Here is a 70,547-nt window from a genome sequence, read left to right as displayed (position 1 = left end):
TATCAAACTCAAAATCGCGATATTTCCTACTTTACGTAAATGGATGAACTATTTTTCATCCCTCCTATACCTAGTAAAGTGATTTGTTTGTACTCGTATCTTATAGTCGTGGAAGGGGGTGTTTCCGGTTCTCAATCATAGATCCAAAGGTATAGCCAGGTTAATATTAGAAATGTTAGTAAAAATAAAATGATGTCCCTGTATAATATAATATAATATAATATAATATAATATAATATAATATAATATAATATAATATAATATAATATATATTTCTTCACAGCACTTCTTTACTTGTAATGGTGTACCTCACATTTCTGTATCCGGTGCCACCATTAACATATTATTACAATAACACATTATTTGCAGTACACGTCTACACACATACTCCCAATTACACTATGTACCTTTTTTGTTACTTGGTCAATCTCCCCTTCAGTATTTCTCCTATATTCCAATTGCTATTCTCTATTTGTTCCTTAATCCTAATATATATAATATTGTATACTCCTTTCACACCCCCCCTTTTCCTCTAACTACTATTCACTAAAATCTCAATTTCAAATTTTCTCTATAAATTATCATATTGAATTGTTTGTCCTATTTGTTCTTTGACCTCATATTCATTTACTGTTCCAACGTTCAAATGTTAGTACTAATTTTATGCTGTCACCTGTTCACTTCTCTTAACCCTTTCTCACTATTTTCATTCATTCCTATTTGCGCTCACTTCCACTTTTTCACTATTCTGCTTACACCTAATCCATTGTCACTATTTTCACTTCCTATAAATACTTATATTTTATTCTACACATCTGCTTATACACTTTCTCTCTCCCTTATATTTCTCGATCTTTTCCATTTTCACTTTACTTCCACTTTTTGATCACATCTCCAATTTTTTTTTTACACATATCAAATATCTCTGCTAAATCCTCAACTGTCGCAAGTTCTGACCTTTCATTACTGTTCGTCTCTGCCTTATTTCTGTCTTTGTCTTTCTTTCTATTTATTTCTTCTTCTATTCCTCTTTATATTATTTATAAGAAATTCCGCATTTAATAGAGTCCCCAAACAAATGTAAGTAACTTTTGTGCTAAAGTGTAATCATTGCGACTGTCATCAATGGGTTAAAAACGCAGATAATGGAACTATTTTATTTTATTTATTGTATTTTTATCGGTTATTTGAAGACTGTACGAAATTCGCGTTTTTAGTGGAGCTTCAAGGAACTATAAATAAGTGCAAGCTAAATCGACAGATAGCACAACACAGCCGAGTCACGATAGCTACAGGAGCGCGACCGATCAGACTTCAAACATTATTATTCCTACTATATGGGCTATTCCATCTCAAATCGACCGAAATATAGAGGAAATTGACCTTGCAATTTTTAAATACAATGAAACTTTTTCTGTCCGTTGACAACTGTGATACAATGCTTTGTGCAAAGTTTGAGGCATCAGAACTTCATAGTGTTTAAATTTAAAATATTAAAATTTATCGTATTTTCATAAAATTAGCAACTTTAAACTGTTGTGGCTCCGAAACCCTTTAACACAATGATCAAAATCATGGTTTATTTTGATGCTGAGAAATTATAGTTTATATTAACATGTAAACAGTTTTTCTTACTTTTATGGAAATGGAGACATTTAGATTTTTCTTCATTAAGACGCCTTTGCCCACGAAAAAATATTTTTAAAATATATGGTTAGATTCTGCATTGAAAGTACAAATAAACACATATTTTTTTACTGGTGCACCGTTGATAAGAAAGTATTGAAAATATCAAATAAAGAAAATTAATAGTACGCGCGTGAACTAACCAGCTGACTGTGGGTAGTCGAGACGAGCAAGGCCAGGAGACAAACACGTGATGTGTCGTCTAGCAGTCATGGCTGGGCTAGCTTTATCACAAGTTTTCATAAACACAGGAGTAAAATGACGCCCAATGCTCGCTTATCTTCAGCTCTTGGCCAGTGTGTGGGGTACTGCGTCGTTCAAGTCTAGGCGTGTGAAAATAATTTATTTAATACCCTCGAAACTTATTGCCGAGCCACTATGCAAACAATGCCGAAGTCCCTCTTAATAATGCAAGGTTTTTTCTCAATATTTTTTTCATTTTTACAGATTGGCAAAAAGCCTAAAAGTAAGTAAAATCAGATTATCTGTCTCTCTGTATACAATAAAATAAGTATTACTTCTTATCATAACCTACTAAATGTCAGCTTCAAAATGAGCTCCCGTTCAATGTTCTGCAGTAAACGGTTCCAGAGTTGTGAGCGCTGAAAGAGGCTTGTTTTTATAAAATACGCTAAATTTGTCGCTCAATAGTACGAAAACCGTTTGACTTTCGGTAGTATATTTTTGAAAAATGCACTGTCCTCAGCACCTTGTATAAATAGGAAAAAAATTAGAGTGGAATAGGCCATATGGTCTGTACACTAGACACAGAGCATTCATTGATTATTTGTTTCACCTGGAAGATTACTCTTTCTCATACTCCTACTGGAGTGATAATCTGTGTTTCTGTCCCTGTGGCCCTCGGGTCTCTGCTTTATCTGCTAGTCTGCTGACAAGTAGCAATTTAAATAAGTTTTCTGTAGTAATTATTTTGTTTTTATTGTTAGCTCAGTGGTCGAATTGGGCCAGTATGCCATACAGGAAGTAAAATAAGATGTCAAAAAGCATACCGGCAGTAAGAATGTAAAATTAACTGTTATTTGGTGAAGCTTATCACATAATCAAATGCGCTAACCAAGTGTCGTCATACTCTGTACCTACTCTTGTCTCTCAGACATTCCTGCAATAGTACATTCCTTATATAGTACGTTATTTAGTTCACGGGAGATAGCAATGTTTTATTTAATAAATTTTCAGGACATATTCTCATATTATACAGGGACATCATTTTATTTTTACTAACATTTTTAATATTAACCTGTCTATACCTTTAGAGAACCGGAAACACCGCTTGCTCCCCCCTCCAAGACTGGAGTTCGATGATACTGGCGTAAAACACAAATCACTCCACTAGGTATAGGAAGGAAGAAAAGTAGTTCATCCATTTACGTAAACTAGGAAATATCGCGATTTAGAGTTTGATAATTTTCATTAGGTTTTTCTTTAATCAAAGTACAGTACTGTATTAAGAATAAGTGTTTTTACTCACGAAGTGAGTTATCCATGCGAACGTATTCATTATGCAGTGTATGCTGTCTACAGCACATTAGCGTACAATATAGAGAAAGAAGTTAAATTGAAAAATAATCATAATATGAATATTTAAACACAATTTTGAAAATGGTGGCCGTTCATTTCGATACAGGCTTCAGTTCTTTTGTGCATAGCACTATAGACTATTGCATCTAATTCCAATTGCCAGTTTCGTCCTTCGTACTAGTAACTCATGTTGAAATAATTCTGTACCTACTCTACGTACTGCGAATTCAATCTTCACTTCTGCCCGACCCGAAAATATAAAATTATTCAGACATGCTATCTACTGTCCGTCCAAGTGGTTATGCCGCAGGATTGTAGAAAGGGAGGAAATCACGTGACAGTTAATTACTTAACGAGGCCCTTTTATTTAAGTTAAATTAAACAGCTGTATAATATTACGTAAACTTCCAATTCCTAAGAGAAATTAATGTTTTCAGAAAAGAGCTAAGACAGCCCAGCTATTACAGAGGGGCGAGCAGAAGCAGGTGGGGGAAATCGGGATGCGACGTAGGCAAACGGACAGTACCTGTGCGAAAATATGATTCAATATTGAAAGCTCTTTCGTCACTGGAAAACGCGAACATATTTCTGGAACGTACTATACTCACTAACTCAGTACTGCTTACTATCTGCGATCTTGGTTCTGTGTGGAGTTGGAACTTCCTTAGTAGAAGGGGTGGGAGTGAAGTACATTCAAAAACTCAGGTACAATAAAAATTGAAGTAAAAATAAAATGATGTCCCTGTACATGAATAAATCTGTAAGAGGAAATTTATAAATTGCAAATTAAAGAATAAGTTAAAAATAGACGTGCAATTCTTTTTCCTGTTCATAAAAATGCAAAATAAAAATATAAAAATTAAAATTTCTAAAAATCATCAAACAAACAATTTGTGATTCTGTGATACTCTTGAGAGCTATCAAAATGCAGTATTATGAAGTAAATCAGAAGCATAGGAACGTCTGCTATGGCAAATGAAATAAATAAACATACGTAAATTCTAGCTCTTCTTGATTTATTATTATTATTATTATTATTATTATTATTATTATTATTATTATTATTATTATTGCAAATTCATACCAGGAATAATGAATGGTTCTGTCTTTGCAAAACGCGAATTGACCTGGACTTATTCATTGTTTATTATAAGACTGTACCTGAGAAAATACAGAAGTCTAAAAAGGATTGAGGTATGGGCCCTGCAATTTGTCGTCATTGTGGAAGCTTGTAAACAATTTGAAGAGATCGGTTCTGTGGCAGATAAAAAAACGTTATAGTAGACCAGAGTTCTAGAAAACTACGTATATGAATGCAGCGATAAGTGCAGGAAAATGGACAAAATTCAGAATATGCAACATGCAGTGTGAATCAAGTTACGAGGCGACAGCTGATAAGCTAATTAACACATATTGTCAGAAATTAGTTTATTCCTCAACAAACCCCACTCGTCTATGAACAGAACTATATTATTATTATTATTATTATTATTATTATTATTATTATTATTATTTATTTTTTTTTTCCTATAAACTTATTTCTTACCAAATTCGGAAGATTTTAAAATCTCAAATAACCACATCTTGGCCCACTATTATTCTTGATTTATATTAATGATCTGCCTAAAGTAATTAAATATTCAAAATGTTTACTTTATGCTGATGATCTAAAGATATTTAAATCAATACAAAATACGTCCGATCTAGAATTACTACAAATTGATATCAACAATATTTATCAATGGCTTTTAAATAATGGGTTAAACTTTAATACAAAAAAAATGTTGTTATATGACTTATACAAGGACTACATCTTATTTAAGAGGTAATTATACATTGAACGATGAACCATTACAACGAATATATTGTGTAAAAGATCTCGGTGCAACTATTAATCATAATTTGACTTTTCATAATCACATATTTAATATAACAAATATTGCTTTCAAAAATCTGGGTTTTATTATTAGAAATTCAAAAACTTTACAGAACACTTCGACTTTGACACTCCTTTTTAATTGTCATGTTCGCGCTAAATTGGAATAAGCCTCTGAAATTTGGTCACCCACTTGCAAATCACATAGTAATCAAATTGAAAAAATTCAAAAACGATTCTCTAGATATCTGTATTTTAGAAGATATCATTGTTCAGCCCTCCATAACAAAATTTCGTACAACAATCTACTTGCTGAATTTAATTTAATGTCTCTTGCCAGTCGTAGATTACTTGCTGAACAACTTTTATTATATAAAATATTCAACGGTCTACTGGATAATAGCGAAATATTATTACAAATCCAGATTAACGCTAGAACATCACATTTAAGAAATCGTCAATTGTTATATTATAAAAAACCAAACACTTCAGCACATAAAAATTCACCAGTGTTAAAAATGTGTTCAAATTTCAATGAAATATGTAAAACATGGGATCTAGATTTCTGCATTTCTTACATGGAACACAAACATTTTCTTATTAATATACTGGAGGTAGTTGATTTTATATAATATTGCTATTTGTTACTCTGTAATTTGCCAATTATAGCTAAATTTTACATTTTTGGCTATGATATCTAAATTTAACTATTTTTCATTTATATCTATATCTGTATCTCTTATTTAGGTAGTATCTATTTGTCTGGTCTTTTTTTTTCCTTTCCTTTTCTCATTTTCCATTTTAATTTGTATTTACACTTGTATCTGTTTCATCTCTTTTTTTTCATGTTATCTTTTTTTTTTTTTTTTTTTTTTGTAAACGAATATGTGTACTGTCTATTATAATTGGGGCTTGCCCTGTTATAGGCATAAATAAATAAATAAATAAATAAATAAATAAATAAATAAATAAATAAATACATAAATAAATGATTATATCGAAGAGAAATTTTAACTTAATGTGCGCCCTAGGAATACTTAGTGGTATAAATATAATATAATGAAAGCCATAACTTCAGTGATAATTACAAAAAAAAAAAAAAAACTCTCGTTATCTTTCTCTTTTGCGTTGCTTTCCCGGCCTTGAGTATATAGTGAGCAATGCTTACGTAAACACATCCCTGGCTGCATAGAATCCGTGATTCTTCCCAGTCACAATCGCCGCAGCTGTGTATATGGGTCACTGGGAACAAATGAGCATCACGATCGTCAGCTGTTCGCTCGACCCGCATGAACCGCGGCGCGCAACATGTTTGCCTCACGCACTGGCAGTTTGAGTAGATGGCAGTTCCGTTCTCGACAGAATCTTGCTTCACAGTGTTCACAAACATTGCATTTTGAAACACTGGAGGAATGGGATTTGTCCAGCAGTCGAACAGGGTCGGTGTGATGTATTTGATGAACACCAAGTTATTTCGCATCCATTGCTTTATTCTTGTACGATAACAATACTAATACAATAGCGGTATCAGAGACAGCACGCTGGGTTAACGGCCCACATTACGCACGTTTGGTCACCGAATTAAGAAAATCCACTGAGAAACCCCCACAAAATGTAGTATTTCTCGAGAAGATTCAAAACAGACCTTTTTGAAAAAGTCTAAAGCGTCATTTTAAGATATTTATAGAAAAGTACACTAAAAGAAAACTTCCTTGTCCAATTAACATTGCGTAAACATCATTTTGGCCTCTGCAATGAAAATCTTTCAACTCTTCTGATTATTATTTTTTTTCACTATGTAATGCTATATACTCACACACAATCTTAATCAGCAATATAATCTCATACATGATATTGCATTTGCAACAGTTTTGGCGCAATAAAGCTGTTGATAATAATAATTAATAATAATAATAATAATAATAATAATAATAATAATAATAATAATAATAATATGTTTCTACGAAATGCTTACTTTTTTTAATATAACAAGTCTGTGTGTGATATATATTTTATGTAAATATGTCTGTGTTTCATATATTGTGTATCTATTTCTATGTATTCTCTATTTTATCTCATATCTACGTATTTGTATACAACATAACTATGATTTTTATTATGTCATACACAATTAATGTAATTTGTGCATTTTATGTCATAATTATGTATATATTTTATGTAAGTATTTGTACAAGGCTATATTATTATATATTATTTAATTACAGCCCTAATATACGTTTGGGTAAAATAGAGTTGAATAAGCTTGAAAATTCAATAATAATAATAATAATAATAATAATAATAATAATAATAATAATAATAATAATAATAATAATAATAATAGTAATAATAATTAGGCTTAGCGAACAGATGTTACGTATCAAAAAGGTTTGTGGAAACTGACTTATGTCACTTTTCCCGAGCACTACAGATATAACTGTGTAAGTTTATTTAACAGACTCTCCTAAGTCTTAACTTAGTGTCTGCAAATTTTTTCAAACGGGTCTGAGGGCGTCAAATTTATTTTATCAGTTTTTGTCATTTTTCTTATAACTTGTCATTTGGACTTAGGCCAGTTTGGAATCCACCCCTTCAATTTATTATCAATGAAATAAAATACATAGGTCTACAAATAAAACGGTCGTCTGCAGTTCAAAACAGACGCATTCAACTTACATTATAGCCTATAATCTGCACTGCAGAATTTTTAATGTGGCTTGCAGAATAATAAAAATGCAGTATACGAGACTATTAAAAGTGCATACATTTGAGTTTCAGCGCGCATTAGTAGTAATTAATTACAGTCTGCTATTCGTTTCAACTTGAAATTGCATTACTTCACCGGTAAAAGCTTTCTAGAGGACTTCTTTTTACTCTCTGCTCAGTTTGCATTAGAAAATAAGTTATCCCTCGAGTCCCGAATGAATTAGAACGCATAACAGCAATGGATTTAATTTTTTTTTCTGTTCAGATATAGGTTTCAGTACAAAATGTATAACGTATAGGGACATAATTTTATTTTTACTGACATTTTTAATATTAACCTGGCTATATCTTTGGATTAAAGGTCTAGAATCGGAAACACCGCTTGCTCCCCCTTCCACGACTGGAGTTCGATGATACTGGCGTAAAATACAAACAAATCACTTTACTAGGTAAAGGAGGGAAGAAAAGTAGTTCATCCATTTATGTAAACTAGGAAATATCGCGATTTTGAGTTTGATAATTTTGATTAGGTTTTTCTTTAATCAAAATACAGTACTGTATTAACTCTTAGTGTTTTTACTCACGAACTGAGCTATCCATTCGGACGTATTAATCATGCAGTGTATATTATACTGTCTACAGCACATTAGCGTACAATATAGAGAATGAAGTTAAATTGAAAAATAATCATAATATGGATATTTAAACACATTTTTGAAAATGGTGGCCGTTCATTTCGACACAGGCTTCAGTTCTTTTGTGCATATTATCGCACTATAGACTATTGTACCTAATTCCAATTACCAGTTTCGTCCTTCGTACTAGTAACTCATGTTGAAATAATTCTATACCTACTCTATAAAAGAGTACCTTACGTACTGTAAATTCAATCTTCACTTCTGTCCGATCCGAAAATATAAAATTACTCAGAAATGCTATCTACTGTCCGTTCAAGTGGTTTTGTCGCAGGGTCGTAGAAAGAGGGGGGAAATCACGTGACAGTTAATTACTTAACGAGGCCCTTTTATTTAAGTTGTTTTAAAACAGTTGTATAATATTACGTAGACGTCCAGTTCCTAACAGAAATTAATGTTTTCAGAAAAGAGCTAAGACAGCCCAGCTATTAGACTTTACGGAGGGGCGAACGGAAGCAGGTGGGGGAAACCGGGATGCGACGTAGGCAAACGGACGACAGTACCTGTGCGAAAATATGGTTCAATATTGAAAGCTCTTTCGTCACTGGAAAACGCGAACATATTTCTGGAACGTACTATACTCACTAACTCAGTACTGCATACGAGGCCTCGGTTCTGTGTGGAGAACGGTTGGAAGTTTACTAGTATAGGGGGTGGTAGTGAAGTGCATTCAAAAACTCAGGTACAATAAAAATTGAAGTAAAAATAAAATGATGTCCCTGTATTTGTAAAGGCCAATAATAGAGAATAAAATAAAAATAGACCAAATCACCGAATAGGTAAATAATTATTAGTAGGAGTTTGACGATTTAATTGCTTGCTATGCTGCGATCATATTTTGCGTTATATAGATTTTCTGTATACATGCCCCTGTCTTGTGTGTGAACTCTGCTATATTATGCCATGTTGACCACATGACAGACCTAGTATTCACGACCGTCTAATTTTGTTGTAATATCTCCACAAGCTCTGGGGTCCGAACGGAACTGCCCGAATGGCCCAACCCTAACTACGGAAGGATCAAATTGACAAATAATATCCCTCCCTCGGTTTTCTTTTGAGGGAAGGGGGTTGTTTCTGGCTGTCTACACGCACTATGGGGGGCACTGAGTTAAAACTGTTATATCGGTGAATTTATTGCTCTCTCCCTCTCGGGTATCTATGACGTGTCTTTCCCACGCTCAGGGGTTGAATGGTCAGTCCAGTTTACATCCCTAGCCGACATGTTTGCTCTTACATTGTTCGCCTGTCACTATGAACATTGCGAGACTGATTTACGAGCAGGCAGGACGGTATATACTAGAGTCCTGATGTCTGCTATCATCAAGCTCCTTAAGATTTCTCGTAAAAACGGCTATCGAAATCATAATATCGATCTACAGAACCATCTGTTTCGTGACGTGACGTAACCTACCTATATACGACGCTCCTCTACTAGAACAATCCATGTTCGAACATCAAATCAGCGTTTTAATATGGAGTTTAATGAACTTTTACACTATCTAGTTGCTCTTCCCTAATCATAGCTAATTATTAGGTTATATATCCAGAGGTGCCAACCTTTCATGTGGGTTATCAGTAAAAGCAAATGCACGTTACCTGTAATTTCTTTTGCAAAAATATAGAAAAAGAAACAATTGTTTGTGGCATGTTTTGCACGTAGTAGCTGCTTTCTGCAAATTTCTTTCTGAAGCATACTTCTTCTTATGATGTCATCTTGATTTCTCGATCATAAAATGATTCCAGTGATATCTGATTTTTTCTCACAACAATGAAGACTCTTTCCGTTGGCGAGTCACTGTGAGGTACACTTAGTACTGCAAATACAACTCTACTTAATGTTTTACACTCAAATTCATTTCTGAAATGAGTAATTTTGGTCCTACTTGCATCTATTCTAGACCCGTTTATAATGTATTCGGAACGAATATCGTATTGGTAAGCTGGAAATTTAACTTTAGCTCTGCCGTGTTCATCTTCATTAACCAAACTTGGGAATATTTTAATACCATTTTCAAGAGATGAATATGAAACATTTCTTTCTGTATGAAATTTCTACAGATTCTGCATCCTTAAGAAATTCAATCCCAATTCAAAATTCCTTTACACATTATTATCTTTATATAGCATATATTATATAGAGGATGAACCGTAAATATCACGTATTTTTTAAGGTTATTCTTTGAGATATTTCAAACAAAAAAGTTTAATATAATTTTGCTAGTTTTTTGCTTCGTTTCCGAGATAAAATTGTTTTATATGAAACATTTGATAGGGTGTTTTGGGAAAGTAATTGATTTTAATTCCCAATATTATCTGTCAATTTAAGAGAGTAATGTTTTACGACAAGAAATGATTGAAAGAATGTTAGTTTTGTCCTTTAATTTGATACGAACAAATGTAACATTGTAAAATTCCTTTGCAGAACGAAAAGTTACATTTGATCGTAATGACGTATTAGGGGAAATTCGTAATAATTGACACCTATGTATTTGTCATGACAAATCTGATTTTATGCCATTTCCTTTAATTTCGTGTTGTTTGTAACTGGTTTTTCTCCTTATAAGATGTTCTTATTAAAATAACTATCCGCATGATATTATTAGTGGATAAAAGAATACCAAAGGAAATCATGCGATGGGAACCAGAAGAAAGACCTAATGAAAACTGGATGTACGGAGTAAGAAGAAATATGGAACAGATAAATCAGATAGGGAACAATGGAGGAAAACAATTAAATGAACAACATGAAAACTTTTATATACGAGTATTATACGTTGTTTCGTTAAGGGAAACTACAGCATTCTAGAGAGTCCCATAATAAAAACAAATGATATTATGTATGAGATAGAATTTGTAACACTGTGAATGTCCCTAACCAATATTACATTCGTGCCAAGTTTTGCCAGAATCAGTTCATATATACCGATACGTATGTTGTTTCGGATAATCACAGAACGCGTGCATACGAATATTTCGCTGGATTTGTTTTGCTTCTCAGAAACCAGTCCCTTACACTCGTCGTCCCCCGTTGGAATTAGGTGCCCCTGCTGTTTATGTAACGCTGGAAATTTCCGAATTCACGCTTCATGGATTCGATGCCCGGACCTCGGGGAAAACGCACAGTATCGTGCGGGTAATGAGGACCTTGCCCACTACTTCCCGCAAGCGCTCCAGTCACGCTATTATTACTTCTCCGAACTGTGACGTCACTCCAGCCGAAACAAGAAATGGGAACGAAATAACCAATCTAGCAATATTTTGTTAACGATTTTCCAATATGCTACGTATAGCAAAGAACAGCTCCAGTCGACAGCGACAATTTATTGTTTACCCAAAGTGGGTCGGGCAAGAGGGAGATGTACCTAAAAGAATGCAAGGTAAATAGTGTGAAAATCGATTTAGTTAATGCCCAGTGACGTACGCAGAATTTGACAGGGGGAGGGGTTCGTTATTACAATTGTTTGCAATTTACATAATCAGTATTTTAAATGTTGTGTATTATTATTATTATTATTATTATTATTATTATTATTATTATTATTATTATTATGAAAACTTATGAACCGTGTAATAAATCGAACTTCGAAGTGAGAAAATTTTGAAAACAATTCACTGAGTGTTCTTTGTAATGATCAAATCACTTTACTAGGCCTATCTAACTTTAAAATGAATTTCCCAAAAATTTGTATTTCATACAACAATGAAGATTTCAAATTTTCCTCATTTGGAATTGCTCATTAAGTTACGTTACACGTATCACGCAAATTTCAAGTGAATATCTTTAATAGTGCCAAAGTTAGGCCTACTACATTTTTAAAATTGAAAAATTTTGAACTTTTTTTTCCCGCAGAAATGAAGAAAGAAGTTTCTACAGTTAAATGTCCCGAGAGCGCGCATGACCATTTAAAAATACGTAATAACAGATCAACCGAATTTTATTAAAAAACTGTCATATTTGTTCAAATTTTGTTATTTTATATTATGTCCTGTCCCTTATTTAAATTATCTCATTATTATTATTATTATTACTAGGTATTATTATTATTATTATCATAACTATTTCTTACCAATCTTTATTATTGTCACACTAACATTACTTATCCAACTTTCATTATTCACTTTCATGTTGTTTTATGGTCTAGATATTAATGTAATAACTATGTAACCAATTGTACTCAATTAGAATTAGGGTATGGCTGGGCGGAAGAGAAGGCCTACTGGCCTTAGCTCTGCCAGATTAAATAAATAAATTATTAATTAATTAAATTCTTTACGTAACCTAATTCAATGAGAAAATTATTCACACTCTAACGACACTTCCCTATCTAGGCCAGTGTCCTAAAGGCGCATCTTTGTCACAAATGGAATCATACTAATCCAACACAGGAACGCAGTGAGTTTTTATGTTCTGCCCGAATGCTGAATAAGATTTAAAATATGCCGTTAGAAGACAGTTTTAAATTTTTGTATGCATCGGACATTTCATATCTTGTGGACAAACTTAATACTGGCTTTGTTCTTTAAAATGTACCCGTTATGTCAAGGGATTCTGATTGATCAAAATTAAGTGTGCAGAGAGTATCCTTGGAATGGGGGGAGGGGGGGAGATAAGAAGTAGACAAAGACCAGAAATTCGACGTAGCGAATAAAATATTCCATCAGTGCATGTACACGAACGCACGCACACACGCTCCAATTTATCTGAACTACCCACTAACTTTTTCACATGATATTAATATTCTAAAAATAAAACTCGTTCTAGAAGGGGGACACCCTATTCCATGAACATCGTACTTGTAACTATTGTATATTAATAAGATTTCAGTGACGTCATCACCCGTAGCTGTCCGTGAATAAAAACCGTATATGTTGCAATTCATAGCAATAAAATGAAACACGACATTATAAACCAACTTTTCTATATTTTAGGCAACTAGAATCTGAGTTTTTGGATACTGGATATACCGGTATGTATTTTCGTGTGTGTGCTTTGACCCTGGTTGAGTGGAAGAGAAGGTCTGAGGGCCTTAACTCTGCCGGGGAAAATAAAACTCTTATTATTATTATTATTATTATTATTATTATTATTATTATTATTATTATTATTATACAAAATCAAAATCACGTATAGTTACTTATTTCGTGTCTACTAACAAAATTTAGAGGCACTGGTATGTATAAGAACAACGTTAAAGCATAGCATAATGTAAGTTCGTCGAATCTTGGCTGTAAATTTTGTAGCACATTAAAAGTTTAATGCGTGCGAGGAGTCAGGGATACGAAAGTGAAACAAGCGCATGCGCAGAAACCAAATTGATTCTTTTCATGTGCTAGAAAACAAAGCAGCACTAAGACTCCTGAAATTCGTCAGAAAACAGAAAAGTAGGCCTAAATTACTTCCTCTCCATAATGTAAATAGGTAAAATGTGCATTTTTTTTTTTCGTTTAACCTCCTCTCCATAATGTTAATCGGCCGTTAACAGAAGGAAAACACAATTTCACTGGAAAAGTTTACTGGAACAGACACAGCAACTTTTGAGCTATTTTTCAACATGTTCCCCACCGGAATTGAGACATTTTCCATATCATGGGATCGACAGGGAGGTGCAGACGGCTGTCAAACGCTGGTTCCGATCCCAGGCGGTTGACTTCTACGACACAAGGATACAAAAACTGATCCCATGGTATGACAAATGTCTCAATTCCAGTGGGGGATATGTTGACAAATAGCGCAACAATTGCTGTATCTGTTTCAATACATCTTTCCATGCAATTGTGCTTTTTTTTTTTCTGTAAACGGCTCCAGGGAAAAATCACCTTCTAGAGGGCCTCGTAATTGCGGTCGAGTGGCCAAAATTTGAATAAGCACTTCTTTTGACATTATTAACATGGTGGAAGACAAAAATTTAAGTTTTTTATCTGCCCCCATCAGAATGTTTGTGCGAGATCGTGCGTATTTCCTTGCTTTCCGCACAAAACCAATACGCGGTAAGTGTGAAATACCACATTCAGTATTCCCAACGTAACACACATAACAATTTCCCTATTCTTACCGCTTAAGCGTCATATTCATTTTACTTCTTTAGGCTTTTAACATATTATTTTTAACCACTTCCCTTATTATCCCGAGTTAACTCGGGTTGCTAACATGTGTCAAAATTTATTAACCCGAGTTAACTCGTTTGAGTCCCATTGTCTATTTCATAGTGATTTTTAAGTATGTAAGAAAAGTAGTGCTGTACACTGATTCTGCAATATTAAATGACCTCTTTACGAAAATAAAAAAAAATATATATATATATATATATGACACTTTTTTCACAAAACTGGTAAAATATATAGTAAGGGAAGAGGTTAAAGACGTTCAATATAGTAATAATTATAAATTGGAAACTTACCACTGCAATTTCACCTAAATTGCACTGTTAATTATTGTTTTTAAATATTTGCAAAAATTAAGTAAACTCTACAACACCACAAAAGTTACTGCATTTGTAATGCAAGTAACATTAAGGAAGCCGTGAAAAAATCAACAAGATTCCAGACTCATCATAGACTGGGGGAAAAAAAAGACAGACGTATATCACGGCCTGCTGCAGTATAGCAAACACAGAAAACATTTTATAGGAACAATGTTGAAGATAGATATATTTGTTTTCCAAAGTTGCCGTCATTGAACAGAAACCAAGATGGAGATTTCATTGCAACTAATTAGAAATTCCTCTTTCAGGTATGTAATAAACGATCTTCGCACAAAATAATGTACGATACACGAGCGGTATGTTTGTTTTCATGTTCTCGGAAATTAAAAAAGCTCAACTACGTTTCGCTTTTTCAATCTTTTCCTCGAACATGAAAACGTCAACATACCGCTCTTGTAACGCATATTACTATTGCTTGTCAGTTCTATAACACAGTTCAGTTCTGAGAGGTATATTTGAATACCTATACATTACGTAGGTTATCTAAAGCAGATTTTTAATAGCCTATTTTGTTTCATAAAACAATAGTAGGCCTACCTATTATCGGGCAGCAGTGTTTCTAGAACACAATCATTGTTGCTGTTGCTATTATTGACGTTGTTTTTATCACTGTTGTCATAATCAACAGTTGGAACAACTGGCATAGACTATAACATTCACATCGCAATAAAACTTATCACAGTACCTTGACCCAGTTTCCGTCAATCGACACTTCCGAACCAACCCATTGCAGCATACAGTCTGTGGAAGCTACAGCTCTATTCATCTAAACATGTCATCCTGATAAAACCTCACATTTATTTCAGGATATAGGCTATGAAATTCGGGGTAATGTTAATATCCTCAGTTTCACTCACGAAATTACAAAATTCTCATTTTCTAGTCAACCACATTCCAAAATGGAAGCTTAAAAAAGTAGCTGTAATCCTAACGAAGTCGACTACGGTAGCGCAGTGGGTATAGCGCTGGCCTTCCGCGCTCGAATGTTGCGGGTTCGATCCCGGCCCAGGTCGATGGCATTTACTGTTCTCCAACCAGGAGATAAACCGTGAAAGGAATGTGCTTACTATTGCGTCATCTATTGGAGCGAAGTAGATAGACAATATTAGAGTTATAACGTCATTTTAAAAATCATGCGCTCTCCTGCATATGTTAGTTCCTGTATGGAGGGATTAAAAGACCAGGAGATTAACCGTGATCTAATTTTGTAACTAGAGTAGTATAAAAATGTGTATATCAGTGTTATTGTTTGTGCTGTGAGACTTAGCCAATAGAGATACGAGTACCCACGTGTGTGACCTTATGACGTCTTATGACATCAACATTCATTCACTGCATCACCCCGCTCCCTCTCATTACCTGGAGACTTTCTCGTGGTTGGAGTACAGTGTGCTTAAATGCGACAGGCTCATGTCAATAGATTTACTGACATGTAAAAGAACTCCTGCGGGACAAAACTCCGGCACACCGGCGACGCTGATATAATCTCTGCAGTTGCGAGCGTCGTTAAATTTATTTTTATTTTATTTATTTATTTAATAATAACATATACATAAAAACGTTACATTAAAAATACCCCGAAAGAGCAAAGCTCGTGTTCGGGGACCATAATTTCATTTTCCTAACGAAATTGAAGATTTTTTTTTTTTTTTTTTTTTTAGAAAATGAGTTATTGATGATTTCATGCATTTATAGCGTTTGCTCATCAGCAATTATAGTACAAAAAGCACAAGGTCCACTGTTCATTTTCAAGGTAAACAATACATACTTCATGATGCAGTAGTGAACAGTGTTTCTCTGTTTGAAAGCATAAGCATATACTTTGCCAATGGTAGACCTATATATAATATACAGAGTTTTTCAAAAGTAACGCATAATGTTTTATAATTAGCCGGAAGGTTTTTAAGAAAAATGTTCAGACACATCGAATCTTATTTCTTAAAAGGATTTATTTTGTAAATGTGAATCTTTCCTTTAGTCATTGTTGCATGAGCTATGACGTCATTAGAACATGATTTTTTTTTTTCAAATTTTCTGAAAGAGCGTGTTTGAAATTAGCCTACACATTCTGGAAAATCTCACTTATTTCATTGAAGTTGACGTCTCTCCACATAACAAGAAAGAAAGGTAATACAATTTCACTTTCACACAAACACGTGCATGAGGCAATTCATTTTACTAGAAGTAAACAATAAATAATTAAATTCATTCAATTAATTGTTCAAAATGTTCTTCACTGACAATAATATAGGCACGACAATGTAATTTCCTGTTTTCTATTTGTCGACGTGGCAAATCAGAATATTTCACCTGCAAGATCATCTGATCTGTCTCCGCTTGATTTCATTTTATGGGGTTACTGAAGTGTAGGGTCTTTGCCACGCAACCTATAGTCCCGTCGCTCTAATTTCCGGTAGCCAATTGCGTTGCAGGTCGGCTACATTTAAACGTGTGCGTCTTGTGATTCGCTTATGAAGACGTTATTAATTTCTTAAGGCTCGATAAATACTTAATATAATCGCCCGCCATTTTGGCTCTTTCGTTGGCGTTCGCAGAAAGCACATGAAGACGTTATTTGCCGCTCAATTATTTGCTAAATTACAGTGCGTTTGATTTATTATCGTATGAGCTACGATGTGGCAAATAGATTCCTCGTATGGTAGCTCGGCAACGAAAGAACAAAAATGGCGAACGATACTACCTACCTAGACTTTATAGCGCTTTCACTTCCTAAGACATAAGCAAAGAGGAGGAGTCACGCCGGGAATAACAGCGTCGCGACTATAGTGACATGAACGAATTGGACCGGAATAAGAATGGAATGTAGAGAAATACCGCCAGCTGTGTTATAAGATATTCGAAAGGAATTTGTTCATGCAAATAATATGCTAAATCCACCCCATAATTATAACAGAAACATAGCCAACGGCGGATGTTTTAGTACCTACATCCATTTGCTTAGTATATAAAAATGATACTCAATATAAAGAATTGTCCACACCTGTGGAGTAACGGTTAGCGTGTCTGGCCGCGAAACCAGGTAGCCCGGGTTCGATTCCCGGTCGGGGCATTATCACCTTCATCTCATTCAGACGCTAAATAACCTAAGCTAAAAAAATTTCAATATTCCAGCTCAAATAATTCCTGAACTACATTGCGATGATATGGACACATAATGCGAATATTCTATATTCTGGTCTGGACATCACGTGGCAAAAGGAAGATCACACAATCTACTTGGAAGGAAGGAATGAATAAGGGACAATATAGCGCAGAAAAGAAACACAGAGAGTGAAGAGTGTTTATATCATACACGACCTGTGAAGGAAGTTCTGGATCTCCTGATTGAAATGTGTGCACTGAAATACTCCTACGAAATGAAATACATTTCTGAAGTTCGTAATACTTCTGTCAGTAAAGATAACTTTACCAGCAAAGAGAAAGGATCTCTACAATGTAGGCCCTAAACGTCGTGGCCTAGGATTTGTCAATAGCCCTTACACTCTATTAGAATTCAGTCTATAAGTCTCCTGGAAATTTTCAACCATCTATGGATTGCCAGAAAATTCTCCGAAAAATACTGTGATATGACATGTTATTACAGTGTTCACTGCCCAACCCCGAAGGTTACTCAGCAATTCTGCTTCAATTTGATGGGGGGGGAAAAAAAAAAAAAAAAAAAAAAAAAAAAAAAAAAAAAAAAAAAAAAAAACCAACTAGATATTTAAGTTGTCCCAAACAGGATTTGAACCCGGACTGCTCGTTTCGTGGTCAGAATAAGGATCTTACTTCACCTGGACACTACAGACTTATAGTCCTCACTTACACCGTATGCAAAGTGGTCGAGAAAATTGTTAGTAGAAGTTTTCGATGAGTGCTGGAAACTACAAGTTCTCAAACTGATTTGAAAGCAATTTCCGACAGTTGGACAGTCGGATTACACTATAACCTAGTTAGACTGGAATCAGAAATAAGAGGTCTGAACAGAATACTTATTAGTATTATGTTACAAATGCTGATATAATAATAATAATAATAATAATAATAATAATAATACTTACTGGCTTTTAAGGAACCCGGAGGTTCATTGCCGCCCTCACATAAGCCCGCCATTGGTCCCTATCCTGAGCAAGATTAATCCAGTCTCTATCGTCATATCTCACCTCCCTCAAATCCATTTTAATATTATCTTCCCATCTACGTCTCGGCCTCCCTAAAGGTCTTTTTCCGTCCGGCCTCCCAACTAACACTATATGCATTTCTGGATTCGCCCATACGTGCTACATGCCCTCCGCATCTCAAACGTCTGGATTTAATGTTCCTAATTATGTCAGGTGAAGAATACAATGCGTGCAGTTCTGCATTGTGTAACTTTCTCCATTCTCCTGTAACTTCATCCCTCTTAGCCCCAAATATTTTCCTAAGCACCTTATTCTCAAACACCCTTAACCTATGTTCCTCTCTCAAAGTGAGAGTCCAAGTTTCACAATCATAAAGAACGACCGGTAATATAACTGTTTTATAAATTCTAACTTTCAGATTTTTTGACAGCAGACTTGATGATAAAAGCTTCTCAACCGAATAGTAACAGGCATTTCCCATATTTATTCTGTGTTTAATTTCTTCCCGAGTATCATTTATATTTGTTACTGTTGCTCCCAGATATTTGAATTTCTCCACTTCTTCAAAAGATAAATTTCCAATTTTTATATTTCCATTTCGTACAATATTCTCGTCACGAGACATAATCATATACTTTGTCTTTTCGGGATTTACTTCCAAACCTATCGCTTTACTTGCTTCAAGTAAAATTTCCGTGTTTTCCCTAATAGTTTGTGGATTTTCTCCTAAGACATTCACGTCATCCGCATAGACAAGCAGCTGATAATAATAATAATAATAATAATAATATTATTATTATTATTATTGCAATACTTCAATAGTTATATCGTACAATGGAATAAAAAAAAACTTTCACCAGTTACGCTTTTATATTTAAAATTGAATAGGTTGCACATGGCCTCCAGGCCAATGCGAACAACGAGTAACAATTACATCGCTGATGACAAACGGACGCAGCTGCAGCCCGCACATTCAAAAGTCGTTTTACATACCCGGATATTAAGATAATCTTTTCCAATTTTGTCTCCAATTCAGTTTCACAGTCTCATATGATGCGAATATTTGCAAATACTGTATAACGTCTTGCTATCGATATACTATATATCCAAATTTAGCATTAGGCCTATAAGCTGAGCAAGAGTACGTTTTCTAATGTAAGTTAAGCTAAAACAAATTTGGTTTACGCTACAAAAGGCAGGTACGATTTATTTGCCTACTTGGTTTCTAGTCGGGTTATACGTACCGACAACAAAATAAAAATTGAGAGGCGACGCCAATTTGGGACCAAAAATCCACTACTTCGTCTTCAATAGGCCTATTCTTCGCTAATATGTTTTCGCGGATATCAGCCGAGTTAAGATTTTGGAATGCTCCAAGCTTTCGACTGCTATCTCTGCAGCCATCTTCAGGGAAGTGATGTCCGAACAGAAAGTCGAAAGGTTATATAGATGTTAGGCTGTCTCAGGTGAAACGGGATTGGTTGGCGGATCGGCCAATCCGTGGCCGGGAATTGTCATCGCTCGTAAGCTCCGCCCCTCCCGGGATTCCTGCGTGAAGTTTGGCGGGCGGCGAGCCCTGTTCCGCCGGTTGGAATCGGTTGCCGTCCTCGGTCCGTGATCTTCATGACCTTGATTGTAAGAGGGCCTGAGTTGGTCTAAGGCCGGTGTCCATGCCTGACTGAGCTGGAGTCCACTGTCTCTGTTAAAGTTGTTTTTCTCCAGCTTGATCTCTATGGCCTCCTTGATTGTACGATCCCAGTAGTGGCTTGATTTGTTAATGACCTTGGTGTGGTCAAACAGTATTTTATGCTCCTTTTCTATGCTGTGTTGTCACTTCCCTGAAGATGGCTGCAGAGATAGCAGTCGAAAGCTTGGAGCATTCCAAAATCTTAACTCGGCTGATATCCCGCGAAAACATATTAGCGAACCAACGCCGAGAAAGCCTCAAATCATACAGGCCTATTCTTGCCTAACACAGCCTCATGTGACATCCTGAGCACATCAGGTCTGCAAGTGAGTGGTTCTTGATATGCGCTGCCTCCATCTACAAGCTGCAGCATTGCTAACATACGAATTCATTCCAATGTCCTTCGAAGAAGTTCTTTGGACCTAAGTATGTTTTTACGAATAGCAATGCATTCAATTCAAACATTTTCAACTGATAATTTGCTTTCTTTTCGTATCGTTCTTGTACAAAGTTACTTATAATAATAATAATAATAATAATAATAATAATAATAATAATAATAATAATAATGAGAACAAATATAACAATAATTTTTACTTCCAAGTAAAGCTAACTAAACAGGCATAGGGCTTAAACCAATCAATTAACACTTCACCTTATGGGTAGGCTATTTAATTCTTTATATAGAGGTGTATGACACAATAACATGAACTTTTTTTTCTTTTTACTAAAATAACATATTTCACATAGACACTGTAGGAGTACTATCTTACCGCCAGTGAGTACAATTTCACGACGAGCGAAGATTCTGATCATAAAACCGTCATAAAAACAAAACTAACGAACTCACTTTTAAAACGTCTTGTTACAAACTGTATTACTCCAGGTCCACATACCAACTGTCAAACTTTTTTTTTTAGTAGGTTATTTTACGACGCTTCATCAACATCCTAGATTATTTAGCGTCTGAATGACATGAAGGTGATAATGCCGGTGAAATGAGCCCGGGGTACAACACCGAAAGTTACCCAGGATTTGCTCATATTGGGTTGGGGGAAAACCCCGGAAAAAACCTCAATCAGGTAACTTGTCCCGACCGGGAATCGAACCCGGGCCACCTGGTTTCGCGACCAGACGCGCTAACCGTTACTCCACAGGTGTAGGCACTGTCAAACTGAACGGTAAAATGTGTATATTGTTAAATGAACTGACGATGATTTAAAATATATTATATATATATATATATATATATATATATATACATTTAAATTTAAATGTTACGTCCCATTAATTCAAAATCGTTGTTGCACACCTGTTCAGAATGTGTTGTTACTGGTTTGTTCATTATTGACATCAGCATTTATTATAGGTTGTTTAAAAATTTTAAATACATACACATATCATATATACAGTATATATATATATATATATAGAGAGAGAGAGAGAGAGAGAGAGCCTACTGTGTATATGTATAGGGCCTGCATACAGAGAGGACAGAGTGGAAACGTTTACAATAGGAACCCATGTGCGTAGGTCGTTTCCGTGCTACAAGCACAAAGCAAATTCAAATAAATTGGTAGGCAGAACGCTGTTTTCGAGAGGCATATTATATTTTGCCCCACCCATCTTTCAAGCCTTGAGAGTCCGAGTGCTTTCACATGGTTACGGGATTCCTTCGTGTACATGGTGGTATACTTTTCATTTCGCTATGTTTATTAGTTCAAAAGTTATAAGCAATTTTAATGTAACAATTTTTTTGGATAGTTACCGAGCAGTTTGTGATCTACCGTGCTAAATACAAAAGACGTAGTTCTACATCAAAAGTGCTCGCTCTTCTTCTTGGCGTGCTTTGAATGGTTCTTTCAATCTTACGTGTTAAGAATATTTTGAAAATCATCAAAAGTAAAACTTCTGTGAAAAAGAGAAAAGCCAATACCAATATTATAACCTTTTATCAAACTAATTATTAACAATCTCAATACATTTTAGAAGAAATGGAGACAGGAATTAACTTTTTTTTTATGTAAGAGTTAGGACCCGAAAAGTTGGATCGTATTGCTTTAGTAAAACCATCATTCAGCACAAATTGAAAATCGTAATTTTCAGCTGTCAGAACAATGTTTGCTGTGGCTGTCAAGTTGTACTCCCCTCAAGATCATCGACATTAACTGATAACAATGTTTGGTTAAGATAAAGGCAGAAACCACACATGGTATATCAAACACTCCTCTTAGTGATAGGAGATAAAAATGATATACTAAAATCTGGAGGACAATGTATTAAACTCTATGTAAAGCAGTTAGGGCTGCCGGGCTGGACAAACCACAAAATCCTCATCCACAAGGACCGAAAGACAAACCAACTGTTATAATAAATTCAATATACTTGTACAATTATGATATCACAAGTTAAAACATTCAGTATAAAATTCAGTCAAACATGAAAATAATATAAAAATAATGTCAGTTGCCTATTATTAATAATTTAAGCCTAAAGAATGCTCTTTATTACCTACTCTGTTCAACATTTACTTTGACAATTTAGTGAAGAACTGTTTTCACAACATGGGGGGGAGAGTGATAGTAGGAGGAAGAAGAATAAAGTGCATAAAATTTGCTGATGATAATGGCGTTGTTAGCAGATGAGATGGTACTGGAGCTAAATGACAGTTGTGAACAGTATGGGATGAAAGTAATTAATGCCAACAAGACAAAGATCATGGTTACTGGAAGAAAAAAAAAGTGCGAATTCGAAATGAAGCAGTAGAACATTGTTCAGCTTCAAATACGTGAGACGACAGCAATATCAAAGGAAGCTATTATTTCCGGACATACGGAGTGGGGCGTTAGAATGGGCCGAGCTTGCGCCATGTTAAAGAGCAGTACCAGAAGCTATTTAACAATGAGGCACCAAATAACACAACAATGTTGGCTGTCGTCAAGAAGTTCCGTCGTACGAAATCAGTCTCATGTCGTCTTGCATGTCAGAATGACTTATCTTGATTTTCAGAGTATGTTTATAATTTCAGTACTCTGAGAACCATAATTGCAGAAATCAACACATCACTGAATTTACAATATGTCAAACTATTAGATTCAATAAATAAATACACTGCTCAAAAAGTCTAAGGGACAAGTATATTACTTGCTTCAGTTTATTATTCATAGCAGTGAAATGGATATTACCTTATCTAAGAAATAAATTACCTTGACTAACAAACAAATCAAGTAATTTTAAATTATTTTTATTTTTTATGTTAAAAACTAAACAATCAATGAAATGCTGCATTTTGACAGGAAAAAATTGAATAATTCCATAAAGATTGAAATGAATCCAGCTATTAGTAACGAGTATGACTTCTTCGTGCATTTAACACTGTTTAGCATCGACTCAGCATGCTTGAAATCAGATGTTCAATGTCTTCTTGCAGATGATTATCCCAAGCCTGAATTAGAGCAGTCTATATTCTCCATACGTGGTGTTACAGCCCCCTGAAGTTGACCCCATACATATTCTATGGGATTAAGATCCGGGGACTGTGCAGGCCAAGGCAGTACAGAAATCTTCCCTTGCTGAAATCATCCACAAACCGCTCGAGCAGTGTGAGTGTGGGTATTGTCATGCATAAGAATGAAACTTTCTCCTAGGGCATGGATGGGCATCGTGCCTCACTTGAGAAATAATGCCTCACTGACCTTCACAGAGCTTATCGTTCTGAGTGACATCATCTTCACAATCCCTCGTCCCTCCCTCACGCAGCTCCTAGGCGTGAGCAGGTTCTATATCAGTTTCATAAGCAATATCAGTGGTGGCATACTGGCATTATCAAAGCAGTGTGTACGCGTTAGAAAACGATTATTTTATGAGAAATGGGAGGAAAAGTTTTTTTGCTGTTTAGAAAATCCTATTAGGCATTAATAAATTTAATATACAACGACATTACTCCTTATGTCATAAAGAACATGCTGAATTAGAAGGTAAGATAAATTAAATGTTATTTTTCGTACTATTCCGAAGAAAATTTATGATCTTAACATTTGCATAGTATACTAAATACGACATTATACCTTAAACATGCTGCATTAAAAGGTACAAGGAATTAAATGTTGTTTGTACATATTATTTCCAAAAGAAATTTATTTAAAAGATGTCAAATGTGCGTAGAAAACGAAATATGATTTTCTGAAATTATTTTAGGTCGAGAACGTGCAAATCTATTAAGTAATCTTGATAAACGCCAGAATATTCAAGAAAATAAACGTAGACAACGTGATGAAATATTATTGGCTAGTTACGAAATTTCTCGCCTGTGATTTGAATCAATTCAATGATGGAGAAATAGTAAAGAGGTTTAAGATTAAAGCTGCCAAATTAATTTGCCAAATTGAATAAAAGTTTTCGAGTCTCTCACGTTAACCAAGAGCTTTCCTAATAATTCGCCACTGACCGCCTTAGCGATTACGATAAGGTGACGCAGGTCACAGCAGTTTATATTTGCCATCCTACTCTGCAGTCTCCTCTCCTAGTAAACAAACTATTTCAAATCGAGTGCCTCACGTAACCGAAAATTGTGCCTAGGGCATTAGCAAATGGTCTCACAGTTGGTTGCAGAACAGAATTTAAGTACACATTATGAGTCATTGTCCCTTCCAGGAAAACGAGCCATGTTCTTCTGTCCATCATTACTCCTGCCCACACCATGATAACACCACCTCCGTAGCCATAGACTTCCTGAACATGAAGTCTTTGTGCTGACCCAGGTTGACGCCAAATCCTGATACGCCTTCCAATGCGGTGAAAGCAGAATCTTGACTCATCAGAAAACATAACATGAGCCAATTCTTCACAACCCCAATTGACATGTTCTCTGGCCATGTTAGACTCGCTGCCCGATTGTTTCTCCAAAAGGTGATACTCTGAGAGGGTGTCGAGAGAAGAGTGCTTCATGAAAACGGCTTCTTATAGTCTGGTCACTTACAACAACTTCAAGAATGTCCTGGAAGACAAATACAACTTGCCTGGCAGTGATAATCCGCTGACGCTTAATTGTGCAGAACCAGAAATCAATCCTGCCGTGCTGTTATTTTCCTTCCTCCGCCTTGATGATGTTCCTTAACCTCACCTGCGACTTGATAATGTAGCCATAATCTGTTAACACTTCGTGATATGTTCGACACTCGAGCAACACGAGCCTGGCTTTGACCACCTTCTATCACTCCAACAGCTCTGAGCATTTCAGAAGTTGTGAAATAACGATGTTCCACGATTAAATAAAATGACTTCGTATGATTCCAGTAAGAAAACAAGGTATCTTAAAAATATTACATTTAAGAACCAAGCATAAAGACCTTCAACAGTATATCTATAAAAAAAATCTATAAACGATTCATTCTTCAAAATGTTGTCATGGCAATGTCAAGAAGTACTTAAGTACAGTATTTTACCGATTCATAATCAAAAATGTAGAATAAAATACATAAGAAATGTGGTACAAGATCTAATTGTCCCTTAAGACTTTTTTGAGCAGTGTACTTCGTTGCTAGGGAAATGTGGACAGCAGGTAAGTGATAATCAGTGTTGTTTGTTTTGCCACATACTATAATTGAAACTTTCGGATTTTTGTAGGGCAAAATTAAAATTGTTAGTTGGGAGGTCGAAGGGAAAAAGACCTTTGGGGAGGCCGAGACGTAGATGGGAGGATAATATTAAAATACATTTGAATGAAGTGGGATATGATGATACAGACTGCATTAATCTTGCACAAGATAGGGACCGATGGCAGGCTTATGTGAGGGCGGCAATGAACCTCCAGGTTCCTTAAAAGCTGTTTGTAAGTAATATTAAACCACATTTCTAATGAAGAAGCGTCGTATCCTGACTCCATGTCAAACACAAGAAAAAGAATGAAGGAATATATAAAGATTAACATTAAATATCTCGCGCCCTTGAATAAGCCGTGTACCCCACTTCTGAAAGGGGGAGAAGAAAAATAAAACTTTCAGCAAATGTATTCACAACAAATTAAAAACAATTAAACACAAATTCAGTTCAGTTAACAATAAATGTTAAATAAATTTTATCCTGGAATAGGACGCATTTCAAATCCATCTTATGCGCACGCAATGAGTTAGTTAATGGGGTTTAAAAAGGGCGTGTCAGCTACTTTGGCTATTCGCGCCCTTGCATTCATGTTAGTTGTCTTGCTTAATCGGTCATTTACACGATATTCTGCAATATTAACAGCACGCGTCAGTGAATTAACTACCTTTATTTTGTATGATATTACATGGTTTCTTACAATAAATACCTGTCATCACTATTAACTTCTCCGTTCTGCACTGTTTTCGTCTTCACCATCATCGTCGCCTGGGGATTCGTGTTCAATCTCACTTCACCTTAACAATCGCCCTCTGTTCTGTCCAGCTGACTGGAAAAGCTACACTTTTTGGAGCTCTTTTCAACAGGAGGGAGAATGCCCATGCATCATGGATCCATTGAAAATATAAGCCGCACAAACTATACACTTATTACACTTGAAATAGATTCTGATAAATCTACTGCTGAATCAAATGCCATTTAACCACGTAAAGAATTGAAATACCCGCGCTGGAAAATAATGGCACGTGCTACCAACTTAGAAATTGAGCGGGAAGAAAATCGGGCAATGTTGCCAACTCCATTTTAACTTGTATATTCCGGATGCGCGGAGTATTCGAGAAAATACGGTATAAAGTCGAATATTAAAAAAAGTTAATGGTTTTAAAGAAAAGTGCATTTCTTTTGTACATAAAGCAAATCCATTGCGTGACAGCAGATTGCTGGCCTCACATTCACATCCCTTAGCAGAGGTAAACGATCATCCTTCGAGTACAGGGGTAACATGTGCTTAGCAGGATGATACACTTAGCCATTATTGCTAGCTTGTAATACCGGAATTTGCTATTTACTAAATCTTTCCAAATTCATCACAATGCTGGGTGGGCACTGGTCCCTGTCCAGGTTCAAGCCATATCAGGGATTGATACCTTGGGCACCACATCGTGTCTCCCGAGGATATTCAAGAAATCAAGCCCAGTAGCATTGTGAAGATGGTCACTTTTTTTTTCTGTATGGAAGAGGGAACTGAAGCCTTCCATTGCAGCCTGAGGCTTATTGTGCTTACCACTCCTATTCTGTGAATGATTGGGTAGCCGAATGGCCGTGCTCTTGCACAAATACAGCATGCCGCACTATGAACTTAACCCGGGTTACTGTATGGACGATAAATGATGATATATGAATTAATGATGGCAAAACGAGTCAGAGGTCCAACACCGAAAGTTACCCAGAAATTCTGCTTCAATTGGTTGAAGGTAAACTCCGGAAATTTCTGCTGTAGAGTAGCCTTAAATTAAATTAAATTAGAAGAGCCTTAAAACCAAGACGGCAAACACCAACTGATACGAGACAAGGCCAAACCAAGAGAGGCACAGTTTTTCTTCCTTACTACAGACAAGTTACAGACCGGATCAGCAAGATACAACAACACAACGTGGAGACAATTTTCACTCCAACTAGGCAGACTCGTAACTGCTTACGGTCTGTCAAGGACAAACGTGACTGACTTTCATCAGCTGGAGTATACAGAATCCCGTGTTCCTGTGGGTCTGTGTACATAGGTACAACACAGCGTAGCTTCAAGACCCGAATCACCGAGCATAGAAGGAACTGCCGTCTAGGTTACGTGGACAAGTCAGCTGTAGCCGAGCATGCTTATAATGATGGGGATCACAACATCAGGTTCCAGGACACCGACATCCTAAGCAGTACGCCACACTTCTATGCCAGGTTACATCGGGAAGCTATTGAGATTCATAAACACAAAAACAACTTTAACCGGAAGGAGGAAGGACTCAAGGTCAACAAAGCTTGGTATCCGGCCCTCAGAAGCACACACATCAATCAAACCCTTTCTCCGACAATTAGACACTACGACAAACAATCAGAACACCGAAGCCACTGGTGCGGACCGCGACGACAACGACAAGCAACAACAGTCCCACACCTTAAATATCGACGTGCTACCAGTCTCAATGCCAGTTCCTGATACACACACCAGATCTCTCCGGACACGAGTACCACGCCACTGAAGATGTCCACCGGAGTAGTGGACGAAACGTTTGGTTGTAACACCGACAGACCATGGCCCTCTAGCCCGGAAAATACACATCCTATCAACACCGGCCGTGAAAGCCTACATTCCAAGACTGAGGTCATTATTTGTAGAATTAAAAGAGAAACCGTTTTAAAGTTGGAAGTATGAAACAAAATGTGATTACAAAGACAGGAGATCTAAACATATTAAAATAGAAGATGATGACAAAACAGAAATTTTCAATTTTCATGGTATAAGAAATATCCTTGGCTTGCAGGGTGCTCTGAGATAAATAAGTTACATTGTTTTATCTGTATTCTGTTTGGGGTTGAAAATAAGTGGTGATCATCTTTTTGCGGGATCTGTGCCACAAAAAATGCTGATAGAAAAGCCGATAAACAACTGCTGTATAAAAAAATACAAGGTAAGCAGATTTTTTCAGCCTACCCAGTACTTACACCTTAGCTTCACCACTGTTTGTCATGAATACGTTTATCAAAGGCTTACTATGCTTAAAAAGCAATGTCAATAGAAGACGTATTTACGTCAAATTCTTTGCAATCAAGGTTCCACTGTCAATTTTTCGTCATCTCATCATTCTGAAGCATCAGCCCTCTTGTTTCATGATTATTTCTCCTCTCCCCATCTAAGTCAGACGGACATAATGGCTGGCTTGCAGCAATACAAAATAAAACATAATATTCACACTGAGAATGTCAACCAAAGTTGATAATCCTTCACATAAGTGAGATTGTCGCCAATTGTCTTGATTTAACTCAGTGCGTAATTGAGTGACTTTTAGAGCACTGGGAATAATTAGAGTAACTGATTTTGATGCATTTGCAATTGCATTAGTTATGTTTATTAAATAACTACTGTATTTTATCACATAAGCCTCTCCTCATGTATTTGCCCTCCACCCACAAGATTTTTATTATGAAACAATTGAATTAAATATCGCATATTTTCCTCTCCTAGTAACATAGCATTCAAAGAATACTGGAATTTTCCTTCAACTAGTTCGCGGTGAAAAGTTTTCTATTTATTTTGCATGCGCAAAGGCCTAGGTTCAGTAAAATCTCATCTAATACATACTACATCTAAATGTTTCCATTTTTTATAGGAAAAATTGAAAACTGGTGTCACAGCATAAGTCACAATAGCGAAGTACAGTAACTAAGCACTAATGACTACTTTATAAATCCCTCTCAGAATTCCTCCCCTATTGTTTTCAGCAAACAATTTCAGGGGGAAAAAAAGAAGAAAATTACACGATAATACATGGTACTACACTGTGTTTACTTACCAAAAACATTTAATTCTTCTAAACACGAATTTCGTTCCTCAAAACCTTGAACCAGCAATATGACGAACTCATCAGGCATACAGCACAGCTGAAAACAGAGATTCTGAGAAGGCACCGAAAGAAAAGAAACAACTGTGTGGTATATATAGATATAGATATATATATTTATTGTTTATGTACTTAGAAAATGAATAACACATAGGATACACCCCAATCTATTTCTTGCAAGGCACACATCACCACGGCGCACCAGAGGGACGGAGGCTCAGAACATGATCGGCTTGTCTTTGCACTGGTCGATGACGTAGGCCGTGAAGCGCTTGAGGAACTTCGGATACTCCCGTTTGTACACAGCTCGGAGGACAGATGCAGGTGCCCACCCGCCTGGGTTCACTGTAAGTTACGTGATCCATACTCAACCCCTCATAGTATGTCCAATATGAAAATACAGTAAAACTTCATTTATACGTTTTTCAGGTAGGCTGAAGAAAAAACGCAGTAATTCTGTACAAAAGCATTACCAAAGGAAGGAAAATTTTCAGTGGAAAATGTCTGAATTGAATGCGTTATTCAAATAAACATATTTAAGGTCCAGGGGAATTCTATGTAGGACAGTGCGATGAATTCATATGTTAGCAATGCTGCAACATACAAATAGAGGGAATGTATTTCAAGAGGCATCCAAATGCAAATATGGCACGCTCAAGATCCCAGAGGATCTATATGAACATTTAGGCAAAAAGATTGGAGACGAAATAGTGAATATTTGGTCCCAAATTGGTGTTGTCTCCCAATTTTTCTTTTGTTGTCGGTACGTATAACCCGACTAGAAGCCAAGTAGGTACATAAATCATGCCTACCTTTGGTAGCTGCACAGAAATATAAAAAATGCTTAATTGAAATAAACGTATAACTGAAATGACATTAATTAATACCATATGAAATAGTATTTGAAAGCTATATGAGCAGAATGAGTCAATTTAGTAAAATTTTCACAAGAGAATTTTAGAACTTCATAGATAAGCCATCTTTCAATAGGTTATATAATACAGTACTCTAATTAACAACATACATTATTCTTGAAGAATATAAGATTATTTTTTAGGAAATCTTACCTGCTTACAGCCAAGGCTGACTAAAATATTACATTTCAAACTTCAATCACGAAAATTTTACGAAATTGATTTACCTTGTTCTTACTATGTAATCTTCATTATTATTTTACAAGAAAGTCTTTTGGACTGTTTACTTCTAAGGAATAAACCATACCCTCAAATTGTGATAACTAGGACTCGGAAGTTAATGAAATATCACTTCTTTTTAGACATCACAGACAATCCAGAATGCAATACAAACTTGTTTCACTACAACACGTAGTAATATAGGCTACTTTTATTTTGCATTTTTCGATCTTTTAATGTCTATTGGTAATTTTTTTAGGAAATGTTCTACTTTTTGCTGCATTTTTTCCCCTTTTCTGCTTATGAACGAACACTTTTTTACAGTGTAGTCGTAGTCTATATTCGAGAACCTACTGCAGATTGCTTTAAGCAATTTGATTGGTCTTATAAGAATTTTCCTTATGGTTGCATCAGTCTTGACTCCTGATCACATGTGTTACATGCTTCCCCCATGCAACAGAACAAATACTGCAGCCGCAGTGCCCACAATCAGATATTTTATCACACAACTGAAGACGTAAAAATGCCGAAAGTAAAACAAAGCAGGCTCCGATATAGCGCGGTCCGATTTATCGCAAATTCGTATTTAACATGGGAAAGTATGTCTTCCAGTAAAAAAAAAAAAAAAAACATAAAATATACAATACATTTAGTGTAAATCAATCTTTAAGAAAATCAATGTAAAAGATAATACTGCATAAAGCATTTCTGCAGTATAACATGCTGCATCAGCAGGTATATGCACAGTCCTTAGTGGACAACAACATTTTCTTCGGGGTTGTAAAACTGCATTCCAAAGGATTTTGCAAGCATAACGGGAAACAATTTGTGCCTTAACAAGTCATGAATGCATTTTGAAATTGACAGTAACAAATCGGTTTCACAGTGCGTAACTGATGAAGATATCATAAATGTTACATGGAAAATAAAAAAAAACCAACGATGAAGATGGCGGTGATGAAAATGTTGTAGAAGAGAAAGACAATATTACAAGAGTTACTGAAGTGATATCTCATCTAAATAATGTAATGTCTTGGATGGAAAGGCAAAGTGAACCAAACAGTGTTCATCTCCTCCATCCTACCAATATAAAACAATACGCGGAGAAAAAATGCAGTGATTTAGTCCACCAAACAAAACTTACGGACTTTTTTAAGTCGTGCAAAATCAGGATAGTTTATAAACAGTGAAACAGTGAAATGAACTATTGCTAAAAACAATACAATAACATATATTGTGGAATAAACTGCATAACTGGTGAGTGTCTAGTTTATATTACAGTACTATTACATTATTTAAATTCATGTAAAAAAGGTAAAGGTATCCCCGTAACATGCCATGAAGGCATTTGGGGGGCATGGAGGTAGAGCCCCATGCTTTCCATGACCTCGGCACTAGAATGAGGTGAATGAGGTGGTGTGGTCGGCACCACGCTCTGACCGCCTTTTACCTCCGGGAAAGACCCGGTACTCAATTTTATAGGAGGCTGAGTGAACCTCGGGGCCGTTCTGAAAGTTTGGCAATGAGAAAAAACCCTGTCACCACCTGGGATCGAACCCCGGACCTTTCAGTCCGTACCCAGCTGCTCTACCAACTGAGCTACCCGGCCGCCATTTAAATTCATGTATAGAGTTATAGTTCCTTAACATATGGACTATAATCACTTACAATATATCGCGGGGGTAAAGTATGTCTCCCAACAACTGCGCTATACTTATCAGGCTTTTACTTTTATTTGGAAACCACTGACACACAATGCGTGCAACTGAAGTTTATATACTACAGCATAAAATTGATGAATACAACACTACAATGTATGAAATCATTTCCAGCTTTTTAAGATTGCACAATCAGAACTTACCGACAGAGCAGTACGTGATCTTGCATGTTATATCATCGCGGGTGATTTTGGCGCCATCTTTGGGAGGGTCTATGAATGTCTGACATACCAGACACACGGTGAGGGTGACTCTGACACATTTGCCGTTGTTGCTCTGCTGGAAGATAAAGACAGTATCAGATAACCATCTAATGGCATACAACTTAGGTATATCGACATATTACAGAATGAAATAGTCTTAGTCTCCAGAAAAATAAAACAATTCAAGTGCAGCACACATCTTCAAATCATCACTTCGATTTGATCGGATTCAATATGAGATAAAGGATAAATCAGAATGGCCCTACATTTAATCTAAATATAAAACTTTCACTATGATGTTACCGTTTTTTTTAATTTCTTAAACTTTTTACATGTTGTTCCTGATTTATTAGACCACAGGCTTCAGTTGTATCCGAGAGATGTCCTGAGAAGACAGCAGCAGCAGCAGCAGCAGCAGCAGCAGCAGCAGCAGCAGTAGTAAAATTTTAATTTTATTGAACAATGCTTTCAACTGATGAAGTTATTCAGTATTGAAATTCAACATCTGTGGGAAATGACTAATGAATTCTGCCAAGAGACTTCTATCAGGGACATGGTTCTTATAAATTCCACAAATCTCAGACACAGGACACCCAGTTTTACTTCCTCTCCAAAGAAAGTTATGTTAAGGACTTTCATCATCCTTGGCTAGCTTTGAACCTGCGACCTTCGGATTAAATGGCATAACTTTAGTCCCTAACTAATACCTCAATAAACTAGTGTTTATGGTATGCAGAAGTCAAGTAGGGTAGCTTAGAACTCCTAATTCGAATTATTTTTTCATGATATAGACTCTAATTTATTCTCCTGGTTTTTTAAGCTTTCGAAAAGCATGGTTTTAGAAGATACAGCTGTGTTTAATAGTGATAGAATTAAGGAGAAAATTAGAGAAGCTTTAAACAAATGATTTTGATGATTTTTGATTGACTGCATGTAATTCTGAAAATGTTTTGCAGCAAACTGTTCTATGGATTCAATAAGACAAATTCAAAAATCGGAACCTTTCGAAGAAAAGAAAACAATTTAGCTATTTATATTATTTCAATTTAATAATATATGCAGCAGAAACATGGAATATATCAGTATATTTGGTTATTTACCAGAAAACCTACACGAAAGAAGGAATAATTTTCTTTTGTTTCACTGGCTTCTGTGAGATGTACATAGTGATAAACAGGTGATTTTAGTTTGCAGCCACAAATACTTTCAACATAAAAACATAAAGCAAAGTCCACTATAGTCCATTGTAGTCTATTCAGTTTTTGTTTTTCACGAGAAATGAGGGGTATTTTGATTGGTGTTCATTATAGATGCCTGTTGCTAGTAACCAGAGTTGGGGTGTAGCCAATATATACTGCAGGGCTGTGTCTTCTGCAACTGGTACTGATGATTTTAATTTACTTCTTTTGTGGTTTATGGATGGACAGTATAGAAGAATGTGTTTCAGATCTTCATCATGATTATTACACCACAGACAAGTAGGATTATCAAAAAAGTGAAATCGGTGTAGGTACAATTGTGTGACAATGTGACCTGTTCTGGTTCTTGTTAAAAATGTTGTTGTTGTTGTTTTTGTTGTTGTTTTCTAATGCCAGGCGTTTGACAACAAAGTCATTTGACCTCTTGCACTCTAATATTTTTCAAAGATATTATCATGACCAGCCACTGAAGCACAGATTTTGAGGTGTTGCGAATCCATTTCTTGGTTTGAGTTGCACAATGAGCAGTTATTATATATTCCAATTCTATGCAGGTGTTTGGCCAAACAATCATGGCCTGTTGCCAATCTAAATGCAGCTACAGACGAAAATGTTTGAACATGTCTGGGCAAGTTTTTGTACATTTCCATTTTTTTGTACGGACTGTAAAATTTTTCATTTGTCAGAAGAGAGCCAATTGTTGATTCATAGGATTATAAAATGAGACTTTACTGAAGCAAAAGTACTGGATAGAGATATCACTTGAAGAGGTCTTGGCTGCAAATATGTTGCCAGTTTTTGCAATATTATCGACTTTCTCGTTTCCAGGTATACCACAATGACTAGGTATCCAATGAAATGTTATTTCCTTTTGGAGTTTTCTTACTTACTTACTGGCTTTTAAGGAACCCGGAGGTTCATTGCCGCCCTCACATAAGCCTGCCATTGATCCCTATCCTGAGCAAGATTAATCCAGTCTCTATCATCATATCCTGCCTCCCTCAAATCCATTTTAATATATCTTCCCATCTACGTCTCGGCCTCCCCAAAGGTCTTTTCCCCTCTGGCCTCCCAACTAACACTCTATATGCATTTCTGGATTCGCCCATACGTGCTACATGCCCTGCCCATCTCAAACGTCTGGATTTAATGTTCCTAATTATGTCAGGTGAAGGATATAATGCGTGCAGCTCTGCGTTGTGTAACTTTCTCCATTCTCCTGTAACTTCATCCCTCTTAGCCCCAAATATTTTCCTAAGAACCTTATTCTCGAAAACCCTCAATCTCTGTTCCTCTCTCAAAGTGAGAGTCCAAGTTTCACAACCATATAGAACAACCGGTAATATAACTGTTTTATAAATTCTAACTTTCAGATTTTTTGACAGCAGACTGGATGACGAAAGCTTCTCAACCGAATAATAACAGGCATTTTTGGAGTTTTTTTAATTATAAAATATACATGAGCAATTCTACATATCTGATCATTCAGCATTACATACGTGTGAAATCTGAGAATGACGTAAGCATAGTTTTGGAAACTATTTTCAGGAAGCAGTGCAAGCAGATGATTATTTCTCTTTCCCACAACAACTGCCTTTGTGAGATCAAGAAGGCAGTGCCGTCATCCCCTTACGAAATATTGACCGAAATTGAACCGAAATCAGAGTAAAATAATCACCATAAAATCACACCCCTATTTATAAATGAGTAAATGTAAAGAAGCCCAATTTTAAATAAGTAGGTCTAAACTGCAATAAATAGCTGTAAAGATCAAAACGAACCGGTATGATTTTTCTTTTCCGATGACAAAGGTAGATTTAATATAGAGAGAGTCACATTCTTTCCAGATGCAAACAAAAGCCCAATTACTTCCAGTTGAAAATTAGCACATTCCTACTCACTGGAAAATCTGAGTTGTCAGTAGAATGGTTGCAGACAATCCAGATGTCATGTCCGTCACGGTCATTGTGATCTGGAACCTGTCGCATATGTGACCAGAAGAGGGCATCTCGCTGTGATGCGGGCCAGATGCGTTTGTGCACTTGCAGGAAGACCAGTGTGTCATCTGCTATCTTCTCTATGACAGTCATCTGCTCCACTGTCGCTGTAAGCAAGACACTCATTTGTCACACTGTTACTTTGAAGTGAAATGAGCAATAAGAACTTGAGTGAGTGCTTATTGCACATATGGAGATAAATAAGAATAGAATACACCATTTATATGCAAACAATAATACACAAAACTACAACAAAATTCATGTATTTAGTATTTATTTATTTAACCTGGTAGAGATAATGCTGTCAGGCTATCACCACTAGATGATAGTCTTATTAACAGTGTGCAGAAGAGAAACAAAGAAGCAGCAGTTGCAAGATAGTGACACCTCTGCACGAGTGTACCATTGGTGACTTGATCCGAGCTATGATGCATGCTTTGCCTAGGACTGATAATGAAGCACCGCCAATCTACGACAATCTCCACTGGAACCAACACAGTGTTCAATACTTGTCTGTTCTTCAGAGAACTTCTGCACCCAATCGTAGACAGCTTAAGTGACAGGCAATGCTAACCAAATTACCATACACGAGCAGCATTTCTTTATGAATATCTTTTGCTGCCAGACCTTATGCCCAGAAAAATCGCACAATGGAGTGCTGCTTGATAATGGTAAACTCATGGAGAGGTGCCAGCACCTTGCAATTGCTGCTTCTTTGTTTTACTTGTGTCACCTGTGAGCACATCGATCTCAATAACTGGATAACACTGCCATCCAAGTGGTGAAAGCTTCAGGCGCTCATTAAAAATGTAGGTCACTACTTCAATTTTTAATTTACTGATTTGCCTGTGTAAGTTACAAAGTTACAAATATCAATGTACGGAAATACAGATTTCATAGGAAGAGGAAAGAAAAAGATTCAGATAAACCATTTGGACATACAGTAGTTCCCTATAATGTGACAGTGTAACAGACTGTCATTCATAAAGGAAGGCCAGTGAATCTGAAGTCAGTCAATTTATGCTTACAAGTTTAACACAAATATTAAGAACTTGTTAAGCAACATCGAAAATGCAGAGAGATCAGATGAAGTGTGGACAGGAGTGATGGGGGTTTTCACTGTGCGCTGCTGATGCTCTAGCAGTGGGGAATGGACAGTGTAGAGTTGCAATGATACAACTGTACACGTTTCTGTAACGATGACACAAGCATAAGACATTTATTTTAAGGTGATAGGCTAATAGATAGATAGATATTTGTCATCAACATTTATATTAGTTATGGTGTACCACAACTTATGTATACGGGTTTCACCATAACTTTCTATTAATATAACTACAATTAGCATGCAATCTCGACAGCCTACTCATCTACTCTCGCTATTAACTTAACTCCAAACAGTCAATTTCTTCTTAATGATCTTACATGTCCACCATCTGTTCGTTACACACTTACGTTCCTTTCAGCATTCTAATCTTGCTAACTAAATTTATACATAATTCCATCTTTCTACATTACATCTAACTCTTAACACTTCACCCGGTTATAATCATTGGGATATTTTTTCTACCTAATACACGTCATTATAATCTTATTAAATCTTGACATGAGTATCTAGTTCACTCTAGTTTGATCATTCATTTCTTAATCACAATCAACACTCAGAAAAAACCATAGATAGACTAATTTTAAACTAATACTCCAGGCTTTAATGGTGTTCAATGTGATACAAGATTGATGGGTTTTTGCATAACATTACAGATGGAGAAAAACTCAATGTTTCAGAACTACATATCACTTCCATCATCAGCAAAGGCAAGCTTTCATCCAAGACTGGACCTGCTTCGAAATGCTGAATATTTTTATACGTATGACGAGCTGCCAAAACAGAAAAATCTCATACTACAATGATAACAGAAGTTCTACTGTAACAATAAAATGGATACAAAGTTGTATTACATTATTATTTACTTCTACTGTAACAACTAGTTGATCATGAATATAGTTGCATAAATCATGTAATGTAATGCGTTGACTAGATGGATACTTACTCTCCCATTCCATGCGAACATCTGGTGAGAAGAAGTAGTGGCACATCTCATGTCCAGTCACGCCCCTCACGACATGACATGCTTTCAGGGGATCCACCACCATGCCATTGGACTCTTCTTCACGCTTGTACATCTTCATCTCACCATCCTCTGCGAACAGTTGCCATCCGCCCTCTCCCACCCCCAGCCGCGCATAGCGTAGTTGTTCCACTGAGATCCGGTCAATCTGCAATTCACAGATCATAACAGGTACTAACTGCAGCAAGCAAAATTATGTTCTGAACTATGTAAGGTGCAGCACACATCGATAACACCAGAAACATGGACATTAAGGTGAAATGAAGAGAAATGATTCGAAGCATTTGAAATGAGGATATGGGGAACAATGGAGTGTGTGGACAGTGAAGCTGTGCTAGGAAAAATGGATGAAAAAAGAATAATGCTGTAACTGGATCAGGAAGAGAAAAAGAAATGGGTTGGACCACTGGCTAAGAAGCCACTGTCTACTGAAGGATGCACTGGAAGGAATGGTGAATGGGAAGAAAGTTTGGGGAGAAGAAAAAAATGTTGTTGTTGTTTTCTAATGCCAGGCGTTTGACAATAAAGCCATTTGACCTCTTGCACTCCAATATTTTTCAAAGATATTGTCATGGTTAGCCTCTGACGTACAGATTTTGAGATGTTCTGAATCCATTTCTTGGTTTGAGTTGCACAATGGACAGTTAGGAGACTGATATATTCCAATTCTATGCAGATGCTTGGTCAAACAATCATGGCCTGTTGCCAATCTAAATGCAGCTACAGACAATTTGCGTGGTAAATCGGGAATTAACTGTGGATTATGATGCAGAGAGTTCCATTTTTTCCCTTGAGATTGTGTTAGCAAATTTTGTTTGTTGAAGTCTAAGTATGTAGATTTAATAAATCTTTTCACAAAGTAATACATAGATTTAGTAACAGGTCTGTAAGTAGCAGTGCTGCCCTTTTTTGCTAAAGCATCCGCATTCTCGTTTCCCAGGATTCCACAATGGGATGGTATCTATTGGAATACAATTCTTTTATGGGGTGTTATTAGTTGAGAGAGCATTTTGTTTATTTCTGCTATTTGAGATGAAGGTGTGTGTCTAGAGACTATTGATAGAATAGCTGCTTTGGAGTCTGGCAATATAACTGCATTTTTTAATTTATTGATGTGGCAGAGAAGATTCCTGAGACTTTCACTTATTGCAGTGATTTCTCCATCAAAACTTGTTGTTCCATACCCAAGAGATCTATAAAGTGAGAAGAGACAGCACGTAACACCTGCACCGGCACATTGTTCTCTGGAGATCAAGGATCCGTCGGTGTATAAATGAAGCCAGTTTTGTGGAGGGTACCTAATATTAATTGTCTCTAAAGACAACTGTTTCATTATTTCAGTGCTTACTTCTGATTTCAGTATTTCTTCTGTTAAATTTAGATTATATTCTATATTTAATAGAGTTAAAGGGTTAGAGTTAATAAATAAAATAAAGCTTTCAAAAAATGTATTCACAATAAATTAACAACAATCAAACACAAAAACACAAATACTTTCATCCACAATAAATTTTCTCCTGGAACAGGATGCATTTCAAACTCATCCTATGCGAACGCACTGCATGCTTGTCAAGTGTATTGCTTAATTGGCCATTTACATGACATCCTGCAACATTCATAGCATGCGTCAGTAAATTATCTGCCTTTATTTTGTATGATACGTGGTTTGTTATAAACATCGTACCTGCTATCACTATCAACTTCTTCATTCTATACTGTTTTCATCATCATCATCGTCATCCGAGCATTCATCCAGCTGATTGTAGATGCTACACTTTTTGACGCTCTTTTCAACAAGAGGGAGCAAAATGCGTGCCCATGCATCATGGATCCATTGAAAATATGAGACTCACAAACTATACATTCATCACATTTGAACTTGATGCTTACACATGTATCCAAAGGCCATTTAACAATTTTAAGATAATGGCATGTGTTACCACTTTAGGAGTTGGGTGGGAGGAAAGTCTGGCAGTGTTTCCAACATTTCGAATAAGTCATACATCCGTATTTTTAATTAAATTTGTATGTTTTGAAAAAAAAAAAAAAGTGCATGGGGTATTCGAGAAAATACAATATTTAACTGCATTATTTATTCATAATCATAACTACTGCCATAACCCACATGTCAGAAGGATGAAAGGTGGACTAACGATTCACTTACCAAAAAAATATTAAAGAATTTTCTGGCAAGGAATTACATTTTGAACCCAGTCACGTGAATACAGATTCTAGTCAGAGATGTAAATAGGGACGTTTGGTTCTCTCACTGTACTCATAAGTCACATAGTGATATAGGTTCAGTTTGTACTTGTATTTCAATATACAGCTTTATCTTCCATGGACTTCGGAATGTTTTCGTAACAAGCTGTTACAAACAGCTGTTTGACTCCTAGAATGACTCACACTAACCTCGTGGGCTAGGCTGTGTAAAGTGTCAACACTCTTCTCTCTCAAACGTCAATGTTCAAGAATTTTTAATCCTGCAGTAGAAATATAAAGTAAGGTTTATCTTACATTAGTTGCTTTTTACGTAAATAAATGTGTGGAGATATCGTCTATAAATGCGTCAAGTGATTGGTTCGGAGAAAAAAGCGCGCACATGACGTAAATGATCTATATAAACTTGTTCAGTATGTTGAACAATAACAATAGTAGTAGTGATGTATAAAATTGAGTGGATGCATTATAGACAAAATATTTACGCCAACAGTGACGTCTTTTGTTATCGACTCATAATCACGTCATAAACATAAGATAAGGTCAGTTTGTACTGCTCTCAAATTATCATGGGTGCAGTACTTATTGAGATTGTCGTATTCAACAAATAAATTGTGTGTCATGCATCATTATTCAAACTGATAAAAGATAACATACAGAGGCAATACCATTTAAAATTAGATTATAAAAAAAATCTGCGTCATAAAATGACACACACTTTTTCATTGTATGTTTCACGATTTTTGCATCAATTCAGTTCTTCTACCATATTGAAAATTATATTATTGTTCACTGGAGTTGGATCTTCAATGCTTTAGATTCCTCAATTGAGAGTGATTAATTCAATTCAATCCTCTTAATGTATCCAGCTGTTTGCTGACAACATGAAGTCCACTATATTCCACTGTAGTCTATTCAGTTTTTGTTTTTCACGAGAAATGAGGGGTATTTTGATCGGTGTTCATTATAGATGCCTGTTGCTAGTAGCCAGAGTTGGGGTGTAGTCAATATATACTGCAGGGCTGTGTCTTCTGCAACTGGTACTGATGATTTTAATGTACTGCTTTTGTGGTTTATGGATGGACAGTACAGAAGGATGTGTTCCAGATCTTCATCATGATTTTTACACCACAGACAAGTAAAATTATCAGGAATGTGGAATCGGTGTAGGTACAATTGAGTGACAATGTGACCTGTTCTGGCTCTTGTTAAAAATGTTTGAACATGTCTGGGCCAGTTTTTGTACATTTCCAGGTCATTTGGTTTCTTTTGTACAAACTGTAAAATTTTTCCTTTGTCAGAAGAGAGCCAATTGTTGATCCATAGGTTTGTAAAATGAGACTTTACTGAAGCAAAAGCACTGAATAGAGATATCACTTGAAGAGGTCTTGGTTGCAAATATGTTGCCTGTTTTGCAATATTATCAACTTTCTCGTTTCCAGGTATACCACAATGACTAGGTAGCCATTTTTTTTTTTATTTTATAGAAATTACACAGGATGAGAGTAATTAATAATTCTTGGAAAAGGGCTTGATACTTTTTAATTTTTAGAGAGTTCTCTTTTTCTTTCTTTCCTTTTCACTGGTGAATTCCACTTCCATTATATCAGTATTTATGGGGTCATGCAGTATATTCATCTGTGTTCCATATTTTACAGAAACCCATTATCTTTCACACAATTAAAAATTACTGTCACTGTTCACTCAGAATGCTTCCAGTGAAAGAACTCCACATGTCTAAATAAAATTGGCAAGATTTGGTATTCCCCAGAAAAATAATTTATTTGAACTGGAAATTCATTATTTTGGTCTTAAGATATGGCCAATGAGGCACGGAATATATTAGTAAAATATTATTAAGTGCAAACAACCTAGTGCTACAAACAATTGCAACTGTAACTATTAAAGTACCTACAGCCTGAGGCTCAGTGTGTTTACCACTCCTATCTTGTCTTACACAGAGGGAGAGCCTTTAATTCCTTCCCTGTAAAGGCTTAAAGGGACCAACTTGGACAACTGCCTAATATTCCATCCCTCACCTTCTCGTGGTGCAACTGTTAGTAAACATATGACATTCGATAATGCTTCATGAAATTGATACTAAAACTATGTGTTGTACTAGTAGACTATATTGTAAATCTCGTCTGTATATATTTAATCTAAACTGTGACTATAAATTAAGACTTTATAATAGTATTACATTTTTTGACTTGTTCCATATTCTTGCTGTAAAGCAATGTATGAATACCATGGAATGTTAATAAATACAATACAATAAAATACAATATCTATGTAGGGAGGGGCTACTCATCAGTCAGTACTGATCAACTTGATGAGTTTAATGACCGAATTTAGCATTCTTCTCTTCTATCCAATACGAAATTCCCCCTTTATACTTTTCTATCCAGACCTCTGGCTGAACTCTTATTTTCTTTGACCCTGACAGTACTAGCGCACTCGAAGTGTAAGGGTTCACTTCCTCTCTTTCTTCTACTTTCCTATATATTTCTCCTGTTCTTAATGCTGGCACTCCAAACTGTCCTCCTACGGCTAAAGGGGAGTATGATTGGTGATCATCACAATCTCCCAATTAGGTCCAATGGACCCATTGACCAACAGCAGATGTGGTCCCCACACACATTCTGGGGGTTGTGTGTGGATGAAGTGGCCACCAAAACGTCAAAACATGGTGTCCACTTGAATCGGCTACAAGTTGGCATTTTTTATGCGACTTACAAGAAGAAATGTATTTAGATCATTTTAATATTGTACTTCAATATCTCATCTTGAAAATATCTATGAAAAATAATGGAGTGCGAGAAGACAAATGGCTTTGTTGCCAATTGTCCAGCATTAGACAACTCTTAGTTTGTGAATGATTTTCGTTACTGAATGGTCACACTCTTGTACATTACAGCATTCTGCACTGTTTGACTTAACCCGGGCTATGGTAATGGCATGTGAAGGTATGAGGCGAAATGAGTCAGAAGTCCAAAGTCAAAAAGATATCCAGCAATTCTGCTTCAATTGATTGGTTGAGGGAAAAACGTCAGAAAAAAATCCGTACAGAGTAACAAAGATACTTAGTCGGAAGGGTGATAGTTGTTCCATTATATAACTGACTCTATGGCCATCTATAGGAGGGATGAATATCACTAGAGTAGCAGGGCTGGGGCACTGGCCTGATTTTTTTTTTTTTTTTAAGGGAAAGGAAGAAACAAAATATTTACAAAACTTTTTTCTTCTACATTCTGTTAAATGGCATACTACTGAAAGAGTAATTAGATTTTGACTAAAGTAACCTACTTCTTACAAGTTTCTATAAATACGATTTTCAGTTAATTAGGCTACACTACACTGACTTAGTTATATCTGCATATTAATTTTTCTTAAATATAGTTTTAATATTTTCACTACGCCTACAGAATGCCTACATTTATTTTTAAAATTACATCATACTTTTTTTATGAACTGTAAGTATTATTAAACATGTTTATAAACTAAGGCTTTTTTTTTATTATTTCTCTTGCCCAAGTAATATTTCAATTTCAGTAATAAACAAGACTGCCAGACATTGTAATGAAATTTCATAAGCTCTTTGTCTTAGTATGTATTTAAATTATAGAATTTTAACATTCATTAAAATTTCAGCAAGGATGGGAAGACCCTGGAGGGAGGGAAGGCACAATTCCTATGGGTGGTCCTGTTGACTCAAATCAGATTAACTTTGACAAAAATAAACACAGAATGTAAATATTAAAGTTGCTTTATTTAATTATAGTGACCTATCAATTGATGCTTAAAATTTGCAGAGCTTCTTCAAAATACATATATAACAATTTCTTGCAGAACCACTGAACTTCGGCTGAGACATTCCACAATGTCTCACGACACAATTTTAATACTATGTGTGCATATGTTCCTCAGATTCGTAGTGAGAGCCACAGAAAATATCTCACCTCTGGCCACAGCCGATGTTGTGTTGCCTTGGAGATAGTCTTGCTTGTACCAATGACAGACAGCTGCTGTTGCTTGGTTTTTAACCTGTCTCGCAGCTCCATCTCCTCATCCATCTTGTCCAGTCCTGTCTCCACTGCATCATAGAACTCCTCATCATTCAGAGCGCTATGGGGTCCCTCCTGCAACAATAAAATGCCATTCATGTCATATAATCAGCAAGGTTTCTGTTTTAATATTTATTAGGAAGAAAAGAGGTATCGGTAACTTGAAATAAAATAATGAAAGTTTTCAATTCTAAAAGTTCCAGCAGTTGCTATGTTACTATATGAGTCAGTCATGGATACTTAGGGGAAAGACGAGGAGAGAGAGGGGAAAGAAATCTACTTATAAGAATTTCTTAAGGACAATTTAAGAATGTAGAAGGCAAGTTACACTAGAATACCAGAAAAGTACATAAGAAAAACAGCTGCAGTCACAAGAGAAGAATTGCAATTTAACCCAATGGACTCGTATTTAATTTCCCTGCACTCGCATTTAATGTCCAGTTTGCAGAGTGATGTAAAAATATTGATAGAAAAAATAACTACGCAAGATTTTATGATGTAAAATTTATCACAAATTACGTCGAAAGTATGTGCTTACTGATTAAGATGTCTTACTAAGATATTTCGGTGTAGTAAATATCGTGCAACCACAGCTCGTCAAATGATGTGATTGGGTTAAATCAAATGACTCTAAACAGACATTTCTCAAAGTTTAATCACTAATGATTATAATAATAGCCTAAAATTATTATTACTACAATGTATTATTATTATTATTATTATTATTATTATTATTAAATATCTAAAATAGAAAATATTTTTCTTGCAGATCAATGAACGTCCAATGAAGAGATGGGCTGAAAACTTTTGTGGACCGTAACAGCCCTTCTGGGACTATAACCCATATGGCTGATGATGATGTATCACTTTCGTCACTGGATTTTGTGTGTTGTGTGTTCACAGAAAAAAAAAAAATACCGAAATGGACTAAATGCACAAGCAGAAATGAGGTTACAACTTTCCACCATAAAACCAACACATTTATCCCAATGACCAGAATTATTGAGGTATTAGCTTTCATATCGTTATCAATTATTAAATACTAATAAAAATATAATAAATTCGTATCGTAAAGACTTTTATTTCATTATTTAGTTCATATAGAATTTCATAGTACTGACTATATTCAATACCCTGTGTAATTTCAATAAAATTGAAAGTTCAAGATTTTGACAACATATGTGCATTATTAATCCAGTTTCAATTTTGTAGTTAACCCATTTCAATTAAAGTTTAATAATACGCTATTCATAAATAATAATAATAATAATAATAATAATAATAATAATAATAATAATAATAATAATAATAGCAGCAAAACAAAGAAACTGAATTAAGGGTTTTACGGCTAACTATAGGCTAAAAGGGATTCCTTGGTGAAAACATATCGACAAACACTGCTCTAGACCAATTAGAAAAAAAAAAAAAAAGAGTTTATGAAACCCTAAACACAGGAGAAATATTGGAATAACTCTGTAAACAGCGAAGATATACTTGTGTAACATTTATTATAACATATGGCAAAGATGAACATAATGAAAAGACCTATCGCAGTATTTTTATACAGCAATTAAAATTAGATAAATTAGAAGTGTATACATGATTCTAAATTCAGCACTGCTAATGGCGAAGTGCCTTCAGTTGCGGTTTATTCTAACAAATGAAGGATACTTTGATCAGTGTTTATGATAAATGCCTGTCACCAGTAACCAGTCAGGATATGCAGAACAAAAGTGTTCCAAATCTTTGTTATGACTATGACTGTACACCATCAAATAGGAGTAGGCCTATCAGAAAGGTACAATTGGTGTAGTTATAGCTGTGTGACAATGAGACTTCTTTTCAATAGTCTCTCATTTGAGACCTTTGGAGAGGCCAAGATGTAGATGGAAGAATAATATTAAAATGGATTTGAGGGAGGTCGGATATGATTGTAGAGACTGGATTAATCTTGCTCAGGATAGGGATCAATGGCGGGCTTATGTGAGGGCAGCAATGAACCTCCGGATTCCTTAAAAGCCATAAGTAAATAAGTCTCTCATTTGAATAATGAAAGGCAGCAGTTACCAATTGAACTATTGTCCACAGACTCCTAAGCAACATGTTTTTTCAATGGAATTTAACTAAGCTTAATTTTGTCACATCCCAATTTTTATCAGCTTGCTGGAATATTTTTTATTTAACTTAAACTTCTGAGACACAGAGTTTAACAGAAATGAATTTACCTGAGACTTCTTGGCTTACAATTTTGCATACCTATTTGATATTTTCAATTTTTTAATCTAATCTTTAGGGTCTAACTTCAGTTGTATTCAACATTCAGGATAGACTGAAGCAATGATAACAAAATTAAACTTGCGGTCACGCTGAGAGAATTTGATTCATTTCCAACCCTCAGTGACTTTCTAACACATGATGAACTATCATCCAATATCTTTGGAAGTATAACAAACCATCTTCATTGATTAAGATTACATTAGAACTAAGGGAATATTATTCTTTCTGCAGTGGAGGAAAAAGAAGTATGAAAAATTTCCTCTTGGTGACAAATAATAGTTTGTCCATAAAAAAAGGTCTGACAGAATTATTACAATTATCTTCTGATTCGAGCTTAAAAATCGTGTTTCTTACAACATTCCTGCTACAATCTTGATTGTATTTACCACCCATAGTAAATTTTTCACTTCCTGAACAACAAGTATAGAAGTAAACTTAATGTTGAGGTAGACTTTCGACTTAAGAGGGTCTACAACCAAACCAGTCTTTGCAAAGCAACATCAATCATCCCACTGATAACCTCAGGATAAGTCTAAAAAACTGGTTTCATTTTGACGGCAAAGATATGATATAACATAAAATAAATTTATATATTTTATGTACTGTATTTTCAGATTATATTCAAAAGCTAAAACTGAAATTTAATATCTCTGTTTAATTCACTACCTTATGCAAATATATTCAACGAGTAGAACAAGATTACCAGCCAAAATTATACAAAACATTTTGGAGGTCCGTGCCACTAAAAGATTAGGCACCAGTGATGTACGGTAATTATAAAATGGGTGCTGAAAACAGCATGAGAATCGCGATAAATAGTAACGCACTGTACCTTTAATAAACACATAGAGGATGGAGCTACAAGGTGGGGCTATTTAAGAGAACTAGTTTTAATTAGAGATTAGGGAAAACACGGAAATTTTACTTGAAGCAAGTAACGCGATCGGTTTGGAAGTAAATCCCGAAAAGACAAAGTATATGATTATGTCTCGTGACCAGAATATTGTACGAAATGGAAATATAAAAATTGGAGATTTATACTTCGAAGGGATGGAAAAATTCAAATATCTTGGAGCAACAGTTACAAATATAAATGACACTCGGGAGGAAATTAAATGCAGAATAAATATGGGAAATGAGTGTTATTATTCGGTTGAGAAGCTTTTATCATCTAGTCTGCTGTCAAAAAATCTGAAAGTTAGAATTTATAAAACAGTTATATTACCGGTTGTTCTGTATGGTTCTGAAACTTGGACTCTCACTTTCAGAGAGAGAAAAAAAGGTTAAGGGTGTTTGAGAATAAGGTTCTTAGGAAAATATTTGAGGCTAAGAGGGATGAAGTTACAAGAGAATGGAGAAAGCTACACAATACAGAACTGCACGCATTGTATTCTTCACCTGACATAATTAGGAACATTAAATCCGGACGTTTGAGATGGGCAGGGCATGTAGCACGTATGGGCGAATCCAGAAATGCATATAGAGTGTTAGTTGGGAGACCGGAGGGAAAAAGACCTTTGGGGAGGCCGAGACGTAGATGGGAGGATAATATTAAAATGGATTGGAGGGAGGCGGGATATGATGATAGAGACTGGATTAATCTTGCACAGGATAGGGACCGATGGCGGGCTTATGTGAGGGTGGCAATGAACCTACAGGTTCCTTAAAAGCCATTTGTAAGTAAGTAAGTAAGTAAGTTTTAATTAGAAATTACTCATTAATGAAGTTCATGGCGAAAATAGTGAAGCTAGCAACAATTGCTTTATGGTATTGGATTTAATTTGAAATAGAATGTTATGGTTATAACACGGAATGATTCAGACTTTAACAACTTTAATGGATGAAGAAAGCAATTTTCATTCTGTAAGGTTTCATTAAGAAACAGTCACCATATTGGTCAGTTGAATAATCACCAGTGGCGGCTGATTGGCTGAAGTAAGTGACACCGGGCCTCAGTCACTTTGCTTCCTTAAACTCAAAATGTTAGTGGTTTTAGTCGTATATAACATATTATATTAGTTATTTCAATGAAGCGTATAGAGTTGTAGAAGTAGAAAACTTTGTGATGTATATAGACCTGTCTTGAAGTAAAATTTGTTCCTGAGGCCAGGATCGCTCGTGCCGGGTCTGGCTTCTACATTTCGTATGTTTCCACGGGTTTTAAGGTTGCACTCAGAAAGCTGAAACTGAGGCACATTTCTTGTGGCCTACCAGGTATTCCCGCACCCATCAGCCTCCACTTCTCCCATTCAGAACCCGGTCTTTTGTCAATGCTGGTCTCAAGTGTTGGTTGGAATGAGAATAACAGTGGTGAATCGTCGCGTGGTCCACTGTGGTTATGTGTTTCGGGAAAATAGAAATCGAAGGAAATGCGAGAAATAATGATGATAATTGTAATAAATTCATTGTTAGAGTATCGTTATCAATAGGAAATAATATTGAAAAAAGTAAAGTTTTAAATTAAGACAGACCTACGCCATCACTGACAATTTTTCAGAAAGATAATCTTAAAACGCGAGCTTTCAATGCATCCTGGTGTGAGTAACATAAATGGGTCTTTGGTAACGTGGTACGAAATAAACTTTTCTGCTGGTCGTGCTTGTTGCTGTCAAAAAAAAATAATAAAAAAAAAATAATAATAATAATAATAATTCGAAATTTTCTCGGGCTTCCAGCCAGGTCATAAGTTGGTGATCCACCGACGTTTCGAGGATGTTCATCTTCCTCATCTTCAGGGTTAAATGATATCTGAGGGTACCCAGCTCCTTAATTTATAGTGCCAGAGGGAGGAGTTAGCCGATTGGCTGTTATTAGTGCGGACCACGGCGAGAACGCGGCTGACGTGCTTCAGTAGTTATTTAATAATAATAATAATAATAATAATAATAATAATAATAATAATATAGTAATAATGTCAATCATAATAAAGTATCATCAATAATAAACATTTTGTATGGAAGGTAGCCTGCTTAAATTACTTACTACAGGCCTCACCGAGGATTTCGGTCACCAGCTGCTACTGATAACCACAAGGGAGTCATGAAAACCATATTACAGTCTTACTAATAAACCGTGTATAGTTTTTATACGAGACTTATGCAGTGTTGGGACAGAAAACGCTACTAATAAACCATGCATAAGCGGTGGATGTATAAACAGGCTGTAACTATACAATGGGAATTGCTTTACAGTAGTTATATACACGAAACCCCTTGTTTAAGCGTTGTATATAGAGAAAAAATGGCCGCCCCTCTAACAGCTGTTCGTATCGACTATCATTTTATGATGATGGATGCCTTGTAACCACAGAAGAACACACCAAAGAGCACAGAATAAGTAGAATATTATTGCTGTAGCTTATATTCTTTGACCAAAATATAGTGTGGTAATCGATCAGAGCCACTTGTACTATCGATTCTTAACACGGCACACTAGACCGCTCTACCGGATGCAATAGAGAATCTCAGATATTCTATTACCTTTCGTAATGAAGTAATGACGAAACGATGACGTAGTTGTGTAACCGTTATACTGTTATACATGACGTATGTAGTGATTATTAGTAAGGAATTTACACACGACTTATAAACGTGCTACTCATTGTATAAGTATAAGAGAGTTAAACGTCTGTATATAGAGTTTTTATATATATATGTATATATGACCAGCCTCATGGTCTAGTGGTCAGAGCTTCTGGCTATAGTTCATGAGGTCCTGGGTTCGATTCCCGGTTAGAGCACAGGAATCTTTCCTTAAAGGGGATTATTCCTGTGTTCGTCCATGGTCTGGAATTAGGTTAAGTTTAGATATAAGACCTCTCCTGGCACCACATTATCATAATCATCCTATCACATCATCGGGGTAATGTAACTCTGCCTTCCAGGCGCCCCAACCTCAGAAGTGGGTTACAATTAAGCCACGGCCAGGAGAGAAGACCAGAAATGTCGAAAAGACAACCTGGTGGCATTGGATTAAAATAGAGTTTTTATTAGTAAGACCGTTAAAGTCTACAGAGCAAAAAGGTTTGTATAACAACTCTGACAAATAATAATACACACCAACGCCATGAACCCAATCCATCTTTGTAGTATGTTTCCTAATTTGCTGGTGCTAAGAAAGACAGTGCACCTGAGTAACAGCAACTGTCGCTACGAAACCAGAAAACTGCTTTATTTCTGTTGTTGCAATCCAATACCAACTTAGGTTTCAAGGTTGGAGAAATGTTTGATTTATGATAATTTAATTCATATATTGATATACAGTGAAAACTGTTCAAATCGGAACCTGAATAATCCGGAAGCCTGTCTATTTCGGAACAATTTATTGGTCCCGGCGAAATTCATATGTATTATGTGTAATTTTTCCTGAATAAAACGGAAACTGTTCAACGCGGAAACGGAAACTGTCTGCTACTGTTCAAAACGGAAATAATATTTTGGACACACTACTTTAATGTAAACTATATTTTGAAACAGTATGTACTTTCAAGGAATATACGAAATACGTAGGTCATTAAGATAAAAACAAGTTTTCTTTCTAAAATTTTTGAGGGTGCGAGGGTGTGTTGGCCTGGTGGTCATAAATTTATTACCCTATTGACTAGGCAGACGAGTCCCTTCAAAGATGTTCATTGCTTCGCTCCTGTATACTGTAGTAGCTGGGTACAATGCAAGTGTATTAGTGATTTCGTGATAAAAAAGTTGCGTAAAAATGTTGCACTATCATTAATTGATAAAGTAAAAGTTATCGAGGAAAATTAGAAACGAAGAGTATGGAAAACAGTATTGAAATTTATGAATGGAAAACTCAGGTGTAATGTAACACTTTCAAAAATAAAGGCCGTATCATGAGTGAGTGGCGTGCGGTCAATAATGGTGACATAAAAGGAAAGAGAAAATAACTGGTTACATAGAAATAAATGAACTGTTGTGGGAGTGGATTCTTCTTGCCCTTTCAAAGAGCATGCCAATTTCTGGATCTATTCTGCAAAGCAAACCTTAAACTGGCAAAGAAATTAGATAATCCAGAATTCAAGACTTGTAGGCTCCTAGCCCAATTAAATAATGTGCTGTGATACACAGTAAAGTATTATATTATAGTGTTAGATATTAAATTTAGTGTAATTAATGAACTTTATAGTGTTTAATGAGTTACGATACAATTTATACAGAAAATGAGATTTTCATCAAGATTATTCACCAATTAAATAAGCGACATGAAGCTGATTTAAGTCAGTAGTGTTAAACGGAATATTTTGTAATTCCTACAATTTGCGGCATGCCATTTTGTTTTTCATTTATACAAATGATAAAATATTTCATTTTAACGTCACACCTGAATAACACGGAAACCTGTCCACAACGGAAAAAAAATTAGGACCATGTCACTTCCGTCTTCAACAGATTTCACTGTATTACATTTGTATTTTATTGATATTTATGGGCCCTCTTGTCCGCGATCCTGTTTCTACCTCTACACACAACGGCAGACTCATAAGACAATACTTCACCCAGGAATCCTGCAGTATGTACACTGCAGATGGCTGCAACACGCTGTGCCTCACCTCATAGTCAGGGCTACCGTGCACGACCAGCCTGTGTGACGCTGCCTCCTGCCGCGCCGCCCTGTACAGCTCCTCTGTCTTGCGTCGCCGCTCTGCCTCTCGCTCCAGGCGCCGCCTCCAGGTCTCCTCCCGCTGCCCCAACAGTTCCAGGCAGTGCTGCAGGGTGGCCAGCACTCCTGCCGTTGTGGCCTTGAAGGTCATAGCCTCTCCTTTGAAATCGATGGCGTGGGCACCATGCTGCGCCGCAGTGTCTGATCCCACCATGCAGTTCACACAGCTTGCATTTTCACAGCAAGGTGGCATAACTGCACACATGCAATGTAACATAACTGAATAACTGTTGATATTTAACATATGGGAGTAACAACAGGACTTGCAAAGAATATACAGTAGAACTTGGTTATAACGACATCCAAGAGACCTTGAACATTATGTTGTTATAAACGAGTGTCGTAGTAACCGAGATTAGTATTATCAGTCTAGTGAGGTGGAAAATGAAAAATAAACTTAATTAGGCTTATTTTAGGTTTATGTATTCACTTTTAAGCCTACCATGAACATAATAAAGTGGACATTCAATAAAATTATAAAAGAGTATTCTGTATTAAAACAGTTTGTTCAGTACTCACTAAACTTCTTTACTTAGGAGTCAAGTAATCAGTCATTTTACTCTGTTGTCTCCTACTTGCCGAATACACACTTTCTAAATTACGTCCTACGAGTATGTTTATAATTTCAGTTACAATTTCACTGCTCCCTCCTCTAGCTTCGATCCATTCTGTTCAAATGCAGCAACAATTTTATCCTTGCTCTTCCAAATCGTTTGAATTGTGAAATTAACTAGGCCAAACTCACAACACATGTAAGCTTTTTTAATTCCATTCTCAATTTGATGAATCACTTTAACTTTTTCTTCGAATGTTAAAAACTCTTCTTTTAGTGGCCATACTGCGTTAAAATGCGTCCATTTAGTGAAAACTTCTTATCGAAATTAAACGCAAGCAGCTACTATTAATACCGTATGAATTCAGGTGGGTTACAATGAGGTGGGGAATCTGCCTGCATTTCAGGGGTCTATGGCAGAAGGAGACAGTAAAGAATATGCCAGGTTACCAGATTTCAACAAAATATATCTTAAAATACTTTGGATCTTAGAAAATCGTATTCCAAACTGAGGTTGAAAATGACGTTATATGCAAGGCAGATGCATATACGTTTGTTGTATTAAGCAAGGTAGAAAAGCTTATGTCTTATGGAGAATTAGTTGGGACCACAGAATATTTGACGTTATAGGCGAGGTGTCGCACAAAACGAGGTCACTATAACCAAGTTCTACTGTATTCCCATTAAGTTGTACGTATGTGGGATTGTAAAGCACAATTATAAACTGCAGAGTACTTACTTACTTACTTATGGCTTTTGGAGAACCCGGAGGTTCATTGTTCGCCCTCACATAAGCCAGCCATCGGTCCCTATCTTGAGCAACATTAATCCAGTCCATACCATCATATTCTTCCATCAAATCCATTTTAATATTATCCTCCCATCTACATCTCGGCCTCCTCAAATGTCTTTTTCCCTTCGGTCTCCCAACTAACACTCTATATGCATTTCTGGATTCGCCCGTAAGTGCTACATGCCTTGCATTTATTTGAAAACTCACCTTTATCTTTGAGCTCCCCAGCATTAGAAGTTGTTCCACTATGCTCATCCTGCAGACCTGTAGAAATAACAAACATTACTTAAACATCTTGGCTGTAACCTGCACCCAGCCTGGCGTAGTGAACACAGTTTATACACTCAAAAATTTGCACAAACGGTTTGCTTAAGCAATTTGGGAGAGGGGGAGGGGAAATCCTTTGCAAAAACATCTGGTAATAAATACTCTCCATGCATGAAAAAACATTCCTAAATAGCTCTATAATAATCAATCTGTTTAGCAAGTTTGGTTTCAACAGTTATGAAGTGTTCTGTAATCAGTCTGTCTAAAAGTTGTAATATGCATGAACTACTTTGCACAAACCCAGTTAGTGTTCAGATCAAGGAAAAAACTAACAAGGCTTGTGCAAACCCCTGAATTGTGCACAGATGCATGAAACTGTTTGTGCAAACTGCATGAACATATAAATGGTGCTTTAAATTAAAACTCCTAGGTTTCCTCTGTGAATAACTAGTTTTTCTGTAGTAAATACTTTTAAACGACCAGATTTTTCAGTTTTATGCCAGTTACTAAATGACAATGATGCTGTGCGCATTGCATGGTCGTAGCTTCAAATCCACCAACACAGAGAAAGTGTTCTGAATCACTACATCACTTGTCAGGACAGTAAAATGTCCCTACTTTTCTAACTTTTAATGATTGTTTATTATTTTTCCGAAATAGAATAGTTATTTTTTAAGAAATTGGAACCACAGTCTATTGAATGAATTTGGCAACTCTGCACTCCTACTGCAGCAGCTTTTTACAAATATTGAAAATTTAACGAGCATCACTGTTAGTTTCGTTGTTGTTCGGTGTAGTCAATAATAAGTAACAATCAATGTTTAGATTTACTGTAAACCTACCATGTTTAGCAAATTAAATAGAGAACAAATGATAGTGATGAAGAGGATAGTGCAATGCTGTGGAGTAATATTTAGCACGTCTGACCATGAAACAAGTCGACCCAGATTCAAATCTTGGTTGGGACAAGTTACCTGGTTGAGGTTTTATTTTCCGGGATTTTCCCTGAACCAATTGAAGTTGGATAACTTTCGGTGTTGAACCTCGGACTCATTTCGACATCATTAATTCACATATCATCATCCATACCATATCCCAGGTTAAGTTCACAGTGCAGTGTGCTGTACTTGAACAAGAGTGTGACCGTTCGGCTACAAATATCATTCACAGAACAGAAAGTCTTAGGCTGCAGTCCCTCCTCCATAAAAGAGATAGAAGAGGATAGTGACAATGAAAAGGAGAAAAAAAAAATGAAGTGAATGTGCAGGAACAGCAACAGCAGTATGGTACCTAACTAAAACATTAAGGTACTGTAGGCTACAACAAAATTATTTATTTAGAAATGTGAGGGCTTGTCTATACAATACAGAATAATGCACAAGATGATTAAAATAAATTAATAATTTTTAGTTTTTTTTTTTTTTTTTTTTTCCCTTTTGGAGGAGGGCCCACAGGCAAGCACCGCAGCTTTAGACTTATTGTGCAACCTCCTTGTGTTGGAATGATGGTTGAAGTACTTAGGATTGCTTCTTTCAAGCACATGATTCACTGCATGGTGTCATTGTATCGATTCAGCAACAGCATCCAGTTCTGACTGGATACCTGATTCTCCACCTGCCTGTGATGTTATTCTGCAGCCTCCTCAGATCAAAGGCATTTGTTTGCAATTCATGTGCTTGAATCTGCAGCATCCTCAACCAGAGGAATACACTGTCATCGATTCCATGACTCACCAAGGCGCCATCTATCCAAGGGAGCTACATTTCTCCGGTCACTCACAGTTCGCTTATTAAAGCCCCTGCGGCTTTGCTGGATATGTGCAGCTCCCACAGACAGATGCCGCCTATAGGCAGATCCTAGAACCACGTCTGATACGTCCTTCTGGTCGACCTGTAAACTATTGAGATGATCAATGGAAATGATAGTAATGAAGGCGAAATGAGTCTGAGGTCCAACGTCGAAAGTTACCCAGAAATTCTGCTTCGAGTAGTTGAGGAAAAACCTCAGAAAAACACCAACCAGGTAACTTGTCCTGAACAGGATTTGAACCTGAGTCTGCTTGTTTCACAGTCAAGAAGGCTGTTACTGCACAGTGGTGGACTAATTTTTAGATTACATTGTAGATTAAATTGAAATATGTGATTCATATATAGTAGATGATACTGAAATAGTAACAGGTCTTAGTGCTGAGGTAGTGGCAAAGGTTAGTTATATTTTTGAAGTTGGTCTTTTTTCCATTACGCATTATAATTTATAATATAGATAATACAATTTAAATTAATCATACTTCTTTATGCATTATATTTATCCATTACATATGTATAATTTATCCATCATGGCTTAAGTGCACAATACCGGAACAGGCGTATGGTAATTGCATAGAAGACACCGCTGCTCACAAGCCACTTACATCTCGTAGGCAGTTCTGTTAACTCTGATACTCTTATCTATGTTTATTATACATTATGTTGGTTTTTAACGGCTCGGGAATAATATAGAAGGGTTATGGCGAAAGTATCGGTATCTTGGGGGGCAGTGGAGGGCTTGTCCTCCCACTATAAGTCTTCCGCTGTATCGTAAATGCAATGGATATCATCTTTGCAGGTAGAGGAAGCATTAACATACAAATATATATAAATATGTCATTTTAATATTATTTTATACCAATTCGCGTCTTCATTCGTACTTTTAAATTATCATGTGACATTTTGAAGTAATAAAACACTATTAACATTAACCTAACTTGTATGGATATAGTTAGTAAAATTGAAGTTGGTACACTGTACTGACGGTTCACTGCTCACTGTTTACTGTTTACTGATGATTTCACTCAATGCTGGTTAACTCTATCATGTTAAGGGAACAGCTGCTTAAACCCTGTTTTCCATACTCTGAATTAACATCATTGTTGATGTCATCTAGTGTGGGGTTTATATTAATGATATGGAAGGTGTATTTTTGTTGGAGATTTAGAGGTTGTTCTCGTAACTTGACTTTGTAGCATAGTGGTTAAGCTACTAGTATGTCGAGTTGAAAATTCGAGGATCGAATCCTACTTAAGTAAGATAAGTAATTTAAAAATGTAATATGCATTGCAATTGGTTTAATGTATGTTAAATATAAATAATGTGTGAAATTAGTGACATTGTGAGTGATGTAAGATATAAAATAAGGTAGGTGATAGGAGGAGGAAGAAAAGCAGGAGAGAAGAAGAGAACAGGAGTGTAATTTCGTTTTTATTTCCGAGTAAATAAGATGACGTCATGAGTGGCGGTATTTGAAATATTCACTGCTCTGGTATGATGTAGTTGTTTCTGAATCACTTTTCATTATAAAGAGTGATATTACATATAGGCCTATGGAAAATGAGCTAATTACTAATGGTATGTCCCTCCGATGAACTGTCCCTACTTCTCGCTTTTGAAATGTGGCAACACTACTATCACTAGTATAGGCCTATATGTTAAGTAATCAGTCATGCCTTCTTGTATTATCAATCTAAGAATATTATCCAACAATACATTAAGTTTCTTTAACACTTCTGTTTCTTCACACATATGGCACAGTTTTCACTATACTAGGCTTAGCCTACTGGCAATTATGAGTACATATACACCGAGGAAAGCCTATACTGGTAAACTTGGAAGCTACTGAACATATTTCATAATATACACGTTAAAATGATGTGTCATTTTCTGTTTAATGTTATTTGTTTCCAATTCAGTTTTATATTTAAATAAGTTACATAACCTCGTTGTTTAAAAGTTTCGTCCTTCAAAATGACTTGTTTTAAGCAAATTGTAACTATCGAATTTGATTGAAGCTATGGAGAATAGGCTAATGAAAACAACATACAAATGTGTTGAATGTCTTACCTGTGCCATGCTTCAAAGACGTTGAGGCTTCAGCGCATGCATCAAAATAACCTTGTAGGGTTTCAATCTGCCGGCACAATATGTCACGGAAAGTTTCCATCTCGGCAAGTTTCTCCTTAAGACCTGGAAGCAGATTTTGGAACATTCAAACATGTATCTATATTATTAAATATGTTTCTAAATGATCAAAAACTATGTGTGCTCAACGCACCTCTACCTTTCTTGAAACTTGATGTGGAAGCAGTGGACAAGGTGTTGGATGTGAGGGAGATGGCACTACCATGACGTTTAAGGTTATTTTCACTGCCGTAGCCAGATTCAGTCTGTTGACATAAAGAAAGAAACGATTGCATGTTACTATTTGCATAGTTTTCTTTGGAAATATAGCTACATCACTTCTATTAGAAATAAATTCCACTTCACCTTATATGCATCCAGGGTTTCTACCCATCGTTGCTTTTCTTCGGGAGTCTCTGCTCGCAGGTACCATACACAATCATTTACGGAAACATCAAATCGACATTCATCAAATTCATGAGGCTGGAAGAGAGAGAACAGTACATGCTTACTCATGTTTGCACCTTGTTTGTGCTATAAATGAAACCGACTGAAACATGACAAGTACCTTTATAGTAGCCTTAAATAAACTGATGGCTCCCCTACAACCGAAGCCTGTATCTTGCTCTGATTTATAGTATGAAAGAGTTCCATCTTTCAGCACAATGAAGCGACTTTGCCAGCCGTGAATATAATTAGTCCATTTACTGAGTACTCCTTGTATTTCTGGAACTTGGTAACCATTCTCGGAATCATCATCCTCATCACTAAAGATGAGACCGTGTTCATCCATGATTTCTCTTGAAACGACTGCTGTCATTCACAACATGTTCAAAACTCTTATGAATCCTTCGCTTATCTTTATATTACTGTGCGTAATAGTAATCGCATTCTGAATCACAACATCCCGTGACAAGTTGCCATATTGTCTATTATTCACTGCGAGTGGTTTCGTACGTTCATATATGGTTACGCCCGGTTATATATTTTCCACAACAAATACCGTATATAGTTCAGTAATAATCCTTCAGATGACAGGAGCAGTGCTCTCACTTCTGCTGCCCTCTGAATACTGTCAAACTCCCGAGAGAGATAGAAATATTTTTGTTGTAGTTGTTGTTAACTTCAATTGTTTTTCGAAGTCTTATCAACGTTATCAATAATAATTATATCTCAAAATTGAACCTATAGTTCTATACGAATCCGAGTTTCATTTATGTTCTTTAAACACTGTCTGAAATTAAAAAGTGTATTAGAAGTTGGATGCAGAATGGCATAATGGATCGGTTATAATTTTTGGAGAAACTTTGCATGTATAAGGATAGCGAATGAAATAATATTTTGGACATTCGATTCACTCTAATCCATTGATTGGTAAGAGGTCCAGGCACTTAGTATAAAATCGGTTTTTGAATATTGCAGTATACAATTATTTTACCAGTACTATTTAATTTTCCAGACGTTTCGTCTGATGTTAAGATAAATATGCACAATGTATAGTACTGTCATCAACATAATGTTCTGTTATTTTCAGATCATTGGTTACAGACAATGCAGGGTGATCAAAGTAAAACATTGACAGAAACGTCAACACTTCACCGCAACCACAGAGCAGCAGATGGTATTAATGTGACTACCGGTACTCCGTCTGCAAGAGCAAATATTGGAGATAGGAAATCTGTATTATTACAATGTGTTCTAGAAAAGGATCCACAAGCAGCAGATGTGAAATGGAGTTTGTTTGTTGCTGCTTGTCAGAGTTACAGATACGATTCGTGCTTGAAACCCTTTCCACCACAGTTCATTATTAATGGTGCTAAAGATATTGATTCTTTGGTACGTGATAATTTAGTTTCTAATTTACATAGAAAAAAATGTACAATCCAAAATTCACGATGAAAATATGTTTGGCGAAACTAGAACAGAGGTAGTTCCCTTCGTACTCCGCTAATACACCAACTGTTTTATAGCTTTCCTCAGTCATGCTAGTCCTTGTTTGTGAGCCAGTGCATCGCATTGTCTTCACATCGTGTTCTCCTACTGACAGATCATTTTTTTAATTATTAAAATGCTCCCTGGACCAAATGGTAATTCCTTCAAAATGTTTAATTATTTTATCCAAATAAAATACTATCATTTGGTCTAGGGAGCATTTCAATAATTAAAATATGACCTATCTGTAGAACACACTGTGAAGACAGCGCAATCCAGTTGACAGTGGTAAAAATGGGGGATGAGAACCCTTTACCATTGTTAAAGAATGTGTCCTGGACCTCTATTGCGGGAAGATAATGGCCTGGCCAATGCTTACAACATAATTACTTATTCCTGTCCTATAATCCCTTCTCTCTGAATTTCTGAAATCATCTTGTCTGGAGCTTGCTACATTCAACATTTTGCACAGGTGCTCTTCGGAGTGGTATATTATATGATAACATTACAGCATATCACCCTTTAATTGGTTGAATGCTGATTTCATTGCAGCGTGAGGTTGTGGATAAAACGCCAGCATTGTCATTGCTGGCACAGCACCTCAATGATCCAGACGTGTACCAGGCAAATCCACAAGTGATTGACCTTCTATACTGGGTCCTCGTTCATCTTAAAGATGTTAGAATGAAGTCTGTGCCAAAGTTGGAGGTTTGTTCTTTATATTTAATTTTATATGAATTAACATTGAGTTCTAGATGTGATCCTTACATGAATCTATAAATATTGAAAGCATCCTGCACACGATATCTGCTTTGTTACCTTCACGCAATATATAAATGGGCTTCGGAAATACTACTACTGATAAGAGATGACTTGTAGTATTAATCAAATGTATGCAAGTGGGTAATGTATATGAAAGTATTTAAAATGGGCTGAAAATCCACTTATAGTTTATATCTGATAAATCGTGAAAAGCATACTGGATTATTGCATGGGCTATGGGAAAAGTTAATTTTCTACTTTTCTACATCAGAAGCTTTGGGTTTGCACTTACATAGACCTACTACGACAAAGAATATGCAATTTATAATAATAATTCTTAGGATCTTGTGGCTAATTCTGTTGTGAGACATAGCAAAGTACTGTTTTTAATACCTTCTGAAGACATCATCAAGTGGTCTTGACCCTGAAAAGAGGTAGTTTAAAATCTAAACCATTATTGTTGTACTACCGTAAATATAACAGGGCACTGAACTCTTACAAGACACTAACACAATGAGCTCAATGAGGGAAACCTCTATCAGTAATGCAATTCATTAAGGAAGGAGGTTCACCATTGGCCTGCAAAAATTTAGTGAAATTCATTTTTTTTATATCTCACCTACTGAAGAAACTAAATGAACAAAACTTTTCATGATTAATGTACATACATTACACTTTATAAAACACTACTCAGAATATTAAAATAGCTAATAATTACCTGTAAAAATAGTATCAAAGTTGCATAATTTTTTTTACAACTGTACAGCATTTAAAGGTAAAAGGTAAAGGTATCCCTGTAACGTGCCATGAAGGCACTTGGGGGGGCATGGAGGTAGAGCCCCATGCTTTCCATGACCTCGGCACTAGAATGAGGTGGTGTGGTCGGCACCACGCTCTGACCACCTTTTACCCCCGGGAAAGACCCGATACTCAATTTTATAGGAGGCTGAGTGAACCTCTGAGCCGTTCTGAAAGTTTGGCAACGAGAAAAAAATCCTGTCACCACCTGGGATCGAACCCCAGACCTTCCAGTCCATACCCAGCTGCTCTACCAACTGAGCTACCCGGCCGCCACTGTACAGCATTTACATAATAAAATATACAATTAGGCCTAATTAAATATCTGCTAGATTCTTTTATCGGAATGTTTTAAAGACCTACGTCAACAACATAGTCTAGAATCTTTTACCTATTCCTCCAGGAAATCCTTGCACGGATCCTTGTACTTAGACTTAATTTGGCCCATTATGCACCTTATAGGTGACCAAGGTGGCATTCGTGAATCCAATGCTGACAGGGGGGCCATCTTGCCTCAGTCCTGACAGTCAGGTTCCATCCTCATAAGCCCCCAGGCTTGGAGCTACAGATCCTTTCTATATCAGCATCAAAAACCCGTACTATCTCCAGGACTTGACCTCTGCCTATTTTTAAATATTGCAGACGATAGATGAAATGAGGGAAGATGGAGTATGTTGTAGAATGAAAGAGAGAAATGGGAGTTTACCGAGAAAAACCTTCTGCAACGTGTTTTGCCCATAAATTACATTACGACCTGGCCAGGAATCGAACCAGGGCCACCTGGATGTAAGACCAGCATGGTATCACGTGAGTCACAGCATGGAAGGTGCTCGAGAGAAACTTATGTGCACTTAAACGGGCCCTTTGTGTTATCTCCGAATTCTGACGTAAGCAAGAAATGATCGCTAAATTTTGCCTGGGTCCCTACCTCTCATTCAAGGACAGCTTTAAGTGTTGTAAATATACAAACAGATCTCCCAGCTTTACCTTCCTTCTAACGACTGCCATGTTAAAGATTTTTATCTCCCTCAACTGGGTTTGAACTAGCGAACTTTGAGTCCAATGGCTAGCAGGGTGACCACATCACTAGGGACGACTTGGGTATGAAATGCTCAAAGCCAGTCTATATCACCTCTAGTATTTATAGATTTTATTTCTGTTACCATCTTCATCTCTCTGACATAATTTAATCATGACTTCCACTTCAAACATAACACTGTCTGAACTCTATTCTTTGTGCATGCATGCAGTTCGACACTATAATGGAGTATGTGCACTGTGAGACGGCAGCTCCAGCCCCAAACCTGATCTTCCAGCTGGTCAGCGACCCTCAAGGCACCAACGAGGTCCGTTGGCAGCAGGTGTCAAAAGGCTACAAGACACTGTATGCATTCCATGGCAGCCGGCTCGACAACTTCCATTCTATCCTGCACTATGGGCTCCAGAAACATCTTAACAAGGTCTGTCCCTCCACTCTTAGGTGTTATGTAACCAGAAATGATGCCACTTCAGTTACATTGAAGGTTACAATGAGATTTGCAGAAACAGAACATATTGGTTGCAACATATAGAAAGAATGCCCCACACAGAATTTCAAGTCAACAGGCAGATGGTCCAGAGAACTCCCCAGGATATGTTGGAAGGATCAATCTAGGTTTCAAATTCCCGAAGACGTAACAGGACATCTGATTTAATCTATGATAAATTGAAGAATCATGTTTCATAACTTTTTTTTTTGGTAGGTTATTTTACGACCATTTATCAACATCTTAGGTTATTTAGTATCTGAATGAAATGAAGGTGATAATGCCAGTGAAATGAATCCGGGGTCCAGCACTGAAAATTACCCAGCATTTGCTCATATTGGGTTGAGGGAAAACCCCGGAAAAAAACCTCAACCAGGTAACTTGCCCCGACTGGGAATTGAACCCGGGCCACCTGGTTTCGTGGCCAGATGTGCTAACTGTTCTCCACAGGTGTGGACATGTTTCATAACAACGGGTTAGAGAGAAAAATAATAGATATATGCATATCATATTTTGCCATAATAAAGATGCACAACATATCATAAAATCTCATTTTCGCCAAAAATTGACGTATCAGCTTTTGTCTTGGAACCACAGAAATCTATTGGTACATGAAAGTGACAGTACAGTTATGCTCGCATATTATGTAAATTTATTTATGATGACAGAGGACTGATATTTCTCTTGTGTATGAATTAATGATGCACATACTATCAATTTTCAGATTTGTAAACATATCACTGTGTCTGTCATTTTACAGTATGGATGAGTAGGTCAAGGAAACCTGTCCTAACCATCATTGTCCTCCACAAATTCCAATTCGACTTGCTGAAGTTTAAACCTGGTTCTCTTAACATGCAAAGCCAATAACCTAGTCAGTCAACTGAAATCTTTACCTGGTTTTGGAGGTCGATAGAACAAGAGGCTAACCATGATAGACATAGCAGAAATGCTTATATCAGTGGATAGAGTATTTCTCCAAGTTTGCATTCGTAATAATTGCTATGACATACTTGTAGACTTAGCTGCTGGAGAGCAGTCAAAACGAAAACATAGCGTTCACTGGGGAAAACAAAGCTTTCTCCAAAACTAGGTAAAGATTTTAGAATCGCCCTGTATAGAAGTATGTATGTAGTGATGTGTAACTGTAGCCGATCATCTAACAGTTTCTCACCAAAAAGGTGATTTCCTACTCCTGACAGGTTTTGTTGAAGTTAGGAAGGACTGAAGTTGCTGTGAGTAAACTCCAAATATTTCGATTTTTTTCATCATCTTTATACCGTCATTCTGTTATCTCTGTGTAACTTAAACTGTTCTGAACAGTCTGTAGTTTAAGAGGATCATTTAATAAAAGAACACAATCAGATGACATGTAAACAATGATATTACTTGTAGAACTCCCTGTTTGGCCATGGCATCTATCTGTCCAGCGAGCTGAGTGTGAGTCTGCCATACAGCCCCATGGGGTACAGTTGGGGGCGGAGTATCGTGGGGAGTGAGATGAGCTGCGTGGCCCTCTGTGAGGTCGTCAACCACCCTGACGTCAAGTGTCAAGATAAAGGTAGGGGCACACCCTTGCACTCCATTGAGATACTAACATGAATTCTACTGAAGATGAAATTCTACATTTCATTTTGTGATTTCCAGAATCTGACAGATCCCGATCTATAGCCAAAGACAGTATAGGAGGGGAGGTGCCCAATAAATACTACGTAGCCCTCAACAGTGACCTAGTCAAAGTGCGGTATTTGCTGATTTACAGCAAGTATTCTCAACGAGCTAGGTAAGATTGAATCTTGGTCTAGCTTCATCCCTGATCTAAGAGTCAATTCAATTAAAAATTATAAACATATGTAATAATTTTCATTAATAATTGAAGAGTGTTTATATTTTAAAATTAAAAATGGATATTTACTCAAAATTCGCTTCAGCTACTTTTTTTCACATTTTAAAATTAAAAATGGATATTTACTCAAAATTCGCTTCAGCTACTTTTTTTCACATTAAATAAGTGAAGTGGTACCTCTAATTTAGGTTCTAGCTGTACATCTCATTTGACGATATGTGTCAAAAGAAGAAAAATTGTTTGTATACATATGAAGTCTGACTAGTGTAAAATATGTAGCTAGTTGACGATGTATGCAATGAAGGGGGGGAAGGAACTGGCCACTCTACCCCATTATCTCCTGGCCTAGTTGCCACATAAGTGGTGCTTGTTGGTATCACTTGTGAGGTTGACCTGTCTTCGGACAGTTGACTGGACAAATGAAGTGATTAATAGCATATACGGTATATCTCTGAGCCTATTTATGCCCAATATATTATTATACTTCTAGTCAAAAACTTCAGACATAAAATTAGGATGCAAAATCTAATCTTTCAGGTAAAGCTTCCTGTAAAGCAGATTTGAATAATTTCAAAGGAAAAATTGTTCCGGGGCCGGGCATCGATCCCGGGACCTCTGGTTGAATGTACCAGCGCTCTGCAAACTGAGCTACCTGGGAACTCTACCTGACACTGTCTCAACTTTCCCCTTTATATCCACACAACTCGCGTGGGCTGACGAAACGCCAGAGACCCACATCGAGTGCACACAAACTCTGTGTGACTTGAAATTGTGGTTTTCTGTTAACGTACACAGTGACGTATATTATTAAAAAATTAGGACTTACAATTTTATATGAATTACATTACAGAATTAATTTAACCCTAACTATTGCAGAAATACAGTCAAGAAGTGTGTTATCTATCTACACATTGTAACCTACAGAACACTGCATTCAATTGGAAATTCCCTCAAGACTAAAAGATTACACCACTTCACAGCAAGTTATTAATTTCGCTTTTTCCACAGCTCTGAGACCTCCAGTTCGTGGCTGGGCTGGTTAGGCAGACACAAGCTGCTCACCTTCATCCTGGGGTACATAGTGGTGCTTGCATCAGTGGGACTTTCCAACAATGACATGGTGCAACGATATTATCACCTTATGCTAAAGCGTGTCGGCCTCTGAAGCATTCCACACTGCCCAAGTTCATATATTTTTATAAGAGTCGAGGACACGCACAATGATCAAAACTTTCTGGAAGCATTTACACTAGTGGAAGTCTGTTGACACATTCCTAACTACTATAGCAGTACCTGTACATGTGCAGTCAATAAAACAAACTCATAATACCAACTTTATAAAATAAAATTCGTGTCATACATTTAATTCATGAACATTAATGTGAATTGTCAAAATGACTAAAATTGATTTTTGTTAAAATGATTCAATAAAGCATTTTGTTTTGTGAATGTGATAACTTATTTTTATTTTTTCATTGTACCAGGACACAAAATACAAAGAGAAAGTATTGTGACATTGTAAAAAAAAAAATCTGTTTAGGGATTTTCATGAAAATATTTATTATTAGCATCCCTGATACTGAGTGATTTTGGATACTGATATGTCATCTATCTTTGTACCCTAGTCAATATACAGAGCGTTTCAGTGGGATATCCCACTTTTTAAATAGGTTTGACTAACTAACAGAACATTAATGCAACCAAGTGTAAATGAGAGATTCTATCTGGGAAAATAACTTAAATACAAGATGTACTGGAAGTGTCCCCTTCACTCTGAGACACATTCTTGCCAGCTTCACCACATCTGATACATGCCTCAATATCTCTACATCGATTTTGTTTATTTCGGCTGTGATGTTTGTCCAGAGAGATCCTGGATGGGTTCGTGGTCTGTTTCTGTAGACTCTTCTTTCCTTGAGAAAGTCCCACAGAAAATAATCCGCTGACATTAAGTCTGGTAACCTTGGAGCCAACCTTTAGAGATAACACTGATCTTTTTTTTTTAAGGTGATAATGCCTGCTAAATGAGTCCAGGGTCCAGCACCGAAAGTTACCCAGCATTGAGGTTGAGGGGAAAATCCCGAAAAAAATTTGAACCTAGGCCCGCTCGTTTCACGGGCAGGCATGCTAACCATTACTCCACAATGGTGGACTGAAGAAGCTACTGATTTGTGCCATGACTTTATTAGAGGTGTGGCATGTGGCGCCATCCTGTTGATAACATCCATGCAGGGGCGAATGCTAGTCACGAAAGTTAGGCTCGCTCTTTTATTCATAGGGGAAGATGGGAGGATATAATAATTCATAATATAAAAATAATCAGACCCACATAAATAATTTATTTTATAATTATGAAATCATGAGTCATATTCGCTTATCAGATGTAGAAGTTCGATATAATATAACAAACACTGCCAACAAAACAGTTTTAGTTTTTCGACGCTGCCAACCAATGCATATTGTTGTATTGAGCTGCACTGAACGAGCGCACATATTCTCTATAATGTCTGTCTTCTCTTGAATAGTCCTTCGGGAAAATGATTTAATAATAAGGTTTCAGTAACACACAATTCCGAACTCATTGCAATACTTCAAATTAATGTTTAAGAATTAATAATACATGCAGCAGCTAACACATGCATTCCACTCATACAATTACATTGCACTCGCAAATCATAGCACATTGCCACTGTCAATACTGCTCTATGCAACGTTAAATAGTCGTTGGTGTAGCTCTCGGACCAGAGCTTCAAACAACACATAACAGAAGCATGTGCGCCTAGGACGGGCCAAGGAGGAAGGCACTTGCGCACACATCATATTCTCGCTATTTCTACGTCTTTCCTGTAGCTCTGAGAAATGAGCAAGCGTTGCAATACTTGCTGTGTGCAACCTGCAGATGGTATTACGCCTATACAGTATTCCAAAAATCAAAATAAATTTTAATGTATGTAACGCCATTTTGAGAAATACACATTCTACGAAAATATTGGGCTTGTGCAGCAAGCATAGCATGCCCGGAGAAATGCCCCTGCATCCATGCATAAGTTCCATGTCATCTAGCTAGTCAACAATGTCCGTGAAAATGTTCTTATACACATTAGTATTTAGTTTCTTCAAAGAAAATTGGTCCAATGATTCTGTGACTGGATAGTGCACACCACACACCAACTTTTTCTGGATGAAGTGTTGTTACGTGGTACACAAGAGAATTTTCTGAGGCTCATATCCTTGTGTTTTGAGAATTTACGTAGTTTGAGAGATGATTATACGACAACAATAAACATAAGTTATAACGACGTATAAAAGGCAATCTGCTGTCAGTGGTTTTAACTGAAACTCCTAATTTCCTGTATCATTTCAATGTACTTGCAATTTAAAAGTCACCTATGGACTCAGAGTTAGGCCTATAACTAATTAAAAAGTAGGATATTCCACTGAAACATTCTGCATATGTATAAACCGTAACAGTAGATTTGCCTGTGAAGTTTGAATTAAATTGCTCCATTAGTTCCTGAGTAATTTTTACCTGAACATAAAAGATGATAAAAAGCTTTTGTACGACATTTTTAATAGATACAGCATACCTCAAAGTCGGCCTGGTTGGCTGAGTTGGTATAGCGCTGGCTTCTATGCCAGAGGTTGCAGGTTCGATCCCAGGTCAGGTCGATGGCATTTAAGTGTGCTTAAATGCGACAGGCTCATGTCAGTAGATTTACTGGCATGTAAAAACTCCTGCGGGACAAAAATTCCGGCACACTGGCGACGCTGATATAACCTCCGCAGTTGCGAGCGTCGTTAAATAAAACGTAACATTTACATACCTCAAAATATTCCAGACGACCATAGTGTTCTGTTCCCTCTTCAACTTCTACATCTTCTAATTTTCTTTTCAGTTTCCTTTCTTCAGTTTGGCTGTTTTTATCACTGGGAGAGCACTGATATTACCTTCCTGTTTTCAGTTGCAATGAATGATCACATGAGTCTCCATGTTGGTAACACTTAATTGCCATGTTTTGCAGCATTTCAGTCCTTCCCACAGCACCATAACTGAAGAATAAAACAGTATCTCTAACTTCAATTTCTGATACATCTAAAGTCAAAAACACCGTGGAAAGTTAAAAGAAAGTGCAAAAGAAATAAGCTTAGAAATAAATACAGAAAAAAACAAAGTCAGTGGTACAGGATAAAAAGACAATAATCTCGCACCTTCTACGATTAACGGCTACAGTATAGAAATTAATAGCTTTAAATGTCTAGAAACTTCAATTGATAATACCAATGACGAAACAGAAGAAATAAATACTGACATCTAACAAAGTATATTACTCATTACAAACTGTATTCAGATCCAAATATATTCATCGAAATAAGATTAGTTCGTTCATTCATTCATTCATTCATTCATTCATTCATTCATTCATTCATTCATTCAGTGTTTTGCCCAAGGGCAGGTCTTTCACTGCAAACCCAGCTTTCTTCAATCTTTCCTATTTTCTGCCTTTCTTTTCGTTTCCTCATAAGATCCATATACCTTAATGTCATCTATGATCTGGTATCTTCTTCTACTCCGAACTCTTCTCCCCGTTCACCATTCCTTCAAGTGCATCCTTCAGTAGGCAGTTTCTTCTCAGCCAGTGGCCCAACCAATTCCTTTTCCTCTTCCTGATCAGTTTCAGCATCATTCTTTCTTCACCCACCCTTTCGAACACAGCTTCATTTCTTTAAAAAATGTTGTGCTGCTGGAAAAGTTGTTCTTTCTGAGATGCAAGGCTCCCACAATAAATAAAAACATTACTAGTGTCCGTCCATTATTAAGACACTTTTAAAATAATTTAATATAAGACAGTACAACACTTTATTTCAAATGGCATCATTTGGTGGAAAAGAAATACACGAAGGCAATTTTATGCCAATATTTCAAGTTCAAGAACAGGCTTAATTTATTATTTAACTGGAAGTCATTATTCAGCTGTCGGTTCTTAGAAATATATTTTGTTTCAGATGCTGACCAAATTGTCTATTAGGTCTAATATAGTGCCAAACTTATAAGTATGTATAATTGACTTAACTCCAGAAAATACAGGGTGCGTCAGAAAGAATGGATGGATTTCAAACTATCGATACGCAGCAAGGGGAGAGATAGAGTGGGGGGGATCACGACTGTTGGGTCAGCGAGAGAATGCAGTTTCAGTTGAGAACATAGTGTTGGTCTGGTGTACAACGTACTTTGATCGCAGAA

General features: G+C 36.3%; 2 protein-coding genes across 4 annotated transcripts; one reads left to right on the top strand and one right to left on the bottom strand.

Annotated features, from left to right (window-relative positions):
- Nucleotides 1-30,372: 30,372 nt before the first annotated feature.
- On the bottom strand, nt 30,373-59,450 carry cert (ceramide transfer protein). Of its 3 annotated transcripts, none has more exons than XM_069816098.1 (11): nt 59,010-59,450; nt 58,808-58,924; nt 58,596-58,707; nt 58,385-58,507; nt 54,450-54,506; nt 52,787-53,091; nt 44,842-45,021; nt 38,585-38,810; nt 36,438-36,640; nt 33,278-33,413; nt 30,373-30,628 (listed from the first exon to the last, which is right to left on the bottom strand). In XM_069816098.1, exons 1-11 carry the CDS (start codon nt 59,259-59,261, stop codon nt 30,501-30,503), a joined length of 1,839 nt encoding a protein of 612 aa, XP_069672199.1. In that variant the 5' UTR covers nt 59,262-59,450; the 3' UTR covers nt 30,373-30,500. The 3 variants fall into 3 exon arrangements, with proteins under 3 accessions (XP_069672199.1, XP_069672198.1, XP_069672197.1); XM_069816097.1 differs by having other exon boundaries at nt 58,602-58,707; nt 59,010-59,411; XM_069816096.1 differs by having other exon boundaries at nt 33,278-33,410; nt 59,010-59,407.
- A 48-nt stretch (nt 59,451-59,498) lies between these two features.
- Nucleotides 59,499-66,762, top strand: LOC138692835 (protein mono-ADP-ribosyltransferase PARP16-like). Its single transcript, XM_069816099.1, has 7 exons — nt 59,499-59,815; nt 59,976-60,277; nt 60,926-61,081; nt 63,184-63,393; nt 64,855-65,020; nt 65,107-65,242; nt 66,314-66,762. Exons 2-7 carry the CDS (start codon nt 59,993-59,995, stop codon nt 66,468-66,470), a joined length of 1,110 nt encoding a protein of 369 aa, XP_069672200.1. The 5' UTR covers nt 59,499-59,815; nt 59,976-59,992; the 3' UTR covers nt 66,471-66,762.
- Nucleotides 66,763-70,547: the final 3,785 nt, after the last annotated feature.

This window comes from Periplaneta americana, chromosome 17, assembly GCF_040183065.1.
Source record: "Periplaneta americana isolate PAMFEO1 chromosome 17, P.americana_PAMFEO1_priV1, whole genome shotgun sequence".
Taxonomy (NCBI): Eukaryota; Metazoa; Arthropoda; class Insecta; order Blattodea; family Blattidae; genus Periplaneta; species Periplaneta americana.
The sequence above is the reverse complement of the archived record's forward strand: the minus strand, read 5'-3'. Positions and strand labels throughout refer to the sequence as shown.

Bases quoted from the DNA above. Each gene is read 5' to 3' on its own strand.
- cert (XM_069816098.1), bottom strand. From the start codon at position 59,261: ATGACAGCAGTCGTTTCAAGAGAAATCATGGATGAACACGGTCTCATC. The intron at 54,507-58,384 runs GTAAGACATTCA...TTATTTCTACAG, and splicing joins GTCTTTGAAGCATGGCACAG to GTCTGCAGGATGAGCATAGT. The intron at 30,629-33,277 runs GTAAGTTCTGAT...CGTAACTTACAG, and splicing joins GATCACGTACTGCTCTGTCG to TGAACCCAGGCGGGTGGGCA.
- LOC138692835 (XM_069816099.1), top strand. From the start codon at position 59,993: ATGCAGGGTGATCAAAGTAAAACATTGACAGAAACGTCAACACTTCAC. The intron at 60,278-60,925 runs GTACGTGATAAT...ATTTCATTGCAG, and splicing joins CTAAAGATATTGATTCTTTG to CGTGAGGTTGTGGATAAAAC. The intron at 61,082-63,183 runs GTTTGTTCTTTA...GCATGCATGCAG, and splicing joins AGTCTGTGCCAAAGTTGGAG to TTCGACACTATAATGGAGTA.